Source organism: Myodes glareolus, chromosome 12 (genome assembly GCF_982192425.1).
Source record: "Myodes glareolus chromosome 12, mMyoGla1.1, whole genome shotgun sequence".
NCBI lineage: Eukaryota > Metazoa > Chordata > Mammalia > Rodentia > Cricetidae > Myodes > Myodes glareolus.
Genome location: NC_142037.1, coordinates 80,066,008 through 80,128,164, shown reverse-complemented (window position 1 = coordinate 80,128,164; position 62,157 = coordinate 80,066,008). Strand labels below are relative to the sequence as shown.

The 62,157-nt window shown below is 44.9% G+C and overlaps 2 protein-coding genes across 4 annotated transcripts in view; one reads left to right on the top strand and one right to left on the bottom strand.

Moving 5' to 3' along the window:
- Nucleotides 1-1,906: 1,906 nt before the first annotated feature.
- Dnajc3 (DnaJ heat shock protein family (Hsp40) member C3) lies at nucleotides 1,907-34,302 on the bottom strand. Its single transcript, XM_085698188.2, has 12 exons — nucleotides 34,109-34,302; nucleotides 22,633-22,743; nucleotides 20,148-20,272; nucleotides 17,856-17,930; nucleotides 14,471-14,623; nucleotides 12,178-12,359; nucleotides 11,472-11,591; nucleotides 9,410-9,515; nucleotides 8,769-8,889; nucleotides 4,602-4,734; nucleotides 3,164-3,312; nucleotides 1,907-2,082 (listed from the first exon to the last, which is right to left on the bottom strand). Exons 1-12 carry the CDS (start codon nucleotides 34,188-34,190, stop codon nucleotides 1,925-1,927), a joined length of 1,515 nt encoding a protein of 504 aa, XP_085554314.2. The 5' UTR covers nucleotides 34,191-34,302; the 3' UTR covers nucleotides 1,907-1,924.
- Nucleotides 34,303-50,001: 15,699 nt separating this feature from the next.
- Dzip1 (DAZ interacting zinc finger protein 1) overlaps nucleotides 50,002-62,157 on the top strand; it is a 49,481-nt gene continuing 37,325 nt past the window's right edge. Inside the window, exons 1-7 of one of the 3 annotated variants that reach the window (XM_085698190.2) lie at nucleotides 50,002-50,260; nucleotides 50,972-51,063; nucleotides 51,384-51,585; nucleotides 52,292-52,548; nucleotides 52,655-53,203; nucleotides 58,481-58,565; nucleotides 61,170-61,294. In XM_085698190.2, coding sequence (XP_085554316.2) covers nucleotides 52,546-52,548; nucleotides 52,655-53,203; nucleotides 58,481-58,565; nucleotides 61,170-61,294 — 762 coding nt within the window. In that variant the 5' untranslated portion in view covers nucleotides 50,002-50,260; nucleotides 50,972-51,063; nucleotides 51,384-51,585; nucleotides 52,292-52,545. Of the gene's footprint in view, nucleotides 50,261-50,971; nucleotides 51,064-51,383; nucleotides 51,586-52,291; nucleotides 52,549-52,654; nucleotides 53,204-58,480; nucleotides 58,566-60,486; nucleotides 60,530-61,169; nucleotides 61,295-62,157 lie in introns of those variants that run through there. The other 2 variants (XM_085698189.2, XM_085698191.2) reach the window with 2 other exon arrangements.

The window sequence follows — 62,157 nt, the reverse complement described above, 5'->3', positions numbered from 1 at the left end:
GAGGACTTAAAACCCTAGGGGAGGCAAATGAGGAGGCACCAGATCTGGACCACAGGTCCACACAGCCCAACCTCAACCATGTCAGAATCCTCCAGCTCCGTGCAACTGGCAACTCTGCATCCGCTCTAAGTGAGAGAGTAAGCAGCGTGGTGCTTCCTTGGTTCTGCTGGTGCGAAGGGACTTTGGAAAGCAGAGCTGCCTTCCTGTCGTGGATGGAGTAGCTGTGTGTTAACCTGAGATGGCTGAGACGTCAAACCATGGCACTCACTGTTCCACGCTGGCTGAACTTTATCTATTTAGTGTTTTGGTAGGGGACCTGGCCTGGAACTCACCATGTAAACGAGGCCTTCTCCTTGTCGCTAGTACAGTCAGAGGCCTGATGTGAATCTGGGGACACTGAAGCAAAATGAAAGTGGTTTTGAAATGCATTGTTGAGTTTATTGGTAAGAAACAGGCTCCTAAGCACAGGCAAAAAGCACTGAAATGTTTTGCCCAACTCAACTATGTGACTTATGTTTGTCTGTTTTAAAAATCTTTTTCTATATACGCTCAAGGGTATGACTATAGGTTAAGAAAATGATTTGTGCTTGGATGCTACCTTCACGCCTCCCACAATTTAACTAAAATGATTAATCTCATAAAAACAATATATTAGACCTTTATACTTAAAATACTTCACAATGTTTCAAAAAAGAAAAACAACTTTCTAGAATAAAGGTAATAATAATTCTTACCAAAATAATTCTTTTACATTTTCAATGCAGCATCAGTAGTTCATAAATATTCAATATTCTTGATTTAGCAACAGGTTTTTAGGGCAAAAATTATCCAGTATACAAATCCTGAATAGTATATTTCTTAAAGAGGTATCTGCTTAAAAAGCAGGAGGATCTCTCAGGAGGAAGTGGGCAATGTCATCTTACTAATGAAATGTGAGCAAACACAGAGCTGAGTAGATTTGCAAGCCTACACTTTCTTCTAAGCAGAATAATAAACCTGGCAACATCAGTCCTAGTGAGGCAGATCTACGGACCAAAAACCCAACAAACAATACAGCCAAGACAACTGGGCTAAATGTAAGAGAGAGATACTGAGACGCTGCCTTGCTCTCCTGCTCCGGCTGGGAATGAGCTGCTGATGCTGACGGAGCAGCTCTGCATTTCCAGGGCACTTCTGAACTTCACTGTTCAACACTATGTCAGACTGCCTTCAACAGTGTGCTCCAGAATACCACTGAGTCTCTTTCACAGACTGAACTTTTTAACTTGTTCTGGTTAACATTTAAGAGAGGATCTGTAAGTTTTAACAAATTCAAGAGAGACAAAACAACAAAAATACATACTCAGCTTCAAGGCATAGTCTACACCTGGGCACCCCACCCACACATGATGGACTGTTTCCTAAACGATGATCTCTGCACTTCCTGCCGGGACAGCCATGACGACACTGGTACAGGAGGAAATACTTGCAAGTGACTGGACTGACCAAAACCTAAGCACAATTGTCCCGAAGGAAATAAAGCCCAGTTGTTCATCATCTCTTAAGAATGCTGAGACACAATCCATTCTCCTGAAGACTACAGCTCTTCCTCATGGTTACTATGCAAGGCTATTTAGAATCTGTCTGCTCCAGGTTAAATATATATAATGTTGTTTGAACACCACCACAGGACAAATGCCCCAGACCACGTTCCCCAGGCAACACAAGATGAGCACAAGTCGCCTTGTCAGAAACAGGGCTCCTTGCTCCCCACCTTGGCAGGCCCATCAAGTCTACAGTAAGAACAGCTCTTTTCCTTGAAACAACTCTTTGGTCAAGGACAAACTCAAAGTTTTGTTTCATTTTGTTTCCATTAGAATCCCAAAGTTTCTTTGTTTTGAATGTTAAAAAAATAATAAAGAAGAGGAGCAGTAAAACAGCTGGTTTAATTGAAGTGGAATTTAAATCTGAATGGTCCGCCTGAGCTGAAGGGATTGAACCCTTGCCATGAGTTCCAGCTCCTGTGGAAGGGGTTGCCACCACCTCCTTGTTGACTCTCTGCATCAAGAGGATCTTCTCCATCATCAAACTTCTTTCTCATTTCTAGAAAAGAAACCAACAAATGAATACCCACATGTAAACCCAAGGTATAGGTAGAGGCTTTGATCCTCAAACTCCTACTCTCCCTCCCAGAGCCATGCCCTTTACAAAACAGCATGTCACTCCACATCTCCTACATGAAGTCCATCCCCAGAGCATCTAAGGAGCTGCTTTGCCCAACAGGTGAAACAACCGTCCAGAAGGCTCATTTTCCTCTCCAAATGCAGACAATGAAGACCACAATGAGAATCAGGGGAGGATGGGGTGGAAAGCCCCCCTAACACCACCAAATCCCTCAAAATCCCTGACTCTGGCCCAACCGATGTACTACATTTGAGGGACAGTTGTAAGCATTCTGCATCCAATAACAGAACAGGTAAACTAAACCTACTGTTCCCAATAAAGAAGTGCACCTGTCCCCCTTAGCAGACTACAAATTACTTAGGACAAAGGACTATTTAAATTTTGTACTATAAATGGATGCATAGAAGATTTGTTCAGGGGGCATAACTTGAGTTCCTCTTTGTTGAAGCTGCCTAGCTCAAATTAGAACACCCGTCTCTACATGTACAGAAAGTCATGAAAAGCAGTGTGTACAAATTCTTAGCCTGTCTCCTTACTTTCCAGACCAGATTCACATATATATCAACCCGTACATCTGTTCATGTGACTTAGGGCAAGATGGCTGCTAACATCCACAGGGCACAACAGGTCTAGCTAGACATCTACTCTCCTCCTCTTTTTGTAAGCTGCTCTGACACACTGGCTTCCTCCCCAGGCTCCTGACACATCGGGGAATTTGGTGCCGAGAACCACCCATCACTGAGCTAAGAGACTAGCAGGGTCTAGGTGTGTTGTGCTCAGTATGTGCTTTCCTATGACTGCTAGAGAAAAACAAGGCTAAGAAATGATAGGAACTTGTCCAGGTGGGGAGAACGCAGCCCACATTCACTCAGGTGGGAAGAGACCAGCGGAGCCGCAGGGCTGACAGCCAACCACAGTTCTACAGTTCGGGAAAGGAACAGGAGCCATTCCTCCCCAACGGCACTGTTCCAAGAGCAGCAGACACTGGGGCACAAAGTACCTGGGTCTGAGAGGACTTCTTTAGCAGCTGCTATGTCAATGAACTTTTTCTCTGCCTTTTTCTTTTCCTCTTCATTCTGGAAATTATCCGGATGCCACTGAAGTGCTAGTTTTCGGTAGGCTTTAATAATTTCTTGTTTTTTGGCATTTCTGAAGGATGAAGGAAATTTAGCAATTATCAAAAAAGTCCCGACCTACTTTCATTTAAGCACTCAGTGGCAGAGGGCTTGCCCCGCCCACATGACCTATGGTTCAATCACAGCACTGCAAACACACTGCCAGCTCTGTGCGCAAGGGATACAGGGGAGTGTCACCTGATGACATACAACTTTGTTCTCCTCAAAATTGCAAACATACTGTTCTAGACAGTCAACTTCACCTTTCTTTCCTTTTTGAGCCCTGGGGGTGGTGGGGACGAACACTGAGAACTAAACCTATTGTGTGCACAGCAAACCCACCAACACTGAGCCAACCTCAGGCTTCTCAAGGTGCTCGCTCACCACGCATCTTAGAATACAGTACAGATCTTTATGGCTGTCCCTTCTGGATTTCCACAACACCACAGCTTCATTCTTTCTGGGCATTAAAAAGATATCCTCACATCAGGATAGTGGTATTCACCTTTAATGCCAGCAGTACTCTAGAGGCAGAGGCAGAGAGATCTCTGGGTATACAGCCAGCTAGGTCTACATAGTGTCTTCAGGCTAGCCAGGGCTACGCAGCAAGATTCTGTCAATCAAAATAAAGCATGCACGCACACACACATACACACACACCTCTGTCAACCCCTTATTTTAGGCCGAGTTTACTTAATAAGAGTAAAATCAAAGCTTAAACTTTGGAACAAAAGACAACAGTCTGAAAAATAAATCTTTTTTCAATAAAACTTTTAGGATTTTATTTAATTTAATTTAAATTTAATTTAATTTTACATGAATGGGTGTCTGCCTGCATGTATGACCATCATGTGTGTAATGACAGAAAGCCAGAAAAGGTCAGATTGGAGTTAGAGACGATGGTGAGCCGCCATGTGCATGCTGAGAGCTGAACCTGGGTCTCTGCTAGAACCGGCGCTCTTCACCACTGAGCATTGTCCCAGCGTGAGACTGCTCATTAAAGCACTACAGCTAACTTTAGGCCCACAGCAGGGCTTTCTCTTCCTTCCTCCTACCCAATGAAAATAAATTCAACTCTACTTTCTCAATCCTTCCTAAAAAGTCTAGGCCTAGGACCTATTTCCACCACAGCCTTCACCATCAACATCTATTAGTGTGTTTGCCTGTAATATACTGAAAACAGTTTATGATGTCAAAGACTGCTAGACTAATATGTAAATGAGTGACCATAAGAAAGGGAAGAGAGCCAGGGTAAGACAAAAGGAGCTACGATTAGCTGTAAAGCAGTTGGTTAAATAGTACATGCAAACTTCAATAATTCACCTTTTTACTCCCAAGATTTTGTAATAATCTCTCTTCTGTGACTGTTTCAGTAACCGCTGAGCTTTCTCTAAACCTTCCCGGATCTGCTGATCATTGTCGTTGTGTTCCTGAGCAGCTTCATAGTCCTGAATGGCTGTCAAAATATGTTTAGGAAAAGCTGTTAGGGAAATGATTCTACCAACTTGGTGCTCAGTCCTCATTGCCAGTCCCTTCACTCACCGCTGCTTCCAAGAGCCTAAATGGTACCTTTTTCTTAATTTTGTTCAAACTCCCGTTTAACAGAACTCGCTGTGGTTGGCTTAGCTATCCACCATCTCATATTATCTCCTCCCCACACCTACAAAGGGATCGTAAAGCCACAAAGGGAACAGAACACTGGAAGAGTCAGCACCAACATCTATGTCTGACAGTCAGGAGGAACAAAGGGAACAGAGGAGCTGCGAGCGATGACAGCGATCAGTCAGCACCAGACACACAGAGCCCTAGCGCAGCCGTCTGGAGGAAATCTACAGAACATCTGGGTAAAGATCATCCTTTCAAAGTCCTGGAGATGAAAATTATTCACGGCTGGGTTTCAGGAACATTCCTTAGTAAGAGGCTTATGAGGGCCTTCAGTGACAACCCTGGGTACTGGGGCTCTGCCTAGGGCCCACTGTAGAATAAACTTGACTTGTATCAATTTATAGGAAAAAAGATTCATATTCTTAAAAGTATCCTGCAGTATAGTCTACCAATCTGGGGTGAGTCCAGTTGTCAGGTGTGGCAGCTGGCACCTTTACCCAAAAGCCATCTCACCGTCCCCAAATGGTAAGTCTTTTAGATCATACTAAGTTATAGTATGAATGCTTTTCTTACTATAAGAAGTGTAGAATTATTGTTTCCTATATTCATATAACTTACAATAGTAACTGATTTCCCACAAACATATAGTAGTTAAGTAATTTTTGTTATGCTTCCTCAGATTTCACACTCAGAGGTAATCATGTAAATAAAAGTAAACAAGTCTACCTCACAGCCAAAAATGAACAGTCATGAAACTAATACAGAAATAATATGGTTCTAAATGTACTATTAGCTATTAATTTTCTAACCTCAATCTAAACAAAAGCTCATCCAAACCACATTTTTCTTGTGTGTATGGATGTGGCTGGTGGGGCTGAACCCAGAGACTGTATGCTAGACAGCTGCTCTAACCACTGAGAGTGATCCTTCTCCAACCTCTGACATTCTTAAGGAACAGTGCTAACAACTGGTCAGGATGAGACATTAATCCAGTCTGTTTGCCCTCTTTCCAGCACAATGACAAAAATTAAAAAATAACCATCATAGAATTGTAAAGATAAAAATTTTGACACATTTCTAGAAAAAAAAAACAAGCAGATTCTTAACAAAAAAAAATAACTCTTTTTAAGTATAGAGAAGCATGCTCACCTATGGTGAAAGGTCCTAGAAGACTTGGAAGCCATTAGTATAGCCTTGGATTTTTTTGTTTGACATGCCAGAATAATTTTAAGGCAACTATCAGAATTGTCAGAAGATAAAGGCTGGGAAAGCAATCAGCCTTCACATGGAGCAGCTGGCTACAGCATACACTCAGTAGGAGCCCACTAGCCCTTAAGAATGAACGTGCATGTGGGCAGCCCCAGGGCAGCTAACAATACCAAGTCAGTCGGAGCACAGCACACAGGCATTTGTTGTGGCTACAGCAGACTGAAAATAAAGAAAGGGAAGAGTGCTGCTGACTGTGGCAGGAAGGTGGGTGCTTCTTCCAGAGAACAGGTCCTGCCCTGGGATCCCCAGAGAAAGGAACTGAAAGACACACAGCTGGCAGGTTACTCTCCTCTACACCAATCTTTGAAAAGTGCCAAATCTACTTCCTTTCAAAGTACAGGCAGTAAGATCAAAAACACAGATGACAGCTTACGCTGGAGAGGAACACTCCTCCATTGCTGGTGGGACTGCAAACTTGTACAGCCACTTTGGGAATCAGTGTGGCAGTTTCCCAGAAAACTGAGAATCCACCTACCTCAAAACCCAGCAATACTACTTCTGAGCATACTCAAAGGATGCGCAACCCCAAGGATGTGTTCAACTATGTTCATAGCAGCGTTGTTGTAATAGCCAGAACATGGAAACAACCTAGATGCTCCTCCCCTCAAAGAACGGATAAAGAAAATATGGTCCATTTACACAATGGAGTACTACTCGACGGGGGGGGGGGGGGGGGGGGGGACTTGAGATTTGTAGGCAAATCGATGGAACTAGAAAAAACTATCCTGAGTGAGGTAACCCAGACCCAGAAAGACAAACACAGTATAAACTCACTCATAAGTGGATATGAGATGTAAAGCAAAGGATAATCAGGCTACAGTTCACAACCCCAGAGAAGACAGGCAACAAGGAGGACCCTAGAGGGACACATGAAGGCCCAAGAAAAGGGAAATAGTTAAGATCTCCTGGGCAAACTCGGAAAGGAATACAAGAGAGGGGATGGAGGATGGGAACATGAGGGCTCGAGATGGCCGAGCTGCGGGAGGGACAACGAGGGGGAGCAGTGAAAGAGGTATTTGATAGAGGGAGCCATTATGGGGCTAGGGAAATTCTCGGGAATCCACAGGATGACCCAGCTGAGGCTCCTAGCAACAGTGGAGGGGGGCCTGGACGGCCTCCCCTGCAATAGTCATTGGTTGTCTTAGCCAACACTGGGCTCCACGTGCTATAATACTGATCAGCCAGGCAAATGTGCTCACTGGCACAACAGTGGTATGAATATTACGGAGGATAACAATCACTCTCTGACGGGCTCCATGGCAGGGAGTTCATGCTTGGGACTACAAACCTGATCAAAAGCCCACAGCTAGGGAAGTTGTAGACTCTAGCAAAGAACGCTAAGGTGACCTATAAAGGAACACATGGTCTCCTCTTAGATGGCATACAAAAGATTGCTTTGCTAAATGGACATGTTGTTGAACTGTCCTCTGAATATTTGTTTATATGCATAAATTAATGATGCTGCTAACCTTGGTCAGAGATGCTTCTTAAAGATTCTTAAGTAATTAGAACTGAAAATAAATGACTGTTAAGTGCTCAGCTCCAAGTCGGACATTTATTACCACCCATCTCCAAGGCCTGCAGATGTGAGAAATGGAGGAAGGAGTGCAAGAGCCAGGGCTGGGGAGGAATACTATACACGCTGTCTGCTGGACACAGCAAACAGCACCATGGTGACCTGCACTAAATCAAGTCAGTCAACTCAACACTGCAACAAGGCTCGCAAGCCCCTCCCCTCCCCCAGCTGAGGCACTACCGACTTAATGGCTTCTGGAGAATCATTTGTTTTCAGGTCTGTGTCCACACACCCACCCACACATGTCCACATGCTCATACAAGCAACCTTAAAGTTAATGCGCCACTAAAAAATAAAAATTAGAATGATATGAAATAAGGGGTATGTTTTGGAAAGAAAGGTTCTGGACAGAGTAGCAGGTAGAGGGGAGAACTGGGGGATGATTCTGGCTAAAACCATATGGAGTCATCAAATAAATTAAAAAACTAGCAAAAATCCCTGTTTAAGTGTTCATGAAGTCCGATCAAATATGTGATAAACAATACATGTAATGAATTCCATCTTTCAATAAACACACGATTGTGTGCGCCAGCACGGCCTTCCAGGGTCCTCCTGTCATCTAGCAGCTCTCAGCGCGGCCTGAAGTAAGGTAAGCAGCTATCCTAAAGTCCGAAGTTGGGAGGTCACAGGATCATGTTAGACAAGTGTAGATGCATACTTTATGCATATATGTATTGTACATACTGTACTTATATGCTTAAGAGAGTCATATTTGTACAGACATGTCTGGAAAAATAACTGAACAATGATGACCTCTGGGTGACAGGAATCCACGGCTCTCAATCTGCTGTTTGTCCCCCTAACTGAACTCACTACTAAAACACTAACTGGTTTATATTCCACTGAACTGTTTACATGTCAACACAACTCTTTGCTCAGATGCTATACCTGTTATGGTTCAGTAAGAAAGATAATTATCAGTTTTTCAAATTCTTAGCCATTTGCAGATAACTGTGTTCAAAATAAAATGCAACTGAACATGTGTTGATTTCATACAATTTAACCTCTAGATACTGCAAGTCAATTCCTTTAAGACTGACCTTCGTCATACATTTCTTCTATTAAATAGGCCTCTGCTCGATCTTTCAGAGCGTTCACATTGTCAGGTTCCATCTGTAAAACTTCAGAGCATATTCTAATGGCTTCCACAGGCTTCTCGTCCTAAAAGTCAACGTAAGAAAAGATGGGCTGGGTGCACTCAGTGGTGAAGCATGTGCCTATACTATCATGCACAGGCTCCTGAGCTCAATCCTCAGTATCAAAGAATCAATAAAAATAAACAGCCAGAGAGAGGGCTCAGTGAGCGTGTACACACAATGAATGGGCTTGGCGAGTGTGTGCACACAATGAAAGGGTTCAGTGAGTGTGAGCACACAATGAATGGGCTTGGCGAGTGTGTGCACACAATGAAAGGGTTCAGTGAGTGTGAGCACACAATGAATGGGCTCAGTGAGTGTGAGCACACAATGAATGGGCTCAGCGAGTGTGAGCACACAATGAATGGGCTCAGTGAGTGTGAGCACACAGTGAATGGGCTCAGTGAGTGTGAGCACACAGTGAATGGGAATGGGCTCAGTGAGCGTGTGCACACCATGAATGAATAAAAAAGAATTTTGAGGAAGTTAAAATTGGCTGTTTCCATGTGATGTGTTCACACGTCCTGGAAGGAGTCAACTGTTACCTTAGAGAAGCAGTGGCAGATCCTTTCTTTGGAGCGGATTGTATACTCAGCAACACTGGGCTCTGTCTTCATGACAGATTCATATTTGCTGGTTGCATCTGTGTATCTATGAAATAAGCAACCCGGGAGTAACAACGAAACCATTTCCAAAGTTGTAGGAATAACCCCCTCCTTTCACAGTGTACTACTTAGTAATACAGCCGACTAGCACAACACCTGCTTCTAACCTGAATCTAAGGCAACCCCTTCAGCCCAGAGACAGGCAAGGGTACTTGTCAACAGGACTGATGGCCTAAATTTAATCCCTAAGACTCGGTGGAGAGAGCCCATACATTCATTATTCTCCAGGACATGCGCTTGCCTGCACGCACAGATAAATATAATAAAACTATTTAAAGCATGTGGCTAGGGAATGCAGGGGTTGGAGAGTTAAAAGTTAAATGGAGGACTACACAGCTTCGAGGAACTCAACATCCATCCTGAATGAAACCAGAGATGAAGCTGCTCTAAGATCACTCATGCACCTGTAAGCCCAATAAGCGTGGCAGTTCTCCACACTAACTCAAATGCCTGTTCATGTCTCCCCAGAAAAGTTCACAAAAGAGGTGTGTGTGTGTGTGGGTGTGTGTTGGGGGCACAGGGAACAGCACTGGAGAGCAAAGCCAGTGTCTTGCATGTCAATCACTCTACCACTGAACTGTAGCTCCATCTCTAAGGATTTACACACAGAAGTAGCATTATTCAATGGGTGAATGGCTGAATAAATAAACCAGTGTGGAGAGTAATACCATGGAAATATTAACCAATAAATAGGAAATATTGAAACAACCAGCTAGATAAAACACAGAGAACTTTGCAAAGGGGAAAAGGCTAATCTCCAAAGTTTCCATTTCTTCGATACTCTTGAAAAAACTATGGAAACAAAGAATATACTCATGGTTGCTGGGATCTGAAGAAGGCTAGGGACAGCAAAGCAGTGTGGCTGTGAAGGGACAGCGCAGGAGCCTTGTGTGGTGATGAATTAACCAACATCTTGATTATGGTATTCCAAGATGTTAGTTTGCAAGACTCTGGAGGACACTGGGTAAAGCGTTGTCGTGACAGCTACAAGGAGTAGGGAACACAGATCTATCTCACAGTAAGCAGCACTGTCTGGAGAGTCTTCAACTCTCCTGCCCCAGCCTACCAAACCCCTACACCCCAATATCCACACAGACAACTCCTGTTTTAAGATGAGAACTTAAATGCCTACCACCTCCCCAAAAGCTCCCCTTTTGCTCCTGGCCTTCGCTGCTATAGACTGGATTGAGGGCTCCTCTTTGCTCTGTCCACTCTGGAGCTCTGCTAACACCTCTGTACCCCAGCACTTCCTATCGACTGTGTGATATTTGATCATGATCTAACAAAGCTTGCCTGAAGATCAGAGAAGCAAATGCTCTGACCAAAGGGGCTCCTGTCCTCAGACTGCACTGAGCTCCTGTCTCCTCCCACCTGATATTCCTCTCTCCACCCAGCTATAATATTCCTGTCTTCACCTTCCTAGTGCTGAGATTAAAGGCATGGGATCCCAAATGCTGAAATCACCTCTGTGTGAGCTCTGTTTCTCTTTCAGACTGGATCAATTTTGTGTAGCCCAGGGTGGCCTTGAACTAACAGGGATCCGTCTGTCTTTGTCTCTTTAGTGCTGGGATTAAGAGTGTGTGCTACCAGTGCCTGGACTTTAGTGACTTAGCTCTACACTTCAATCTTCAGACAAGCTTTGGTTTTTTTATTTGTTTAATTTGTATTTTATTTGCTTTTTTTAAATATCACCATAACTAACCTCCCACATTAAGCTATAAACCTTTTATAAAAGGTTCATACTACTAAAAGCTGTAGTCACATCTCTGTGCTCTCAGTACATAGCCCAGTACCTGGCACACAAATAGGAAACACCCGCAATAGCACAGAGCTGCTGGGGGGGGGGGGGTGCTGTGCAGTTGCTTCTACAGTGTCTGTCTGGCAGGGTTGCTAAGGGCCAGTGCTAGCTAGACCTCACCGGACACGTCAGCTGAGCTCTTACCTGCCATCTCTTATCAGTTCTTCAGCTGACTCAATCAGCTTATTCAGTTTCTTCACTTGTTTATAGTGTGCAAAGCACCTTTTATGATCCTGGTCAAGTTTCAGACACTCACGGACTTCGCTGCTCACATAGTTTTAAAAAAAAGAAATACTCCAAGTCAAAATAATCCTTAAATACTTTTCTGCATTAAGTAATCAACATGAACGTATTTTTGTAACAATGAAAACATGCTGGCTTTTGTTATACACATTTACATGACATCATATAATAAAAACAACAATTCAAATGGCATGAAACTACACATTAAACACAGTCTCAGTAAGTAAAACAGCAATCTCACTTTAATAAGACTAATACTTGAAAATAAGCTGTAGAGGGCTAGAGAGATGGCTCAGCGGTTAACAGCACTGCCTGCTCTCCCAAAGGTCCTGAGTTCAATTCCCAGCAACCACATGGTGGCTCACAACCATCTGTAATGAGGTCTGGTGCCCTCTTCTGGCCTTCAGGCACATACACAGACAGAATGTTGTATACATAATAAATAAATATTAAAAAAAGAAAGAAAATAAGCTGTAGAATTTATATACTACATTAGTGATAACGTAGTTTATTTAAATGGGTATAGATATTTTAAGAAGTCCTTAGTATTTGTATTAGCACAATAGGAAACTGTCAGAAGCCTGGATGTGACTGTCACAGGGCTGACCTGAGGGAGAGCTCATGGTCCCCAAGGTGATAGTAGAGCGTGCTGATCTTGTAGAACGCCTCCGTGTTGTCATGCTTCAGTTTTGAAGCAGCCTTTAAGTCACTGATGGCTTTCCTAGGCTCTCCTTCCTTTATAAAACACTCAGCTCGAAGTTCGCGTAATTCTGCATCCCAAACACAAACCTTGAGAAACAAAAGAACTAGACTTTAAGAAACATAAAGAATGTACATTGATTCTTGCATCCCACACATTCCATCCACATATTTACAAACATAAACACCCTCAGTTAATATGATTAAAGTCGGTATTTTATAAATGGTGTTTAAAACCCTGCTATTTAAAAGTGGCAAACAGAAGGTGATAACTTCCTGAGGGTACCTTAAATCCTGAGGGAAAAGAAAATACACAAAAGCAAATTTTTCTTCCCCAGAATATAGAATTTTTAAACTCTGAATATACAAAAACATAGCACTTGCACACTGAGTTCCAGCCACACTTAAAATGCACAATGAAACCCTTTCTTAAAAACTGAAACAACAAAACACACACAACAAAACCATGGCATTTACTAGTAGAGGGTTATTCCCACTGACACATTTAATGAGAATATTTAAATGTTTATGCAACAATTATAATTTCTATAAGAAAAGAAAGTCGATGTTCTTTTTTGTAATTCTTGCTTTGTTTTGTTTTTTGAGACAGGATATCATGTATACTAAGCTGGTCTCCAACACTCTATTAGCTCAGGATGACTTTGAACTCTTGATCCTCCTCCTGCCCTACTTCCTGAGTGTAGCAATTTCGGGTGTTACCGTCGTACAAGGTGTCAAATACAAGGCTGTGTGGAGGAATGCTGTGCAATGTTGTGCTCTACCAACTGAACCTAAAATCTTAGTTCCCAACTAGCAAAGTAATACTGCACTGATTATTAAGTTAAATGATTTTTTTGTAAACTACTACATCCTTACTTCCTTGATATAAATTGTCATTTAAAAAAACAAAACAAAAAAACATGGAAGACTTCACCATTCCCATTTTATGAAGTCTATCACACTCATTAAACACAGTAGATTCTTCTAAACAGATACCCCAAGGTCTGTACGTTATGTTTTTCTCAGAGTCTCTAACACTGTGTTAATAATATTTATATATATATGTAAATGTTATATAAATTAAATACTAACGAGACAGGCTCAAATGGGCAGTCTAGCAGTAAGAAAGTAAAAATTAGTCTTTTGTCCCCTTAATAAAGTATCAATAATTTAGTATAGCAAGATTACATGATTTCCTCTATATAATTATCAAATACGAGCCAGCAAGATGTTTTAGTAGGTGAAGATGTTTGCATACAAACCTAGTGACTAAGCCACAGACCCACATACAGGAGGGAGAACTGACTCCACAGAATTAGTGTATGGCCTCTGCAGGTGCATCACAGCACACACACAAGTGCATCACAGCGCACACACACACAAGTGCATCACAGCGCACACACACACAAGTGCTTCACAGCACACATACACACAAGTGCATCACAGTGCACACACAGAGTGCATCACAGCGCATACACACACCATCACACAACTGCATCACAGCACACACACTCATAATTTTTAAATTATCAAATGAATGCCTATTTTCCATAAATCACAGAGAATGGTAATTATGTTGATTATTTACACTTAGACTTTCTTCTGAAATCCACTAAATCCTCCTGGGGCGAGGAGATCCTAACCTTAATGCTTCCTATTAGAACCGTCTGTATCCTAGCACTTCCTCTGCTTTCTCTTCTAGAAACTTCTCACTTTAATTGTTTCCCTTTCTTTCAAACACCATCTTTCTTTTTAGGTAGTTCATCCTTTACCCATTCTCTAACATGGTGTGCTCCAAAATTAAAAGGGGGAAGGGGAAACAAGGCAAGCAGTGGGTAAAAATACGTAATTCTCACCCAGGGATAGTGGTGCACACCTTTAATCTCAGCACTTGGCAGGCAGAGTAAGGCAGATCTCTGAGTTCAAGGCCAGCCTGATCTACGTAGAGTAGAGAGTTCCAGGTCAGCTACATATAAGACTCTGTCTTAAAAAACAACAAAAATGTAATTCTCACTTCACAACATACCAACATGTACTAAATACCTACAACTGCAAATCTCCATGACCAGCTAGCCCAAGGACCAGCCTGTGTCCTACCCTGGTTTGGGCAGCTTATAAACACACCGGAGTTTCTCCAGTACGCATAACTCTAAGAGCTGTGTTGGGCTCCCGCCTCCCAGGCTCCCAGCCGAGAGACTCACCTCCAGGATCTTATCAAGGAAGGTTATAGCAGCGGAGTAGTCGGAGCTCTCGAAAGCCGCGAATGCTTGGGAGCGTAAGCGCTGCATCTCATCGGATTTTACGAGCTGAGACCGGGCCTCCTTCTCTTCATTTTCACTGGGGCTTGATTTGAGCTACAAGCAAAACAACAAATAGTTTTCCTCTCTTAAATCCAGATCTGAACATTCTAAACACCTGAGAGCCAGTCCCACTGCCCCGACAGCTCTGACTGAGAAAATACAGCTTACAGTTGTTCACTACACAGCAGCAGGCAACATCGCCATTCATGACAAAATCATGAATATTTCCATACTATTCTATGACCATGTGCTGTGTGTGCGGTGGACCTGCATGCCACAGTACAAACGCTGAAGGAGAAGTCCATGCTTTCCTTCCAGCATCTGGGCTCCTGAGGTTGAACGTGATCAGGCTCGACAGCATGTGGCTTAACCCACTGAGTCATCTCATCAGCCCTTTCATGGTTACAATAAAGCCTAAATGAGCAAGTCACTTCCCCAAATCCTGAATAAAATGCTTCTCTACATGCTGTGTGCATTTTCTCTGACAACGAGACAGTCACACATACCTGGGCATGGCAAGCATTCCCAAACGGAACTGTCAGCAGGCATTATTTAAAGTCAAGTTCCTTCTCAGTGCTGGGGACTGGACCCAGGGCCTCACTTATGCTAAGCATGTGCTCTCCCCCTGAATCCTACTCCTAACCTTTGTGACTACACTGATAGAAACATAAAATCACAGTGAGGGGAGCTGCGTGTAGCCCAGGGATAGAATTCTTTCCTCCAAATGTGCCATCCTAGGTTCAATCCCCAGCTTTGGAAACAAGTAAATATACACAATGAGGACTGGTTACAAAATATAATACATGCCTTCAGAAAAAATCTACTTCCCCTTGAATTATACATCAGCCAACTTTAAAATGTGGATATTCTCTATTAAAGTCAGTTACAGCAATTAAAGTATCTAAATTTGACCCATAATAAGATTATAATTTATTGGAGTCCCACATGTTTATTGCATAGTCTAAATTTTTAGGTTATGCACATACAAAGTAAAAGGTGAGTGACATGCTGGGGAGAAATTATAAACCATATTATCAGATAAGGGATAAATACCCAAGTTATATCACTAACTTACAGAACTCAAAAACAAGAACACCCATAAGTAAACAGGCAAAAAAAGTACTTGAAAATGAAGACATCGGAAGCAGAGAAAAAACCCAGTTAACACAGCAAGCAGAAAGTAGGGTATGTGTTGTACACAGAAAAGGAACCTACAGGCAGAAATGTAATTTTAGGAAACAGTATGTAGGTTTTGAAAACGGTTAAAAATACAACTACTATATGACCTAGTAATCTTCTCCCTGGACGGTAAGGAAATGGAATTGTCACTTTGTAAAGTTACCTACACTGTAATGTCCAGGGCAGCGCTACTCACAACAGGCAAGACACAGAATCACCCTGCACATCTACTACTAGCTTCCTGGGGGTTATATTCTTATCATTTCCTTACGGCTGAGTCCTTTCCAACTGATATGTGTGTACTCAGTCACTACTAATGGAGTGTATTAAATAAACTACCAAAGATTTATACTTGATTTTAAAATTAAATTGCAATTGACTGTTATTTACCAAATATCTAATTTTTACCAAATCAAAATGCAGGTTTTCTTTATATACTGTTGGTAAGAATGCAAATTAGTACAGCCACTGTGGAAAATGGTTTGAAGGTCTTCCAAAGGCTCAAAATGATCTAAATATGATCCCACTGTACTACCTGAGCAGCATCTGAAGGACAAGAAGTCAACACACATGCTGTGACATGTCCAAATAGAGTCACACAGATGCTCATCAAAAGATGGACAGTTAAAAAATAAATGGCATATATTCACACCATTATATACCAATGGAGTATTACTCAATCACAAGGAAGGAAGCCATGTCATTTGCAGAAAAATTGGATGGAACTAGCGATGACACATTAGGGAGACCGGCCAGAAGATCCTAAGATCAGCCTCTCTCCCTCCCCCAGCACTGAGTACAGTGCACGATATCATGGCCAGCTTTTACAGCGGTGCCAGGTCCCGCACTTACACAAGCTCCTCACCCATTTGAACATCTCCTCAGCCCCAAGAGTTCATTCTTGGTGTAAAAAGAAACAAGCACATGCCACACATTAGTACACAAATCTGACTTTCTCTTGAATACATGGTAAAATGATAAGAACAAAGAATTGCTTTAAAATCAATTCCATGACTCATTGTTAGTAGGTATTTGTTTGTATGTCTACTTCATATACACGTGTAACCCAGGGTCATGTGGCAAGCTTGCAGTGAGCGTCACCCGTGCAAAGCATCCACGAAGTCCCAACTTCGAGGCCACGAAGCATGTTTCAGAGGACATTTCTAGATTCTCATGTAGGTTAAGTTAAGGTAAGTGAGCCTACAGCTGAATCGGGACTTATGTGTCAATTGTATGCATTTTATCTTCCAACTGCTGTATCAGGAATTCTGGTTGGTCTTAATTAATCAAAACCCAGAGTCAGATATAGGGGTTAACGCTGAAGATCAGAGAAGCAGAGCACCAGCCACTAGAGAGATCTTATACCTCTACCAATGCTCAGACCAAAGGGGCAATCCTGTCCTCAGACTGCCTAGACTGCACTGTGTCTCCAGCAAACTTCAGAGTGCACTGAGCTCTTGCCTCTTCCTCCTCCTCCTCCTCATATTCCTCTCTCCACCCAGCCATATTCCTCCGGTCTCCATCTCCACAGTGCTCAGATTAAAGACATGGGGTCCCAAGTGATGGGATCACTGCTGTGTGAGCTCTTTTTCTCTTTTTAGGCAGATTCAATCTCATGTAGCCCAGGGTGGCCTTGAATCCTGGGGTTAAAGGTGTGAGCCACCCCTCCCTGGCCTCTAATGGCTTAGCTCTGCACTCTGATCTTCAGGCAAGCTTTATTTGCTAAAATACAAATAAAATATCACTATACAGTGTTAATATGATTCTTTGATGTCAGCCATTAAATATTTATTTAAGAACTATGGGCCGGGCGGTGGTGGCGCATGCCTCTAATCCCAGCACTCGGGAGGCAGAAGCAGGCGGATCTCTGGGAGTTCGAGGCCAGCCAGGTCTACAAGAGCTAGTTCTGGGACAGGTACCAAAGCTACGGAGAAACCTTGTCTCAAAAAGAAAGAAAGAAAGAAAAAAAAGAACTATGATTCCTCTGTGTGTGTGTGTGTGTGTGTGTGTGTGTGTGTGTTAGCTATAAAACTGATATAAAGTAGCTTATTAAAAGAAAAATCAATTCTGCACATCGCTCAGTAACCCCTTTGGGCCAGGCACTTACCACTTTCTTAAAATCCTCTTCCGCTTCATCGAGCTTTCCTTGTTTGAGCAGTAAGTGGCCTCTCTGCAGCCTCGCCTAGGGAAGAGGGCTGTGTGAGTGCTGTGCGTATCTAAATCTGCTTTAGGAAGGACAAAACTCAAAGTTGTAACCAAGTTACTAATATTCATTTCTTCAATGTTTGTTCGACTTAGCACTGAGACTAATTTCCATAGCTTCAGAATGTGTACAGTTTTTATTAAAATATTTTTTCTCTAAAAATATGTTTTGTTCAACCCAAAGAAATCATAAGCAAAGGGTTTTTTGGGGGAGGGGGGCTCTTTTGCTTGTTTAGATATAAGGTTTCTTTTGAGAATGATAAGGATGTCCTGGAAGTAGACAATGGTACTGACTGTAGCAGCTAAAAACTAAGAAATACTCAACACTTCAACATGTGAATCTTATGGTACATGAATTATATACATATTTTGAAATGATGCTGGGTATCAAACATAAGGACCCATAAAGATGAATGGTACAGGGTTCTACCTTTAAGCAACATTCCAGGCCCCGTATATTAATTTTAAAAAATACTTTTTGACGTCATACTAACTTTTCCCACTAAAAGTTCGTGGGACTATCAAAGCTCCAGAAATGGTTTCCTTTTCATTAGCCCTGAACGTAAATATCTACTATAAGCAGAGTACTTCTCCTCCTTCACGTCTGATCTCATTAGCCCTGAACGTAAATATCTACTATAAGCAGAGTACTTCTCCCTCCTTCATGTTTGATCGTCCTCTTCCAATATGTGTGGTCCTAGCTCTTCAACTCATACCTCACTCTGAGGACGACATAACCACACTGACATTCCACCCAAACTTATCTATTACTTTTACAGAACATAAAATTTCCCTATTCCTCTATTAGCTACATCAACACACAAAAAGGACAACTAAGGCCATTCCGGCCAGCTGATAACTAGCCACAGTGCTAAGAGAGTGGGCTCCACACCCTGTGGGACGCTGTGCTCCAATGTGTCAAGTCATGAAGTCAACAAAAATACGACAGTTGGAAATCCCACCTTAAAATAATAATACAGCAGCATTTCACATCAAACATGTATTACATAGTCAGTTAGCTCAAATCCTTTTAGAAATATCGAAAATTATAAATAATAGTGACAAAATTAATTAACTGATTAATCTGAACAGCCCACATATGTACTCCACTGATGAAAGTCTCATATGTGAAATAGTTCACGTGTTAACTATGTGATCCTCAGCAGGTGTTGTCATTTTGGGAACCTGCAAAAACTTTAGGAGGTGGGGCCTACCTAAAAGAAGAGGGTACAGGGGGTACATCCTTGGGTTGGGGGCCATAGCCTATTCTGGCTAAAGTATATTCTTCTCTGCTTCCTTTGCCATGAACGAAGTAACTTCCTCTTCCACGTGCTCCACTGCTATGGCAGCCCCCAATCAAGGAGCGTGCACTGCATGCTGAAGGTTCTGAAACCACGAGTTAAAACCAGTCTCCTGTTTATCTTAGCTGTGCTGTCACATTGATCAAATTACAGGAATGCCCGTACAGCCTTTGACAGCCCTAAAATGGCGTACCAGACGTCAGGAGCGCAGACTTTACAGTAAGCTTCTCTACCTCCGAAGCTTATGCACTGACTCTGGGGAGACCATACTAACATGCTTGGGATTCACAAAACACCCCCTAAATGGACTCCCTCCTCATGCTCCCACCTCACCCATGAATGTCATTTCAGCACCGGGTCTCTCACGTGTGCCCTACATTCCACCTTCACACAGAATTAATACTGTCAGGGTTCTGAAAGGAAAACAAATCACCTAGTATACGCTGTTACTCTTCCATACACACCTCTTTTGGTTTTCTTGAGACAGGACCCTCTGCCTAGCCCTGACTGTCCTGGAACTCAGACATACACATGCCTCTGTCTCCCACAGCCTCTGCCTACCATATGATGGGTTAAGCAGCAAGCATACCCAGTCTCCATAAAGACTGTTAATTCCAAGAACTTTGCTGTTACTGCTATTGTTACTGAAATAAAATCTGACTATAGGACTCAGGCAGACCTCAAGACCACCGGGCTCGAGGGTTCTCCTGCCTCCATCTCCCACCGTCTGGAATTACAGTTGTGTGCCACTATGAGGAGCAAGTGTAGGAAGTTTGATCTCATTTGTCTCTCCACACGACAGCTCTGGAATGCTGTCGCAATGCCTATGGTGCCAATACTCCCTGCAGGAAACAGATGACCTCTTCCCGTTTCCCTTAACGTTTAGATGCACTTACTGCAGTGAAATCCATCTTCAGTTCAATCACTTTAGTTAAGTCAGGCAGTGCTGCTTTGGATTTTCCCATCGCTAAGAAGACAGTAGCTCTCCGATAGTATGCTATATAGTTATCAGGGTCACCATCTGAAAATTAAAGTAATATTAGCTTTCTGTAATTCACCTGAGAAAATTACAGCTTACAATTTTATTAATTTTATTAAATATAGCAAATAGGCATGGTAGTGCACAACTTTAATCTCAGCACTTGGGAGTCAGGGGCAGGCCGAGTCTAAGGACAGGCTCGTCAATACAGCAAATTCAAGGCAAGGCAGAGCTATACAGACTCTCTGTGAAAACAATAATAAATCTAAGAATGGCATTAAAACTAAGAGTGTGGGACACAGCCGAGGGCACTGTGCTTAGGTCAGTGCAGCACGCGGCAGTCCTTGGAGGTTCGGTCACCAGAGAGAACACAGTTCTAGGCTTCCCCTTAGCGTGGCCCTGTGCACCTCCTCTCTTTGGATATGGATCTGCACCCCCTGAAAGATCCTCTGTCCTAAACCAGAGAAGATGCCTAGAGTCGCTCTAGCAAGCTAACTCCATGGGACCCTTGATTTATACCTGGTAGATCTGCAGTTTCAGACTGGCATCTAAAGTGGGCAGCAGTTTTGCTCAAAACCTCTGAGTTTTTAAGCTGCTACATGAAGCACAGAGTTTCTTAAAAAACAGCGATTATGGCAGGCTGGGTGGTTCAGCAAGTAAGCCACATAGACAGGGGGGCCTGAGTTCACATGCCCGAGCCCATGAGGGCCTGTCACATTACCACACACTGTACTTTGTTGAAAATAAACTACGTAACTTGTCAGGGCTGACTAAACCACTCTGCACAAATCCAGGTGAGAAATTAATAAAAGGGTACCTAAGAAAAGTCAATGTCAAAAGACCTAGGTTAAAGTCTAGGCAGAAACTTCTTGGAAGGTGCTTTAAGCTGGGCATGGCTGCAGACCACGTTTAATTCCAGCATTCACAGGGCAGAGGCAGGGACAGCCCTGGGAGCTCAAGGCTGTGTCATGACTGCGTGAGCACTAAGCTAACAAAGACTGGAAATTGAGATTCTGTCTCAGAGAGAGAACGAGAACGTGGCATTCGTCTCAGGAGCATGTGTTCTAGCATCTCTTTCACAGACATCACAACGACAGATGACGTTACAGAAGGCTACAAGTCATCTGAAAGAAACATCACAAGGGGCAGCTGGAATCTCACCAACAATGAAGAGTCAATGAACTAGAAAATCTCAAATCTGGAAAAACCACCAAAGCAATGGCTGTATTCATCACCCAGCCAAAGGAAAGCACAGCACACGATGTGAGGTCTGCTTAGACAAAGTTTTCATAAGAATCTCGTTTTTCATTACATGTTGATGAAACATAATGGTGACTTTTATTACGAATGTTCTCACAAGGATACACTGAACGCTACCCCAGTCAACAGACTCGCTCCTGTCACTTCCAGCTCCTGCTGTCTCCTTCCTCTCCCCACAGTCCCTCTCTACTTTCATGCCCTTCCGCCTCTGACGATCTTTCCGCCATCTTCCTTATGTTCTGAGCTCTGAGGGGCTGGATAAAAAGTTCCACTTAAAAGCTGAGCTTTCAACGGCTCCTGACTCTCCACAAGGCTCTGGAATTACTACTGCCCACTGCAGAATGGAGTTTCTCAGAATGACAAAATCTTGAGTTATTCTTTATACATATATGGCTAAGCCTCAGGGAGCTCTGTTTTTCATAGATTTGCTTCTAAAGAGTATGTATGCACGTGTGTCTGTGTGTGTGTCGATGTGGAGGTATGTGCGTATGAGGATATGATGTGTGTCTGTGTGTGCATGTGTGTGTCGATGTGGAGGTATGTGCGTATGAGGATAGGATGTGTGTGTGTGCATGTGTGTGTCTATGTGGATTATGTGCGTATGAGGATAGGATGTCTGTGTGTGCATGTGTGTGTCTATGTGGAGGTATGTGTGTATGAGGATAGGATGTGTGTCTGTGTGTGCATGTGTGTGTCTATGTGGATTATGTGCGTATGAGGATAGGATGTCTGTGTGTGCATGTGTGTGTCGATGTGGAGGTATGTGCGTATGAGGATAGGATGTGTGTCTGTGTGTGTATGTGTGTGTCTATGTGGAGGTATGTGCATATGAGGATAGGTGCTTGAGCCCAGACGCATCAGAAGTTTTCAGTCAGCAGGCAGAGGCTGGGAAGCAACCTTAGGCCTGTGGAGGTGCAGTGCACGCTCTTTCACAGAGCCTTCCCTCCAGCCTACTCATACCTCTTCCGTTAGATGCACATGCATTCATGTATTCTGTGTTCACTAATCTAATTCACCCAAAATCCTGAAAATATGTTTAACGGTTTATTTAACATGTAATAATGTTTTAAGTGTTATCCAAAATGGAAGCTCTGACTAACAATCCGAAGAGAGCAACTGAGTGGTTGGGGTTTGATACCAACCTACTGCGGCATGAAATTGCGATAAAGCATCAGCTAGCTGTCCAGCCGCAAGTAACTTCTTTCCCAGTTCAAGATGTTTCTCTACATCTGCATTTACTCCACATTCAGCACCTAAAAAGGAAAACAGAATAATGAGTTAACTTCCCATGAAGCAACTGTAACCCTAATAAATAGTCAAAGATACCATTTATCTGCTTCAGCCATCTACTACAATAAGAAAAGTCACGGAAACTGAAAATGACATAGTAAAGCACACTGTTTCATTTTATAGAATATACCTATACTCCATTTAACCCACCCAAGGAATAAATCCAGCTGAAAGAATAAAAGAAAAATAGATCAGAGTACTGGTGAAGTTCTTCTGAACAACTGATTAGTACTGCTCAATTAAAGCCGGGAAGACGGCTCAGCTGATAGGCCGTGTGCTATGTAAGCCTGAGGACCAGAACACAGATCTCCAGCAACCACAAAAACGCCGGCAGGGCACAGCAGCCCAATGCACAGACACGAGATCCTCAGTGCAAGATGGCCAGCTAGCAAACCACACTGAAGGCTCTAGATCTAGGGAGACTCAGCCTCAGGAAATAAAAACTGAAGAAGCATGGTTAAGGAAGAGACCTGACACTAACCCAGCTTCCACATGCATATGGATGTGCACCTGCTCACACGTCCATGCACACACATGAACACAGACACACACCACATAGTTTGTTAAAGAACGGCTTTCCTAAGCTAGACCCCTAATCTTAATGAATATCAGTCTGCTATGGTATCCTAGGACACCGAACAATGAATGACAACACAACAAACACTGGGTTAGTCACTGGGATAAGTGAGCCCTGCTCTTTGAATCCTCTAAGGACCCGACATTACAGTGAGAGGAGACAGACGTTACAAACAGTAGCTTGTATAATCAGGTAAAAATTACTGTGGAGTAAGTCAAGTGTCAACAGCGAGAGACAGACCTAACAAATGGTCCAAGAGCATGGAAAAGCCAACATCTGAGCAAAACTTAGAGGAAGTAAGAAGCCCATCATGCATGCAGGGAAAGGAGACTTTCCAAGTAGTGGCAGCTAACGCAAAGACTTTAAGTTCATGGTACCCAGATACATTCCAGAAATGGCAAGGAGACCTGGATAACTGTAGCAGAGCCACAAAATAAAGCAATATAAAACCAAAGACTAAAAGCCTTGTTATGTCCTGCTTTGAATTTTACTCCATGAAACCAGAGACATTTTAAGTAGAATGATGTGACTAAGTAGGCCAATTATCTATAAACTGTCTCTTTACTCTAAATTCCTCCTTCAGCAGTTACCCTGACACAGTAATGCACCAGAGAGTTCAGGCATTCCTCATTCACAGTGAAGTCAACGTTGTTTGCTACAAAGGAGCTAGAGAGAACTGTAGGAAGGACGGGTGCCTCCTGGTTCTGTTTGCTGGTGTACTCTTTTGTTTTTCTGGTTCCCGCTACCTACTGGAGAAAAGACGGTTACCAAGAAGCTGCACTTGACTCTGTTCTTGTCTGTCTAGAATCTTTTTTTTTAAGTTTCCTCAGGCTTTATGTGAAAATTCTTACCAAACGTTTGGGTGTTATTTGTAGATGGAAGTTTCTGTCCCCCTGGTCCCACAGCTGTTCAATCCCAAAGAAACACAGAGGCCTATATTAATTACAAACGGTTTGGCCTACTAGCTCAGGCTTATTATTAACTAGCTCTTACAACTTAAATTAACCCATAATTTTTATCTATGTTTGGCCACATGGCTTGATACCTTTTCTCAATGAGACAGTCTTATCTTGCTTCCTCTGTATCTTGCTGGTGACTGACTCTGCCTTTCCTCTTCCCAGAATTCTCTTAGTCTGGTCACCCTACCTATACTTCCTGCCTGGCTATTAGACAATCAGCATTTTATTAAACTAATAAAAGTGACAAATCTTTACAGTGTACAGGAGTATTCTCCCACAGCAACCTCCCAACAAGGACACTGCACAGTCACACTGTAACTTCACGACTCACAATTGTCCAAATATCCACGCAGAAAGTATCAACACTGGAATCCACAACCGGTGTGACTGCTTTCTGCTCTCCCATCAACTTCAGTCAGCTCTGGTCTCAGTGTCTCACCATCAGCAAACCTGAGCTGCAACCACAGCTCAACAAAGTGTGAACCCGAGTTCTGAGAGAGCCTCTTCCCCAGGTAGTGAACAAAGTGTGAACCTGAGTTCTGAGGAGAGAGCCTCTTCCCTAGGTAGTGAACAAAGTGTGAACCCAAGTTCTGAGAGAGCCTCTTCCCAGGTAGTGAACAAAGTGTGGACCCGAGTTCTGAGGAGAGAGCCTCTTCCCAGGTAGTGAACAAAGTGTGGACCCGAGTTCTGAGAAGAGAGCCTCTTCCCAGGTAGCCCCTCTCAATCCTGGACCTGTCTCGCTCTTCTTCCCACATCTTTAGTTACCGCCACACCATGTAAAAAAGAAAGATTCCACTAAGCTCACCCTTTACAAACTCTTTTGATGTGGTGTGAAATGTATGCATGCATTTGTGCTGTGGAGGGGGTCAGGTCGACATCAAGTATCCTCCTCTCTTACTCTCCACCTTATTCTTTAAGACAGGGTCTCTTATTGAACCTGAAGCTTGGCAACCTGGCTAGTGTGCCAACCCCAGAGACCCACCAGTCTATGCACCCCTAGTGTGGAGATCGGAAGTACACATCATCCTGCCCGGCTTTTCTTTTCACTTCTCAATGCGAGGCACTAAGCTCAGGTCCTCAAACTTCTACACCAAGCACTAGAGCAGCTGAGCCATGCCTGCAGCGACCCCTTTAGAACTACTATGTACTCTGCTTCCTGAATGGCCCCAACTGTTACACTGGCCTGGACACTGGTCCGGGACAGACCCACAGTGCTCTGAGCTGTCTGCCCAAACCCTGACCGCGAGCCAGGGGAAGTGACAATGCTAGTGATCCATTCAAGCCCTGCAACTCATTCAGCTACACTCTGGTGACTGTGGCAGCATTACCAATCAAGGCCAAGTGTCTCCTATGCTTGGCCATAAGGGCAGAAAGGGTGACTGGGACTGTGATAAGGGAGGGATGGGGTGTTTGCAGTGCATGAAGTGTTCTGAGAAGAATGTCAAGCTCAGGGCTAATTCTCTACTGAAGTCAACCTGGGAGATTCCATAACTATATATATATACACATACATACATAGAGAGAGAATATAGTTAGTCCATAACAATAATCACCTGCCCCTGCCTCAGTCACAACACTGGTTTAGCTAAAATCAGCCAGAAAATTGTGAGACTTGCAAAACTAAAGTTACAGTTAAATCCACTGGCCCATCAAGCCTCACCAGGTCTCTCCTGGCACAGATTAATAAATAACTGGACCCTAGTATTTGTAGTGGGAACACAGGTTTGAATGCAGTTAAAATTGATTCTTCTCAACTTTTTTTTTTTTGGGGGGGGGGTGTCAAGACACGATTTCACTGCATAGCCTTGGCTGTCCTGGAACTCACTCTGTAGACCAGGCTGGCCTCAAACTCACAGAGATCCACCTGGGATCCGAGTCTAGGATCAAAGGCATGCACCACCACCACCACGCAGCTCTTCTCAGCCTCTTACTTGAACAGCTTCCCTGTCCTGTTCTCCCCTACTTCTCGAGAGCACATATGCAATCGGGCACGGCTCATCTGTGCAAAGAGATCGGAGCGCTCATCACTGTTCTCTATTTGACCCTCAAAAGTGCCAAAAGTACAGGGAATCTTCTCAATTTATGGCAACATATCTACTTATATAGGTTCATAACAATATTTCTTACAGGAACAGATCAGCTGTAAGTGATGACTATATGCAGTAACAATGTGACTAGAGATAGATCAGCTGTGAGTGTTGACTATATGCAGTAACAATGTGACTAGAGATCTAATTTGAAGGTGATGCACACAGCTACAGCAGACACGGTGACAAAGAAAACAAACCAAGGCAGACTTCATGTGGTGAACACAACCAGGGCTGGGAGGTGCAGAGGTGGCACTTCATATACACAGCTACCGAACACATACATGAGTAAGGAGTTTCATATTCCAGCAAGCCCAGGGAACCTTAGTTAGTGGACTTTGAGAAACATCATTGAAATGCACTCTCTGAATTGAACTAGGGATGGACTCCAGGTACTTCTGAGTGCACCAAACTCTGATAAAACAAACAAAAAGGACCACACAGCCAGGCAGACTGGTAATGAGGAATTCTGAAACACAAAGAAGTTCATAAAATAATGTTTTTCTTTTTTTGAGACATGGTTTCTCTGTGTAGCCTTGGCAATCCAGGAGGAGCTCACTCTGTAGAACAGGCTGGTCTTGAACTCACAGAGCTATCCTCCTGCCTCTGCCTGTTGAGTGCTAACACTGCCCAGCTCATATGGCAAGTTCTTAAACAGCCTAAAACTAAGAACGAAAATAAAACAAAACTAGTAGCACAAATATTTTAAAAATTGTTTAAAATAAATACAATTAATAATCTTACAGATTCAAAAGGTTGCAACATCTATTTAAATTCAGCTCTAGCAGCAAGAACACAATAGAGAACAAGAAATAAACAAGACGATTTCCTAAGTGCCAATCTGATGCTAGGAGACAAAATGCCTGAGGAAAGGAGTAATCAGTACATACAGTCAAAGAGGCTCCCTGGGTCAATAATGCTTGAGTTAAAACAAAAATAAGTGCTAAATGACACCTGCCAAAAATCACACGCAGGTCACAAGCCAGTGCAACCAGTCTGGCATGAGCAAGCCCAACTTCAAGGAAACTAGATGAGGTCACAGAAAAGGAGGGAAGGACGGGGAACATGTACAAGATAGATGGAAATGTAAGGTACAGAGCGAAGTTTGGGTTTTTATGTGAATCATAAGGAAGCCCCTAGAATGGGCTTTAGCAAGAGACTGAAGGTCTAGCTGAAGTCTGTAAGAGCTTATGTTGGCTGAGTGCGAAGACAGAGTGGAGTCAGCTATGAATCAGGACTGTGGATCCATGAACTAAGAACAGTGTTAGATACACTATACTGGCTTCATTTATTCTTTCAGAAGATAATCCATCTTGCTATACTGATCACTTTTTCCAGCAAAGTATATTCATATACTATTTATAGTTTTAAAATCATCAAAGTAAACTAAGGAATATTTTTGTTTAAAATGATGACTAATTGTAAATCTTTGATGAGATGGCTCACTTGAGAAGAAGGCACTAGCCACAAACCGGCTATCGAAGTTTGATCCCTGCAAACAAACAACTGATTCCCAAAAGCTGTCCTCTGAAGGGGTAATGGGGGTGATCCAAGGGAGGGGAAGGGGTGATGGGGGGATCCAGGGGAGGGGAAGGGATAATGGAGGTGATCCAAGGGAGGGAAGGGGTGATGGGGGGATCCAGGGGAGGGGGGATCCAGAGGAGGGGAAGGGGTGATGGGGGTGATCCAGGGGAGGGGAAGGGATAATGGAGGTGATCCAAGGGAGGGAAGGGGTGATGGGGGGATCCAGGGGAGGGGGATCCAGAGGAGGGGAAGGGGTGATGGGGGTGATCCAGGGGAGGGGAGGGGGTGATCCAGGGGAGGGGAAGGGGTGATGGGGGTGATCCAGGGGAGGGGAAGGGATAATGGAGGTGATCCAAGGGAGGGAAGGGGTGATGGGGGATCCAGGGAAGGGGAAGGGGTGATGGGGGATCCAGGGGAGGGAAGGGGTGATGGGGGATCCAGGGGAGGGGAAGGGATGATGGGGGAGATCCAGGGGAGGGGAAGGGGTGATGGGGGTGATCCAGGGGAGGGGAAGGGATGATGGAGGTGATCCAAGGGAGGGAAGGGGTGATAGAGGTGATCCAGGGGAGGGAAGGGGTGATGGGGGATCCAGGGGAGGGGAAGGGATGATGGGGGGATCCAGGGGAGGGGAAGGGATGATGGGGGGATCCAGAGGAGGGGAAGAGGTGATGGGGGGACCCAGGGGAAGGGAAGGGGTGATGGGGGGACCCAGGGGAGGGGAAGGGGTGATGGGGGGATCCAGAGGAGGGGAAGGGGTGATGGGGGATCCAGGGGAAGGGAAGGGGTGATGGAGGGACCCAGGGGAGGGGAAGGGCTGATGGGGGATCCAGGGGAGGGGAAGGGCTGATGGAGGTGATCCAAGGGAGGGAAGGGGTGATGGGGGATCCAGGGGAGGGAAGGGGTGATGGGGGATCCAGGGGAGGGGAAGGGATGATGGGGGGGATCCAGAGGAGGGGAAGGGGTGATGGGGGATCCGGAGGAGGGGAAGGGGTGATGGGGGATCCAGGGGAGAGGAAGGGGTGATGGGGGGACCCAGGGGAGGGGAAGAGGTGATGGGGGGACCCAGGGGAGGGGAAGGGGTGATGGGGGATCCAGGGGAGGGGAAGGGGTGATGTGGGATCCAGGGGAGGGGAAGGGGTGATGGGGGATCCAGGGGAGGGGAAGGGCTGATGGGGGATCCAGGGGAGGGGAAGGGCTGATGGGGGATCCAGGGGAGGGGAAGGGCTGATGGGGGATCCAGGGGAGGGGAAGGGGTGATGTGGGATCCAGGGGAGGGGAAGGGCTGATGGGGGATCCAGGGGAGGGGAAGGGCTGATGGGGGATCCAGGGGAGGGGAAGGGCTGATGGGGGATCCAGGGGAGGGGAAGGGCTGATGGGGGATCCAGAGGAGGGAAGGGGGTGGTGGCAAGGGAGAGAACAACTGGCTCTGAATATCCCGAAATCCACTTGTGGAAACTTATCCACTGTGGTGATAATACAACGGTTGGGAAGTAAGTTACTAGTCTGTGGTGTCAGACATGTACTGGTGCCTTTTAAAAGGGAACAAGCTGGTCCTTTTGCCTTTTGCCTTTTGCCATGTGAAGTCACAGCACCCAGCCTGTCTTCGGTGTGAGGACCCAAGATGGTCCTTTTCACATGTAATCCCAACAGCAGAGAAGCTAAGACAGACACTGACTTTGAATCCTGCCTGGGAAACACATCAAGTTCATAACCAGCTTGAAAAACTTTGAGTTTTAAAGACCAACACAGGTTATCAAGTGACCTAGGACTTCTCATAAAGAAAATTACAATCAAGCTGAAACGCTCAGGCTGGTAAGCTAGGGCACTGTGCTGTCGAAAGAAGAGAAAGCAGTCCTCAACTAAGACGGGATCTAAGGGAATGAGGCAAGCAGGGTCTTCAGGCCGACTCAGTAGGTAAAGCTTTACCACCAAGTGTGGGAGAGTTGAACTTGATCGCTGGAGCCCACACACCACATGCGAGAAGAGAACCAGCTCCTGGAAGTTCTCCTCTGGCCTCCACACACATGCCAGCACAGACCCAACTCTTCCCTCCCCGGTTCTGTTGTAAAGAATAAAGGGAGAAAGAGAAAGGGAATTTAAACCGGACTTGGTTATTTATGGGAAAGAACTGAAAATGATTCAGTTTTCAAGAGCAGACATAGTAAAGAATTATAAGAATATTAGCAGTATTGAGTGTGCAGTTGAAATTGAGACTGCATGCCTACAGTGAGACCAACAGTAAATTAACAAACAGTTATTCTTCTCCATCTGCATTTAGCTCTTAGGTACAACAAGAAAGACAGTCAAGCTTGAATTTAATGGATTTTGGGATCTCCCAGGTAAGAAAAGCCAAAAACACAAGAGCAGAGAAATTTAAGATTTGTAATCAAGTGTAATCACATGGTCGCAGTGAGGAACTATTTAGCTTGAAGAAAATAAAATAGAAAAAGAGATATTGCTACTTCCCAATGGGCGTCTTAGTTCCCTCTTCTGTGAACTCTAAGGTAGCCCGTTAATGTTATACCATATATATACCTCATCACAGTGCCATAGAGCATACCCTTGTTGACACAAGTCTTTTATATTCCAAAACTCCAAGCAACAAACTAAGATTTATCTATTTTTAAAAGAGCAAGTTTCTAAAGATACAGAAAGAAAAATAAACTTTTGGTTGAAATAAATGTTTCCGTTTTAAAGGGCAGGTGACTGGGTCTCCCTGGGACATTTCTATGGAAACACAGTTAAGTTGCTGATGAATGAATCAAAAGAAGGCAGGTGTGATGGGGGCATGCTCGTAAACACACACACACACACACACACACACACACACACACACACACACACACACACTCAGAAGGCAGAGGTACAAGAATCACCACAGGCTGGGCCCATCCTGATCTACATATCAAACTCCAGAGTCCATCTAGACTAGCCAGGGCTACAGAGTGAGGCTGTCAAACAAAAGAAAGCACAAAAACAAATAAAAATAAAACACACACACACAAATCAATCAACCAATCAATTAATTAAAAGATCATGATAGCAGAAACTAAACTTAACCACGATTAACTTTCCATGAGAAAAATCAGTCACTTGCTCTAGGGAAGCCCATCTCAGAACAGCCCTGTCCAGACAGCATGGGAGCAGCTACTGTCCAGGCAGCTCAGCAAGGCGAGCTGGCGAGCTTAACTCAGACACTCTAACTTCATATCTAGCTTGCTAAATAATTCAAAATAATCTTAGGGAGCTGACCATCTGATTATAGAAACTGCTTTAAAATCATTCTTAAAATTCTCTTCATATTTACCTAGCATCACAGAGATCCTACAAAAGGTAAAATATACTCTTAATTTATCAGTTTAAGCAAAATGTATCACAACCTTTGCTTTGAATAGATTTTTCGAATCTCTCCCAAATGGCCAAAATTTATGGATTAATCAGCGTAATTCAGTGGAATTTAAAAATGGGTTCCTGAAACATGTCAAGAAAAGATAAAACTATGGCAACAAAAAATGTGTTTTTCATTCTGTATTCACACTCAAGTCACTAAATAAGCCACTAGCAACAAATTTAAATAATCTTATTTGTAACGCGAGAATGCTAAAGTGAATACTAACATCTTCTGTTTCTCTACTGTATTTGTATCTCTGTGTGTAAGAGACAGTGTGCTTCAGCACCTCATCCGTGGAGTTGGGAGTTACAATCCGTTGTAATGATGGGCGCTGAAGTCCCACCCTCTGCACTCTTAAGCACTGAGACATCTCTCTAGTCCCTAAAATTTTCTTTCTACTCAAAGGTTCTATTTTATAATGTTCTAGATTGTTTTGAAGGCTCTGAGAAAGAAAACGCTGAGAATCAGCTGTTCAGTTCACGCCATGTGCTTTCCTTCTGTGGATTATAACAGAAAAGCCTACTTTAAAAGGGTATTTTTAAGTCAGAAAAAAAAACAAAAGTAATCAGGCTAATCACTAATGATATTTCCTATAGTATGACCCTGGGCTTCACACTCCCTGTCCTCTCTCCAAGCCTAAAGTAGAGCATGGCACCTGACCTATATGCCTCTCTCAAAACCAGGCACAGCTAACTTATTCTAGAAAACGTAAGCTAATGATTTGCTACTTTAGGGTCTAATAAATAGCAGACCTCTAATTTAAGAGGCTCTCAAAATGTGGTCATCTGGGATCCTTGTAGAAATACAAATTTCCAGGTTCCATCAAGACAAAGTTCTCTAACTGTGCCTAGAACTTCAAAGTCCCCCACATGCCATTCTGATATACAGCTGGAGGACCACCTTTTGGGAGAGAGAGCATGTTTTCTTTTCTATTTTTAAAGACAAAGTATCACACTGTAGCTCAGACTGGCCTAGAACTCATGATATAACTCGGGCTGGTCTTAAACTCATGACAATCCTCCTGCCTCAGCCTCTTGAGTGCTGAGATCACAAGCAAGGGCTGGCACACCTGGAAAAAACCATTGTACTGAACCTGCCAGGAAATCACCTTTCTGTCACTTTCTATTGGTAACTTAAAATGCTTATTTTTCTTACCTGCCACAACTCTGAAATGACTGGAAATGAGGCTACTAATAATTTCCCTGTGTCCAGTTCATAATGAAGATAAAAGTTTATGAAGATAAAGGGTTATTTACGCTCTCTGTGTGTGTGTGTGTGTGTGTGTATACTCCTGGAATTATGACTGTGAACAGCCTGATCAGGTGCTGGGAACCCAGCTCCAGTCTTCTGAAGACCAGCAAGCAATCACGCATGGCTCCAAGATAAACTGCCATTAGTTCCAAGAAGAGGAGGGGCTTACAAAGCGGCTCTCTTCCCTCCCTCACCTGCTGAGGCTCCTGAAAAGGCAGCCCTCCGGCTTCCCCTGAGAGGTGCCATTGGTGCTTTCCTACAGAAATACCACAGTGAGGAATGGAGCGCTGAATGTCTTAAGAATCATACAGAAAATAATAATTTGAAAGAGGTGACTGATCTACAAACTGCTGAAAAGGTAAAGCAAACCAAAATAAGCACTTCTATATCTGAAAAAATAGACACTAAACACAACATAAACAACAGTCTCTTAAGTATCCAAAATAATTCATTAACGATAACTGAGCATGATTAACACTGATGGAAAGAATTAGAAAATTCCAAAGAATCAGAATATATGACCTATATATTAAAGCGGTCCAGGTCTACAAATTCCAGTCCCCTCCAGTCTGAGGTTGGTTCCAATGTCAATGACTGGTCTCAGTACTATTCACAGTACAAAATCTGACTTAAGGTTCAAAGAACATATGGACATCGGAGAGCCAAAACAAACAAAATTACCCTACCTTTAGTGGAGATGTAACAACAGAATAGTATGACTTTTTCACAAAGAAAGAACGCCACACTTTCCTGAGGATTTCACCATCAACTAGTCCCAAATCCAGTTCCTCAATCCCCACCCCCCATGGAACAGTCAGCTGTTTACTTTCCTTGACAACTATCCCCTTCCCCCTCCCCCATTCCGAACATGAGTACAGGACCAGAGGCCAGGACAGATAAGTCACTACAGCACAGTAACCAAGCAGGGAAGCATTGTTCAATGGGCATTCGGGACTTCAATGCCTAAGTCCTCCCCGCTTACACCCGAGCTGGGACAGGCCTCCTGTTTTGCTAATATGCTGGGAGTAGCCAACATTCCAGTCTGGAGGCCAGGGTGATATGTAAGAGCTCCCTATCTTTCTAAGGAGATTCTCCCACCCCAACCCCCTGCCCGGAGAACTAGAAAAAGTAGCACCAGCAATTAAAAGAAAAAAAAAAAGTTGAATGACGCCATGCTGGGAACTGCAAAACCACAGCACCGAGCCCCGCAACTTGGGAGCAGCAAGCCCAGCATGGGTTTCTCCAGGCGGCAGCCTAAGTCACGCACCCGACGCGGGGTGCTGACTCCTGGGACTAGCCGTCTCCCCGCTCCGTCCGACCTGCACCCGTCCCGTGCCGGCCGCCGTTATCCCTCCCCGCGGGCGCCCCAGGCCGCCGTCCCAGCCTCGCGGCCCGCCGGTCGCCCTGTCCTCGGCTCGGGCCCGGCCTCCGCCGGCTCCGCCCGCCCGCCCGGCGCCCAGCCCCGCGTCCACCACCCCGAGCGCCGCTCCCGCCCGTCCCGGGGACCCGGAGCTCGGCCCGGGGCAGGGCGGGACTCACCTTCGTACTGCAGGTCCACCAGGACCAACAGGAACGGGAACACCGCGCCCAGCCGGCTGCTCAGAGAGCCGGGGGCCACCATGTCCAAGGGCGCCGAGGCCGAGCAGCAGGAAGGTGCGCGGCCCAGCAGCCCGCGCGGCGCACAGCCCGCAGCCAAGCGCCCGCCGTGCGTCCGCTCACTCAGTCCCTCGGCCCGGCCTTGGCGGCGGCTGGCGCCCAGCGGCGGAAATGGTGGGGGGCGGGGCCCGAAGACGCCACGCCCCCGAGCGCCGCCACCGCCGCCGTCCAATCGCCTCCCTCCTAGTCGCGGGGCGCCCCGGCTCGCCTGGGTCGTGGTTGGCGCCCATTGGCTGCGGACGCCGACGCCCCGCCCCGTCCCCGATAGGGTAACGTGGAAGCACAAGACGAGGTGGCGTCCGCCGGTCGTGGAGCTGTCAGCGGGCTCCAAACCGTCAGCCCGGGGCCGGGGAGGAAGCGGCTGGGGAGGCCGCATGCGCAGCCCGCCGGAACGCTGGGGGACGGCCTCGCGGCGGGGTTGGCGGAGCGACGCCGGGAGCGTCCCGGGTCCGCCCGGAGAGCGTGGGGGGGGGGGGGGGGGGGAGCGGCGGCCGCGGGCCCGCCGGCCAGGACGGCACGGTCCAGGAAGTCCGGGGACGTCGCCGAGAAGCTGAAGGCGGCGAGGGAGGGGACAGGAGATCGGGTACCGGGGAGGAAGGGAGCCTGAGAGCTGGCATGGAGGACCTTGAGTGCTGGTAGACCACAGTCTTACGCTAATGTCCCCCTCAGCAGGTAGCAACTCTCTTGAAGCCCCTGAGGGAATAATGCTGGAAGCGGTCTAGATGCCGACCGTGGGAAGAGGATTGCTTGGGGGGGGATGGGGGCGGGGGAGGGAGGATCAAAGCACTGGAGTTGTTCCAGTGGAAGATGCTAGAGACATTCCAGCAAGCCTCACAGTTGGTCTGGGCGTCACTCTTAAAGTCCCTTCCTATCCACTCTAATGGAAGCTTTCAGAATCAGAATCACCTTATTTTGGTGGAAGTTGGCAAGCTGCAGAAGGCTTCCAAGTTTCCAGGCTACAAGCTGCCCTAGGCCAATTATGTATCGGCGAGTCCTTGAAATGCTTCGCTGTAGAACCACATCCCGTGTCTTCCTCAGTCTTCAGTATTTGCCCTCTACTTTCCCAAGAAGCAGCCTTGCAGTTGGAAGTAAACTTTTCACCCACGGGAGCCGCTCTCTGGATATCTTTACTGTGCCTGTTTCATTCAAAGAGATAAGAGCTTGGCCAAGATCGAGTTCAAATTATTCAGTTAGGTTTTGATCATGGCCGTTTCTTCTGTTTTGAACACATGCTATACCCCAGCTGTGCTTTAGACAGAGTTACAGAATGCTGGTTTGTCGTCCTGTGATTTTGATACCTTAGTGTTACTTCGTGCTTTAAGAATTATGGTGAATTTTTAATGAAAAAAAGAAATAAAGGGCTGGAGAGATGGCTCAATGGTTAAGAGCACTGACTGCTCTTCCAGAGGTCCTGAGTTCAATTCCCAGCAACCACATGGTGGCTCACAGCCATCTATAATGAGATCTGGTGCCCTCTTCTGGCATGCAAGCATACATGGAAGGAATGTTGTATACATAATAAATAAATAAATCTTTTTTAAAAAAAGAAATAAAAAGGAAGGGTATGACTGCTCCTAGCTGTAGTGGAGGAGAAAATTTATTGTAGATGAAGGGGAGCACACAGAGGCAGAGACATCTGGGTGAGTCCAGAGTGAACATGACCAGACTGAGCCATATGAGGAGAGGGAAGAGAGGGGAACTGGGTGCAGCAGCCAAGAGGACAAAAGGTTAAAAGTGGGAATGGAGGGAGTGGTAACCAAAATGTTACCTCTGGGCATTTTCAGGGTAGAGGGCGGGATATGCCAAGCCACAGACTCTACCAGGTAGGGACTAAGCTGTGCGGGAAGAACCAGGCTCTAAGTCCTCCTTGATATGTTAAATAGGCATCTTAGTAATTTGTCCCAGGGTTTGGGACGTAACAGATTTGAAGATACACTGTAAAGGATGGAAAAGGCAAAGGTTACTCTCTATCACATTTGCAAAGAAACAGAATGTAAAAGAAACAGTTCATGGTTGGCAGCAATGAGCTCCTGAGGAGCTGCGGGGAAGGGAGCGCTGAAAAGCACAAGGTTTAGATTCCAAACAGCTGTTATATGTTATCCTGATCTGTAAATGAAGCGGGATCCTGAAACCTCAAGAGTTGGAGGTTTTATGAAGCAGGTAAAAGCTACTGGGACTAATGTTCTGCAAATGCTACTCTGTTCTAACAAGAGCAAAATCATACAGAAACTTTAAGGTTTTGTTGAGGTTTGTTTGAGATGCACAGAGATACAGATACACATATACCCCACAAGGTAAAGTAAAAAGGTGGGAGATGATCTTATTGGCCTCAAGTAAGCGTACCACACAAATGAGGCAACCAACAAAATTTTGATATATTTTGAAGGAAAAAAAAAAAACCTGTGTATTATCCCTGGATGTTGCTTGTGAATCTGGCCTTAAGGAAAAAGAACTGAAAAAAAGTCCTAATGAGAGAGAAATTCTTTTTAGAAAAATATGTGTAGGTTACAGACTAAGAATAGCAAGGGTCTTCAGTGCTAAGAAACTCTAAACATTCAACAGTCCTGTAGTAGCAGAACTACCATACACAAAGTATCCCTTGAAAAGGATCATTTTACAAAAAGTGTCTATAGATTCTCTGTGGCTGTGACCTGCCAAAGAAGGAAGGGTGGATTGGTTTCAGCTCACAGTTGTAGAGGATCTCAGTGTGGTGTGGGACAGTGGTCTGTATTCTATCAATTATATTTTAAATAAACGCTGATTGGCCAGTAGCCAGGCAGGAAGTACAGGCAGGACAACCAGACAGGAAGTAGAGGGGGGTCAAGGAGAACAGAAAAATTCTGGGAAGAGGAAAGCTCATTCCTCTGCAGTCCTGTCCCAGCCACAGAAGAAGCAAGATGTGACTGCCCCACCTAAAAAGATACCAAGCCACATGGCTAACATAGACAAGAATAATGGGCTAATATAGCTATAAGAGTTAATAAGAAGCCTGAGCCACTAGGCCAATCAGTTTATAACTAATGTAGACCTCTGTGTGTTTTCTTTGGGACTTAATGATTGTGGAAACCGAACAGGACAGAAAACTCAGTCAACATCAGTTCATCACGACAGGGAAAGTATGGCAGTTGTAGTAATGGGAGCCAATGGAATCCTGTCCTCGGTCCATGTTGAATCTAGGCAGAGACAGGAGCAGAAGCAAAACTGGATGTGTAGCCTGCATTAGCCTGCTAGGCCCACAACCTACATTACCAGAGGCTCCACAACCCCCACCCCAAACAGCACTACTAGCAAGAGATGAGTGCTTAAAGCATGGTGACTGACATTTCGTGTTCAAACCATAACAAAGTAACATGACTTTAGACAGAAATAAGTACAGTCCCTTTGCTGTGGGATAAAGGTCTCGTACACTATAAAGATTTGTCACTCATATTGGTTTAATAAAATGCTGATTGGCCAGTAGCCAAATAGGAAGTATTGGCAGGGCAACCAAACTAGGAGAATTCTGGGAAAAGGAAAAGCAGATGCAGTCACCAACCAGACACAGAGGGAACAAGATGAGAATGCTTTACTGAGAAAAGATACCAAACCACATGACTAAACATAGACAAGAATTATGGATTAATGTAAGTTGTAAGAGTTAGTTAACAATAAGCCTGACCAATAGGCCAAACAGTTTATAATTAATATAAAACCTCTGTGTGTTCCTTTGGGACTGAATGGCTGCAGGACTGGGCGAGACATTGCTTTAGGAGCTGGACAAAGGAAATATAAAGTACAAAAACTCTGAAATGAGACAGTATGTTTTAAAGTTATTGGGTAACAATATAATAAACTTGAACCATGGCGGGATATAGTGTGGGAGGTGGACAGAATGCTCTTCTACTTAAGAGTGAGGGCACACCGTGATAAGCCCATAGTAAGTTCAAAGGACGGGAAGTGAAGGATGCAATCCATATGTGGACCTTACTGAAAACCACAATGTAGCAACCCAGTATAAGAAGGAGGAGGAGGAGAGGGGGGTGAGGTCAAATGGAAGCTACAGCTCACTGCATGGCCCCTGCTGCACCACAAAAATATCATGCCTACAGCTAGTATTGAAACAGAAAGTCAACACTCAGAATGTGCTATTTTTCTCCCTCAAAGACAAAAACCATGTGCAACTGAACCCTGTTAAGTCAGGGACTACCTTGTCAGTCACTTAACTTTTGGGCTCTCAGAAGCAGTTTTAATCTTACTCTGTGGAAACAGGAAGCCACCAGAGGGTTTGAAGCAGAGAATTTATCTTATTGGACTGTTCATTGGCAAACATCTGGTGTGGGAGAATTGTCTGTATTCTGTCAATCATATTTTAATAAAACGCTGATTGGCCAGGCAGGAAGTATAGGCGGGAAAACCAGACAGTAAGTAGAGGTGATGCAATGAGAACAGGAGAATTCTGGGAAGCAGAAACTTCCTCTGCCATTCCTGTGCAGACCACTGAAGAGGCAGCATGTAACCTGCCCAGCTGAAAAAGGTACGGAGCTGTATGGCTAACATAGATCAGAATAATGGGTTAAGATAAGTCATAAGAACTAACAAGTAACCTGACCTAATGGACCAATCAGTTTATAACCTAATGTAGACTTTGTGTGATTTTCCTTGGGACTTGCTGGCTCGTTGGGGTACTGGGCAGGACAGATACCCCAACAAGCCAGCCCTCATGTTACAAACATCTTAGAGGTTAGATGTGATCAGGAGATTATTATGCCAAACCAAGATGGAAAATGGAGATACTGCAGAGATGGAGACAGAAGCAAGCTAAACTGTAGATTTCACACAGAGCAAGACGATAATAGGTAGGTTAGATGGGGATTAGGACCTTTGAACAAATCAGGAACAATGCCTACAGTGGTTCAGGTAACTAGATGTTATCATTGGCTAGCATTTGGTTTAGGTAAGAGAAGAAAAATGAAAATTAAGAGTTACTTTTTAGCCATGTTATGCTAGAAATGCTTCTTAGACATCAGAGATATAAAACAAGTGGTTGAATGTCTGCATTTGGAGTTAAAAAAGAAAAAAGAGGAGTTTTAAAATCAGGAGTGAATGAGATCACCTAAAGATAAGGTGTAAAGAGAACCAAGCAAAAACGGGGGCAGGGGAATACCTAGGCGAAAGCATCGGGACAGCAAAAGACGTGGAGATAGCAAGACGACCCAAATGTAGAAGGGAAACAAGAAGAGCATGGTCCCACAAAATACAGAATTAAAAGGTAGATCTGCAAAGAGGAGGAATTGAGTTGAAAGGCTACCATAAGGAAGGAGGGAGACCTAGGGAAACTGAGGGCTGTTGACTAATAAAGGAGTCTCACCGGAGGTGTGGGGGGGAGCGGGCAACACCAAATAAGAGTGGTGGGACACAAAGCAAGAAGTGATAAATATGGCAAACAGGCCTCTTCAAATACTGACAATCGTAAGCTTGAATCTTTCCATAATAAAATTGCTATTTAAAGAATACGGCTTCAAACGCAAATAGTGATGAGGCTATCTTGAAAGAGAATGAGAGTGAAGGAGAAAAAAATCATTTTTGCGGTAGATTTTATAGCATATTTTACAGTGGCTATTGATGGTGGACACTATAAAATAATCCCACACTAGCTCAGAATTGAGTATAATAAAGGGTTATTTATTTAGGGGTAGACTCACAGATCACAGTCCTCTGTATGAATCAGGAACCGGAACTGAATCCAGAAGCTGGGAGAGAGAGCAAGCATGTCGTGTCTGCTTTAGGGCGGCATTTATAGTATAAGAGGCCATGCCCAAATGGCCTGGTATCTTAAAGGCTACTGGCTGAAGGAGTTCCCACAGCAACTCCCCGTTTTGTTTAAATAAAAGAGTTCTAAGCCTAATACAAAACTATATGCAATCAGAACAAATATCAGGTATAAAAATTAGAATTACAACCAGCATAAACAGTATCAAACAAGAAATACATGCTAAATATTTCAATAATTATCCTATCCTAAGGAGTCTAAGTCTTATATTAGAAATAACTTAGCCTAGTCATGAGAGGAAAATAACTACAACTATCTAGTCATCAACCCCATTGAAGACCTGAGAAGGGAAATAATATTACTTGAGTAGGGCTGGAGAAATAGCTCAGAGGTTAAGAGCATGGGTTGTTCTTTCAGAGGTCCTGAGTTCAATCCCAGCAACTGGTGTGGAAGAATTGTCTGTATTCTGCGACACCACCACTTCTGCCACCACCGGGGAGGAAAGATGTGAGCTGCCCCACTGGAAAAGGAACTGAGCCACCACATGGCTAACACAGACAAGAATTGTGGGTTATTGTAAGATGTAAGAATTGATTAATAAGACTAACCTAATGGGCCAATCAGTTTATAACCTAATCTAGACTTTGTGTGACTTTCTTTGGGACTTGCTAGCTGTAGGGTACCGGGCGGGACAGAAACCCCAACAAGCTGGCCCTCATGTTACAGATGGCACCTAACATAGATAACTGCATCTACAGAAAGTCTGAGAAAGCTTGGGAAAGAATAGAGTAAAGCATTTTTCTTGGTAGCAGCAATTTCTCGGTTCTGCTCTGCTTACTAGAGGCAAGTAAGCACTCTCATTTAAGAGAGGCTTCCTGACTCAGCTTTAGCTGCAAAACCTTGCAGCTCATTAAGAGGTCCTGCCACGAAACACTTAAACAGTGTTGATGAAAAACTGAATGCATGCTTTTCGGTTTTCAGCCGCAGCAGGAAAAAAGCTGCGCTGTTTTAAAATGCCAACTTTCTGGGTCGACCTGCCAGGGCAAACTCTGACTCTTTCAGGTAGGCACTCTGAAGCACTTGAGTGTTTCATTCTGTAAGCAGAATGCCACAGCTTGCTTGCTGGCAGGGACCTTGAAGCGCCACAGAGTTGTGGCAAGAAAAATGGCTCCAGCGGTACCTCCGCCATGAGGTTGGAAAGCTAGGGAATGGGCTGAATCTAGCTGTCAAAGCCACGGCTCTCCATGTTGCTTAGTAAATTAAAGGCTCATGTGGTTAGAAAAAGAGAGATATACTGTAGGGAGCCGCCAGGATGTCGCCTTGGCGAGATAGTGCCAGCAGTCCTACAGCCTGGAGGTATACAAATCCTTTGATGCTGCCTTCCAGGTCAGTGTGCTTGGAGCCTTGTTTTGCATTTCAGAGATGTGGTTCCCTGACCTGTCCTGTGGCCTTGGGCCCTAGCAGAATGGCATCAACCAATCAGCATTTGAGCCTTTCACCCTAGAAAAGCAGCTGCCTCTGGGCTCTGCTTCCTCTCTGGCTAATCTTTCTCTCATCCCTGCGCTCTCTCATCTTCCTCTCTCTAAGCTCTCTCTAAGCTCTCTCTAAGCTTTCTCTCGTCCCTGCACTCTCTCTTCCCTTCCCCCAATTTTCCTCAATCAAGTGCTCCAAATAAAGACGTGATAGGGAAGGAATCTCGTTTTCGTGGCGTTCATTCCTGCTGGTCAGGAAGCGCGTCGCAATATACAGTAAAGAGAAACTCAAAGAGGAAGAAAACCTCTAAATGGTTTACAGTGTGTTGAAAGTATATGCAGGCTAAAGGTTAAAGTCATTAAAAATAAAAAAGAAAGAAATAGAGAAGTAGGTTGTGGTGGTAGACACCTTTAATCCCAATGCCTGGGAAGCAGAGGTAGATTGACCTCTGTGAGTTCAAGGGGCAGAGGTAGATTGACCTCTGTGAGTTCAAGGTGTGGTAGCACACACCTTTAATCCCAATGCCTGGGAGGCAGAGACAGACAGACAGATCTCTGTGAGTTCAAGGTATGATAGCACACAGCTTTATCCCAGCATTTGGGAGGCAGAGGCAAGTATATCCCTGAGAGTTCAAGGACAGCCTGGTCTGCAGAGTTATTCCAGGACAAAGATATACAGAGAACCTGTCTCAAAAAGTAAAAGTAAAAATAAAAGGAATAGAGATTAAAATAAAGCTGCATAAAGATGGAAAATACACAGAGAATCTTGATAGTGTATGCTATTATTCTCTCTTGAAATTGTTTTGTAAGATGTTAAGAGAATTCTGAAGCCATTTCTGAACCCTCTCAGCCTTCATGCCTTAGTGCTTCCCCTCCTCCCCTGGGAACCAAGAACCTAACAGCTACACATGCACATACTCAGTTCCTGAACAATTACCCATACATGTATGTTTTGACTCAGTCCCCTGGGAAACAGGGTCAAAATGACCTCTTACCTCATCTGATCTGACAATAGCTCTCCAGCCAATTATTGGTATTAGCCCTTTTTGAACAAGTCAATCATAATGGTCAAGGAACAACCCCTTTTGTTTCTATGGGGCCTTCTCCTTTAAAAGTAGACTGTACCAGCTAGTCAGGGTCTCTCGGCTTCCCGAATGCTGAGGGACCCTGTCATGACAGAATTAATAAAATCCTCATGCTTTTGCATCGGCTGTGGTGTATGAGGTGGTCTCTGGGGGCGACTCCTTCTCAGATTGGACACTAGAGTTCAACAGTTTGAATGCTGAGGAAGGAGCAATAGCTGCTAAAAGGTATTTGTTTATACATGCTGCTGAACTAACCCAAGATAGGTATTTTGAAAATACCTTGGCTTCAAAACTGAAGTCAAAAGGTATGTTACTTTGGAGAAGAGATTTTGCTTTTGTTTCCACAGAAAATGAGAGGCTGTGGATTCATTCTGAATTAAGAAAAATCAGGTTCAATCAAGGAAGACCACCTGAGAAATCTCCGATAGGAACAGATGGCCTGGAAACAGAGTTCTACATCCAAAACAGATTCAGGATTGCTGCCTGCAGTGATCAAAACTCACAGGATACTCCAGTCAGGACTTGATGATAATTTTCTTTAGGTCCCCATAAGATTATCAGCGCCCCCCAATCAGCAGGAAGTAGCCTGGAATACTACACTCACATTCCCCACAAATGGACTATGGATATTTTCCTTTGTTTTTTTTTTTTTTAAAAAAACGAGGGGGAAGTAGTGTAGGAGAATTGTCTGTATCCTATGAATCATGTATTTTAATAAAATGCTGATTAGCCAGGCAGGAAGTATAGGTGGGTCAACCAGACAGGAAGTAGAGGCGGGGCGATGAGAACAGGAGAATTCTGGGAAACAGGAAGCTCCCTCCACCATTCCTGCCCAGATCACTGAAGAAGCAACATGTGAGCTGCCGAGCTGGAAAAGGTACTGAGCCACGTGGCTAACATAGATGAGAATAATGGGTTAATATAAGCTATAAGAGTTAACAAGAAGCCTGAGCTAATGGTCCAATCAGTTTATAATCTTATGGAGTCCTGTGTGTGATTTTCTTTGGGGCTTGCCAGCTGTGGGGTACCCGGCGGGACAGAAACTCCAACAAACAGGCTGGCCCTCATGTTACAAGCAACCACATGGTGACTCATAAGCATCTGTAATGAGATCTGGCACCTTCTTCTGATCTGCAGGCAAACATGCAGACAGAACACTATACATAGTAAATAAATAAATAAATCTTTAAGAAAAATTACTAGAGTAGACAGGAAGTACACTCAATCAACTTCCAAAATGTGCAATAAATGACAGAGACAACTGACTACCTGGGCAATCACCCAGTCTCATTTGCAACATTGGAGCAACTGACTCTGGCTAAGGCCTAGAGTAACTGACAGACCATCTTCGGAGGCAGGAATATTTTCAGAACTGTCTTACCCGGTCTTGGCAAGGTTTGGCGGTCTTTTTTCTTGTATCCTGCATGTCCTGTCTATGGTCCTGCATTTTGTCAGTGGACGAGGTATGGGCAGATCCTTGCCCAAAGGTCAGTTTTGCCAAGAAGAAAACAAGCTCCAAGTGGAGTGTTTTCAGTGCTCAACATTCTCTCAGGAATAGATCGGTGCTGCCAGGAGCAATCATGTCTCACTTCAACAGAACCCTAAGTTATTTAAATGCCATATTCTATAGCTCTTTGAAGTGGCTGAAGATTATCTAGCTATATAGAATATAATCTCTATGTATCTAAAGAACCTGATTAGTCTAACTATAAACATATAAAAATATGACAAACATGGATGACTATAAACCTATAATACTTAATACCTATAAAGTTTAAAGACTAAGACTTCATAATGGAATATTAAACAATCTATAAACTGTAAAGCAAATGACAACAATGACCTCAAAATGTAAACAATGTATAAGTATCTTGATCAGAGGTAGAAATGTATATTTCAATATGATTAATATATCCTAAAATTGTATCAATATACAAAATATCTTAAGCAGAGGTAGAAGCATGCATGCATACAATCTGACAAAATAACTTTGCCTAGGTGTACAAATATTGTAATCAGAAATAAGAGTATATTCAATATAATTTGAATTTGTATCATTATGCAAGAATCTATACCAATATAAATTGCTTATAAATAATAGCTCACAAATATTCACTCTATTACTCACTATTAATTATTGTTGTGAGTATGCTCATACTAATCTACCTATTATCCCATCCAATTTCTCTCTTTATTTTTCAAAGAAGATTCATGAGCCTGCGTAATTTCTACCCCAACTCCTAACCCTATACCAGTTGTAATCAATCCCTAATTGATGTCCCTCACCCTGAGGACAAACTTTGTTGGGAGAGGGGACGTCGTCTTCTAGAATTACCTCCAGCTGTCATGGGGGCGATGTTCTTTCTATGGGATCCTGTAGAAGTAAACTGATGGTTACGTTTCAAGATTACTGTCTAGTACAATTGCAAATAGTCTCTGAGTACTCAGTAGGATTTTTCTGAAATTATTTGAAGTTCTGGCCAGAATGTTGTAAGAAGGTGCACCATTTTATCCAACCAAGTTGGATCATTTTGTGAAGCTGGTACCCAAATCCAGTCTTAAAGTCGCACTATTAACATCATCTCTCTGATAGGGATCTCAGCAATGGAGGATGCACGTAAAGAGTCGGTCCTCGGAGGGAAGTTAATGATTGTTGGGGAAGGGAGAACCACATTCCTCAACGGTGTGGCCACAGGTACGTTACCACTGCACCAGTAAACACTGCACAAGGATGCCTATGCACTAAAGACACAAAAGCAGTGGGAAAGACGTGGCCAAGAAAAGTGCCCCGGGACTGAAGGGAAATGAGAGACAGTAATTGGCTGAATATGATCAAAATACTTCGTGTGTGTGTGTATAATTGTGGAAATATTTTGAAGTGGATCCTTGAAAAGTCAAAGAAGATAAATATATCCCAGAATTTAACTCTAGGGTTTCCCATTCCATGGATGTCCATTTCGTCCCAGTCAGAACAACGTCTCTGACCTGTATAGCCACCACTTTGTTCAGTCCACTTCTACGTTCATTACACGTTAGGAGGAAAGGGTAACAGCCGGGCATGCCTTTAATCCCAGCACTCAGAAGGCAAAGGCATGTGGATCTCTGTGAGTTTGAGGACAGCCTGGTCTACAGAGTGAGTTCCAGGACAGTCAGGGCTACACAGAAAATACCTGTCTCAAAAAACAAAAACAACAACAAAAAAAGAAAGGAAGGAAGGAAGGAAGGAAGGAAGGAAGGAAGGAAGGAAGGAAGGAAGGAAAAGAAAAAGGTTAAAGGGAAACAAAAATTATATGCTGTAGCCACCAGAGGTCACTGAAGGCCAATTCTTCCTTTTGATTAGGCAAAATAATTTTTTTTAATTGTTAAGCATTTCACCACCAAGTAGTAGTGACACACATTTGCCTTAATCTCAGCAACCTGGAGGCAGAGTCGGGCAGATCTCTATGAGTTAGAGGTCAGCCTGGTCTACAGTTGAGTCCAGGATAGCCAGAGCTACATAGTGGAATCCTCTCTAGAAAAGAAAAGAGAAGAGAAGGGAAGGAGAAGGAAGGGAAGGGAAAAGAAAAGTGAAAAAGAAAATATTTCATGGACATGACCACAGGCCAATCTGATCTGGGGAAATCCTTCCATTGAGTTTCCCTCTTCACAGCTGAATCTAGGTTTGTATGACGTTGACAGCTGAAGCTAACTATAACACTCCAATGAACAGTCTTGCCAGTATTGTGCCAGTGGGTACATCTTTCCTGATAGGTCAGCGATGGAGCATGCATGGTTTGGAGCTGGGAAAGACCATGAATCCCTTTTCTCCCTCAGCAGCCTGAACAGCACCTTCCGGCACTATGAAAGGCAGCCATGGGGAGACTGTTTCCCGGTCAATTCAAGATTGATCTCTCACCACAAGGAAAGTATGTGGTGTCCTGAGCAAAAGTGCCTCACCACCTAGTTGGGGCAGCCAAGAGCAATGGTACTAACTGTACCGTCTTTGAAGGACTCTGGAATTTTCTTGACCTATAACTTGTAGGGAGAAGAGATAACCCACGCTTTGAACTGGGATGTTCCTTTAATAGCCCACATCTGAGAGCAGCATTGTCCACCCATGCAGTGTGCCTCTGCTCTAACTCCTTTTCATACTACTATGTTTTTTGTTAATTTAAAAGACATGGGCTTTCGCGACTTCTTCACACACCCTCAGTTTTGGGCAGCTCGTCCTTCTTCCCCACTTCTCCAGTGAATTCCACCTTTACCTCCTAGTATTTCCTTTTTCACAATCTTTCATATCACATCTGTTCTAGCTCTAGCCCCTCTTACTCACATTTTTATTTGAGTTGTAAAGCGAGTTCAATGTAGCACTCAAGAAATTTCTCAGGTCTTACATGGATGTAGGTGCCAGACATATGGGTACCATATGCACATGGAATTTTTCTGTCCCGGAAGCTGTTCCCAAAGAACCACACAGAGACTTAATACTCATTATAAATGCTTGGCCCAAAACTTAAGCTTATTACCAACCATTTTTACAGCTTAAATTAACCCACATACCTTATCTACATTCTTCCACATGGCGATATTTTTTTCAGCACAGCCCTCTGCATCTGCTAACGACTCCTGAGACTCTGAACTTCTTCTTCACAGCAGCCTCCTAGTCTGGCTCTTCTGCCCAATCTCTTCCTGCCCAGCTATAGGCCAGTCAGCTCTTTATTAATCAATGAAAATAATACATGTTTATAGTATACAAAGATTGTTCCACAGCATGATAACTACTGAATCATGTATTACATATTTGCTTGCCTAATATTACATATTAAGTAATGATTTCACAGCAAGACATATAAGTGGAATGTGTATGTAGGAAATCTGTAGAGACCACGTTTTCAGAGAAAGATCATTTTGTTACCAGTTATCAAACAGCTGGAACATAACTTGGTATCAGCATACCTGTTACTTGTCACCCTCTCTCAGTGAAACTTGAGCATGCAAATTTTCTTGGAAAAATGTAACTCTGTGCCTTAATGTTTTAAATACAAGATTGAAAATAGACACAAAACAAGAAAACAGTTTAAAGTGTACATTCCATCCTGGAAGAAAAGATGCCTGTGGGCTTGAGGTCAGCCTGTCATATGTGAGACTCTATCTCAAAACAAAACAGCCCTATACCTATATAGGATGACTGATAACACTGCCACATTTAATCTAAATAATCGTTACATTTCAAATGGGCTTTTTCTGAGAGTCTCACTATGCAGCCCTGACTATCCTGGAACTCACTATGACAATGCTTCTCAACCGGTCATGTCCCCTTTGGGGGTGTCAAGTGGCCCTTTCAAGGAGTCACCTAAGACCATGGGAAAACACAGAGATTTACATTACAATTCATAACAGTAGCAAAATTACAGTTCTGAAGTAGCAATGAAATAATCTCATTGTTCCACAACACGAGGAACTGTCTTAAAGAGCCGCAGCATTAGGAAGGCTGAGACCCACTGCTCTAGAGCTGACTGCTGAGTTCAAAACCCCAGTCATTTTAAATACTTCTTACTCATCAGCTAATGCTAAGATAGAAAATCTATTGTACTTAAATAATGCATGCTGGTTTTGCTAGAAGAATATTCAATTCCTAAGAAAGATAAGCAACACCAACACTGTAAAATGAATGTAGACTAGGCTGGCCTTGAACTCACAGAGATCCTCCTGTCTCTGAATCCTGTGTACTGGGATTAAAGGTGTGTACCACCACACCTAGCTAAAGTGAATTTCTTATATATAACATATAATGGATATTTCTTTTATATACCAGTTATTCATGTTTCAATTCCCCTTCAATATGTTTATTTAGACAATTTTTAAAGATTTTTGGTAGCTGTCCTGGCATTGTGTGACACAGCTTTCCCTGAAGAGATGCAACACACACGTCAACTCGCCCCGCACCAGAAGCCCACAACACACGCGTCAACTCGCCCCACACCAGAATCCCACAACAGACAAAAGTATGGATACCACAAACAACCCACTTTGATCAACCAAAAAGTTTTGCCGAGATTCCTTACAGGAGCGGAAATGACCCAGCCAGTTGCATCACCAAGACCCATGCTTGCATGTGTGACAGCTCAGAAAAGCTGGGAACCTGGAGCGCACGGCGCAGCTTGCAGGCAGCTCATCAAGTTAGAGAGTGTCCTTTCCCAGTGCCTGTTCTAAGCTTCTTCAAGCTCTGCTGGTGTCTGCTTCTCCAGGGCTGCTGATCTGGTCTCAGAGTCTTCTTTGCAGCAAACGTTCACTTAGATTGAAAGGGACTCTCAGCTTTGATTGCTTACTTTGGCTGGGAGGAGTCTACTATGTCTGGTCAGTTTCAGGAACTTCTTGAAGCTCTTTTGAGTTTTTTACCTTCATGCTTACAGAGTTTCCCGGCAGGATGGAATGTTTCATTCTCAGAGGAAAGTGTTACACAACCTGTACTTACTTTCTTGTTGCTGTGATAATTGCCTTAACCAAAAACAACTTGGGAAGGGAAGGGTTTAGTCCAAACACAGCCGTCATCATTGAGGGAAGCCAGGTTGGAGCATAAGGAAGGAGCCTGAGGCATGCCCGGAAACTGAAACAGAGACTACTGCTGGAGTGCTCCTTCCAGGCTTTTTTTCAACTCAGTTTCACCTGTCCAAGAGTGGAACCACCCTCAGTATCAAACAGTATTACAGAAAATGCCCTCCAGACATGCGTAAGGTCAAAGAAAGCAATTCTTTAACCAGGGTTCTGCCTTCCTAGGTAACTATAGTTAATGTCAAGTTGATAAAAAGTAATCAGCCCATTATGTTGTGCCATTATCTTGCACATTTGTAATCGCTCCAAGTCCCTCAAATTGGATTGTATCTCAGTTAACTTAAAGTCCACACGTAGGATAGATTTCAGAAATACGGTAAATAATCTGATCTTCTATCCCCCGTGTTAAAAGCCAAGTTCCTGCTGTCACTCTGTGATCTTGTTAGTTTTATAATTCAACGTTCATCAAGAATGATACGGCGTTTTATAGGAGGCACTATGAGAGCGTACGGAGATCCCTCCTTCCCCTCTGCAGGATCATGGTTCCAACTTCGGGCTAACGGAATAGTCACACTTCTCTTGACTCTAGAGCACATCCTGCATTAGGCTCTTGAAGGTCTCTCTCTTTCATCTGCATATATCCGCAGTTAAAATGCATCTCTTCTCAGAAGAAAATTCACACCGGCCCCCTCAGAGAAAACAGCGAGCTGAAAGAGAGTAACTCTAAGGTAGAAGGGAATCTGGATCTTTTGGAAAAGCTAGCACCCTGGGCCAGCAACAGAGCTCAGCGTCGCATCACGTGTCTGCAGAAGCAGCGGGATTGGAGGAGCGCATTTTAGCGCTGCGGTCTAGGCACGGACGGTCCCGCCCAGCTGCCAGAGGAGCCGGGTAGCGGAGAGAAGAAGCCACCAGAAGACCGTGAAGGGGAGGGGGCGGGAGGGGGGTGGGGCAGCCTTAGCCACCCACGGCCTGGAGCCTGGGAGGACGAGGAGCGACGCCAGGCTACCCGCCTCGTCACAACTTGCCCAGACAAGACACACTTTATCTTGCACCCTGGAAGAAGGAGCCCGCCTGCCTCTCCCTGCTCGGTTGCTCCGAGAGCCCCGCCTCTGCGCCAGAAGCAATCCCGGGATCTGGGGCCCCGGCGACGCCTCGTGGCTAGCAGCGCCCGGCTTTCGCCCAGGAGCGCGCAGCTGCGGTGAGTCGAGGTCTGGGATGCTCCAGGCGCCCGCCGCGCTTCTACAACACAGAGCATTTCTCATCTCTGCTGGCGAAGTCAGGCCTTCTTCCCTTCTCTGCCTGCTGAGATCCGCAACGCTGCGGATCCGCCGCGGCCCTTGGCCTCCAACCATCTTTTGCCTTCTAGGACTCGGCTTCCCGAACCTTTGTCTTTTCTGGTTCATGAGGCCTGATGCGGTGTGCCCAGAACAGTAGTCGCCGCACAGGGCTAGAAACCCAGCCTGGGATGGGGAGCAGGGAGCGGGTTGGGGGTGGGGGACAGGAAAGTATGCCCCCTGCCTTCCTGTTCCGGCCATCTTGTGGTCGAGATTCGACCTAGGGGGCTAAGGATGGCTAACCGCAGATTCCCTGAGCTCCTGTGGTGACCGCCAAGAGGGTTGCTTGGGGCTGCTCTCATCCTTATGGGGGGGGTATGCATGGGGAGCGGGCGACATCCTCCCGCGTTAAGCTAGAGATCTTTGGAACAGAACAAAGGTCCATCCTTTTAACTGGCCAAAGGGGGCAAATTGGGAGGGATATGGGCCTGGAGCCATTATCTCCCCAACCAAGCATCTAACTCACTTAGCCGTTTTTTGTTTGTTTGTTTGTTTGATTTTGTTTGTGGCTTTTTAAATTTATTTTTTAATGCTAGCACATTCCGAATGCCCTTTCCTTTCCCTTGCTGCACTAGGTGCTGGAAACAGCGGTGAGCAACACACCTCTCTTATTCCCGCTGATCCCGCCAGCCCAGTGGATGGAGCCCAGAATTCACAAACCTGCCAGGTCGGTGTCCCAGAGCTTCAACAGCTGAGACTGAGGGCCAGAGTCAACAGATTTGTTCTGTACATAGAAGAACCAATTTTTAAAGTTTATGTGCTTAGGACTTTTATGCTAGGCTGCGGTAAAATCTGGTTTTCGTACAGCCCCAGAATCTTGTGAATACATGGCCTATATAAATGAAGTATGTGTGTTTCATTTCCTGGACGCTTTGCTGTGCGTTTACTTATATGGAAAGTGTTCAAAATAGTTGATTACAACTTATCTTCAAGTTAGTTATTGTGAACTGTATTATCCTTTTTTCTGTTCATGTATTTGGTTGTTAGGAAAGAAAAAAAAATTCCTGATGGTTGGTCCAAGCAGGGCCTCCCTGGTGGATTGAGGAGGGATGCCTGGCTTTTCCTCAGCGCCTTGATCTCCGCGGTAACCACTGGCAGCTTCCTGAGGAACCCCACGATGAGAGGCCTGGGGTCTGCAGGTCACTGCTAGAACTTTTTAAAGAATGCAGCACCGGCACAAGGTTGTCAGGTAAATCCTGGAGCCCGGTTACCTTGGTAGAACGCTGACGGTTGAAGTTCCCATCCTTCTTTTTAACTTCAACATTTTGAGAAATGCTTTTGGGATGACAAACTATTGCATACATTGGGCCAGTTATTTGGTTTGTATTTTAACAAGATGTCAAAGTTAAGCTGCCAATCCACAGAGGAAGAACAATCCCTCTAAAAAGTATGTTGAAAGCAAGACTAATTTTAAAAGGCTGATAAGCTTAACTCTATTGTGGTGTAATATAAAAAAGACACTCTTAATTTTAAATGTACAATTCCATTAACTTTGGCAAACGTATACATCCAGATAACACCATAGTCAACATGCAGAATGTCCTATCCCAAATTTCCCTCCCGCCCTTATGCTCTCAATTAACTCTTACTACACATTTCCCAAATGTGTGAGAAAGGGGTGTGTGTGTGTGTGTGTGTGTGTGTGTGTGTGTGTATTTCAGTTTTCAAAACCTAACGCTAGCATAGGGGTGGAGAGCCAGAAGACCACAGTTAGGAGTTCAAGATTCAGAAGACGTGACCCCACGCATGTTTCAGAGGCTTTCTGGGTCCTGTCTTTTGAGACCAGGGAGGGTGGTGTCAGGGGAGGTGGCAGCCGACAGCTGCCCGCTCCCGGTAGATGAGGAGTGTGGTTCTCCGGCTGGTCCAAGAGGTCTCTTATCCTTCTGGTCCCGCAGGCCCCTGAGCGCATGCTGAACGCGCGTGGGCGGATACGCCCAGTGCTCCAGGTCGGGGCTGGGCGCTGCCATAGCAACGTCCTGGACGCCCAGATCTTAAGCTGCCGCCGCCGCCGCCGCAGCGGGGGTCTGGGCCTTCGCGGGCTCACGAGGGGAGTGGCGGCGGCGGCCCCGAGGCGGCCCGGGCCTGGTAGAGTACACTGCCCCGCCCCTGCAGCGCAAGCTTAGGCAGAGGACCCGACTGGCTTGCAAGCATGGTAAGATGCACGAGGCCGGAGGTGCCTGTCCGGGATGCAGGGCGGGGACGGTGGGTTTCGCTGGGTCTCTCGAAGCTCTCCTGCCTCCCTATCTCTTCCTCCGCAGCCCTTCCAGAAGCACGTCTATTACCCTCTGGCCAACAGCCCCGAGGGGCCCGACGCCTCTGCTGCAGGCGCGGCCCCCATGGCCTTTGTCCCCCCCAGAGCGGCATCGGGCCCCCTGCCCTTCTTCCAGTTTCGGCCGCGACTGGAGAGCGTGGACTGGAGGCGGCTGAGCGCCATCGACGTGGACAAGGTGGCGGGCGCTGTGGACGTCCTGACGCTGCAGGAGAACATCATGAATATCACCTTCTGCAAGCTGGAGGATGAGAAATGCCCACACTGCCAGTCAGGGGTAGACCCAGTGCTGCTGAAGCTGATCCGCCTGGCGCAGCTCACCATCGAATACCTAATGCATTCGCAGGAGTTCCTCACCTCACAGCTAAACCTGGTGGAGGAGAGGCTGCGCCTGAGCCTGATCGACTATGAGCAGAGCAAGCAGCTGCTCACCAAGCAGGCTGGCGAGATCAAACTTCTTAAGGACGAGTGTAAGCGCAGGAAGAAGATGCTGTCCACACAGCAGCTCATGATAGAGGCCAAAGCCACCTATTACCAGGTAGGAGACTGCGCCGGGCCAGTTCACTTTAGGAGCCCTGACTTCTCCATTCTTCCCATAGATTTGTTCTTCAGAAAAAACAGATCTAGACAAAAACACTCATTCTAATCAACAGAGAAAATGTTTCATTACCTTCTGTAGCCACCAAGGAAATGATAGTTAAGTATCTACTATTGTCTGCATGACTTAGGATATTGTCCAAATACAGGTTGTTGAACCTGTTTCCTCCCTTACAATAAATGGGAAAAAAAATCAGTTGTGTACAAATTGCTGTTGAGGTTGGCCCCCAAAGACTCTGAGATATGATTCAACATGTGAGGGTCCCACCCCCTTTTTAAAAATTTAAAGTGTTTTCCAAATGACAGAGAAGTCCCAAAGTAGAACCAACAACCTTAGTGGATCCGTCAGCCAGGCCCCTGTTACCTACATTTGCCACGCTTCTGTTTCTCCTTTATGCTTGTTTTGTTCCTTCATAAGAGCTGTCTCCCAGTGAGTTACAGACTCCTGAAGTTTTAATGTGTGCAGTTACCAAGGACAAGAATACTAAGATTAGCATGTAAAGAATTAAACACCTTTGAATCTAAAAATAATCTCTGTTCAAATTAGATGTTGAGCCCAGGATAAATACTGCAATTTCGAAATCAGGATATGGGTTGAGTAACTCTTGCTTTGAACTGCTTAGGACCAGACATCTTTTGAAATTTGGAATATTTGCGTTCACCTAATGAGGTATCTTGGGGCTGGGACTCAAATCTAAATATGTGTTTTCGTGTATGTGCCCGTGTGATCATGTGAGGGTGTCCAAGGAGGCCGGAAAGTGTCAGAGCTCTTGGAACTGGAGTTACAGGTGGTTTGTGGCCACCTGATGTGGATGCTGAGACTCTCGCCTGGGTCCTCCGCAAGAGCAGTAAAGTCTCTCCAGTCCGCGAGTCCCACATGTAAATAGATAGATAATTAATTGATATTTTAAATGCAGCTTACAGCAATGGCCTGGAGTTGGTCTTACATAATATTTTTGGTTTGCCTATGTTTTGACTGACACCTATCACATGGAGTTGTGGATGGAGTTTTATACTTGTGGGTAGATGTCTATGCTTTGGAGAATTTTGGGTTTAGAGCTTTCAGATTACGGAGGTTCAATTTGTGCTTAATTGAAAGAAAGACCAACTCTGATTTTTTTTTTTTTTTAAAAAAAGGTCAACCTGTTGGTTGATAGAATTAATGTACTTTTGACACATTTGGCATGATACTCTTTGAATGGCTTCAAGTGGTCTTCAGGAAATGGGAAAATGGGAGCTGGAGTAGGCAGATGTAGGTGTCAGGTGCTCAGACTACAGCCGTGAAGAGCAAACTTATTGAAATTTCAGGTTGTATTTTGGTCAACAAAACGGTTTAGGGGAAGACACGTAATCTCGTTTGTCATTTGACTTTAGGATACAGTTGGGAATTTTTATTAATGAATTAAAATTAATTCACCTAATGCCTAAAAAATAATCCAACCTAGGGCTTTGTCCCGTGCACAGGTAACCCTCTACTGGAGCGTGGACGAACTACACTGCAGAGAAACGCTGACTGCCAGTGTAGCTAGCTTCAGGAGCCTGTTCCTTCTCCAAGCTGGAGTGCCGAAGGGCTTGATCTTGTGCTGGTCTTATGCTGGCAGCCATAGCTGCTGTGGGGTCATGAATGCAATGGCCTCATCGTTCTACATCTTGTCTACAAGACATTGTTTCTAAGGAAGCTTCCTGCCATCGGCTCTACAATCTTTCTGCTTTCTCTTCCACGTTTTCTGAGCCGATGTTGGTTATCCCCTATCACGTTCACGCCACCACTGCACCCACTGGCTTATCTTGTCAGGGTGATTGCCCTTCACGCCACCGCTGCACCCACTGGCTTATCTTGTCAGGGTGCTTGCCTTGAGGACTTGCAGGAGTCACAGCTGGGTGACCCTGCAGATGGCTGTTCTCCCTCAGCAGGGTTCATAGCACCTTACGGCACCATGAAAGCTAGCCAGGAGGGAAGGAACTTCATGTCAGTACCAACTTGGTTTACCCATGTCCTGTAATCAAAGTGCGGGTCTTACAATCATGTTCTAGTAGGTAGCCGGGAGCACTGGTAGCATATTGTATTGTTTCTGGGGTTTCTGGGACCCCCGCAGCAACCCTGTAGGGTATTCCCATGCCTTTCACTGCGATTTTCATTTGATAACCTAAGGCTTCTTGGAGGGGCGTTATCCTTCTGTGTAGGAAAACTAGATAAACATCAGCTGTAGAATGGCCAATGACACCGTGCTACTACATATACACAATGGAGTTTTATGTATCAGTAAAGGAAAATAAAATTATGAACTTTGTAGGTAAATTGATCAGTATAGTTTTATTTTAGTAGTCCAGACCCAGAAGAATAAGCACAAATTCTTTCTCATGTGTGGTTCATAATTGAGTCTTTACATTTGTGTGTTTATAGTGGAGTACCTGTAGAAATCAGGAAACTAGAAAGAGAGACCATTAGGAGAGGAGAGGAAAGTGAGGAGCACAGCGTAGTAGAACACAGGTAGTGTGGTAGGCATGGTAAAAGGAAGGGTATGTGGTGGGGAGCAGCATGGGAGGCAGAGCGGAATGTGGGGGAGATGACACCAAGGATGCTTGAAAAGGTCACATGAAAACCTACTAATTTATAAGTTTCCCAATGTGTGTATACACTTACACACACTTAATTTTTTCAATTAAAGAAGATGTCATTTATTGGCCAAACACTCCTCGTGGCCTTCCCCTGCCTACCAGGATTGTGATGCTCTGGAGATTCTGATTTCCGAGGTGATGGATGAGAAACTCCTGCTTGTTATGGAATACCCACATCTTCCTGATGCTGGTGGTTTGGGGGAGGAGTCAACAGAGTCAGTATCCTGCTGGGCAAAGTGAGTTTAAATGAGTCTGTCTGTCCTCAGGGAAACTTGGCTCCAGATGGACTGAGCTTTCTCTCTGTCTCTTCCTCCTTCCCACCTCCTCTCTCTCTCCCTCACAGTCTACCCTACCTTCAATGTCAGATAAACTTGTTGAGGGCCTGTTTGCATGTTCAGATTGTAAGAAATTCCATGGCTTAGAAAATGCAGTCAGGACTTAGACAAAAACAAGAGTGTGGGAGTCATTTCTCTCCATCCTGTGGCCTCTTTCTTCTGGCCTGACTGATAGACTGCATCCTGGTTGTGGGGCAGAATCAGGTCACATGCCTCTGCTTACACAGAGAGAACAGCAATGGAGACGCTCTCTAGGGAATGAGTAGGTTCAAATCCCAAACGGATTTGTCTTTGGGCCACCAACTCAGGAAAAATTACAAGGAGACTTATTATTGTGAAATCTCAGTCTGTACCTTAGGCTTGTCCCACTAGCTCTTATAACTTAAATTAACCCATATTTTTAAGTCTATGTTCTTTTAATGTGGCTCACTTGCCTTTACTCTGTCCTCTCCATCCTGCTTCCTCTCTGTCTTGCAGCTCTGCTTCTTCCTAGAGCGCCTTCTGTTCTGAAGTCCCACCTATACTTCCTGCCTAGCTATTGGCCATTTGGCCTTTTATTAGACCAATCACAGTGACACATCTTCACACAGTGTAAAGGAATATTCCACAGCACATCTCTACTACTGTTGCCACTGCTAGACCTTAACAAAGTGCTCAGCTCCTACGTACGTCAGTGTCTGCTCTGTGAAACGGGAAGGTCGTCGTCCCCACATCATAGCCGTTGCTAATGGCATTTGTGTGGCCATGCTTAACATACAGCTAATTGTTGTTGTAGCCAAAACCTGAGAGTGAGGTGGGGAAGCCCTGTAGCCGACAAAGCTAACACTAGAGCTGATTTATTACAAGATGAGAACAGTCACATGGCTCCAGCATATTAGTTTCTCTTTACCTCTGCAGACAAAGTCCAGAAGCCCTGGACTTTGCAAAGAGACTGGGCAAACCACGTGATCACGTTCATCTTCAGTGATCCTGATCTCATTCCTTTATCCCTTTCTTTATCCCTTTCTTTGTCTCCATGCCCTTTTGATTCAAGAAATCGCAGGAATCATGTAGTAAAAATTAAATATTTCAGGATGTCCACTTCTTGAAAGTTTTTTCGCCACTGAGAATGTGGGTGTGATGTGTGTGGTGTGCAACCAGGATGTATAAAAGGCTTACAATGACAATCTATACTGCTTTTTTCTCAATATTTTATCATGTAGAAATTACAGTATACAGAAAAAACAAAATAACCAGAACGTGAATATCTATATTTGGAAGATTTTCAAAGAAAAGTCAGTAAGAACGAACAATGGACTAATAATAAGCATAGAAAGAGCACCATGTAACAGACACATTCACCCACCTTCAGTGTCATGTGTGCTGGGTTTTGCTGTATTTCCATCCTCTATGTTAGGGAAACTTTAAGATTAAACAAAAAGATATATTTTTATATAAAATTGTATTAACTTTGAGAATTTCATAGCATTTTTTGTATCATATTCACCTCTTCCAGCTCCTGCCAGATCTGTCCCTACCAACTTCATATCCTCTGTAAAATAGCAAAAAAACTATGGCGTCCAATTTTTCCTATCCACAAACGGTTGGGTGTGGAGCCATCCCCTGGAGTATGGTCAACTCCCAGGGGTCATACCCCTATTTTTTTAATAGTTTCCCCCAGTTCATTTCCAGAGGAAATATTGTGTCCTTGTATTCTCCTTCCTATCTGTTGTGTACCATGTACCTTTGAAAAGTTTTCATAAATGTATGTATTCGTAGGAGAGTGTTTGTAGGTTTCAAACACTCCAGACACGTACACACACACACATCCACATATGTGTATGTACGTGTATTAGCTACTAGATCTGCCATGATAAATACCATTGATTAGATGGCTTAAGTAACAGAAATTTATTTTCACAATATTTGGAAGCAGAAAATCCTACATCAAAGTGTTAGCAGGGCTGGTTTCTGGTGTGGTCTCCCATCCTACCATGAGCAAGTCAGTGGCAATAGGATGGAAGTCGACATAATAGAAACATCAGTAGGGCTTCCAGACGTTACCAGAGGAGATGCTTCAACTGTCAGAAGATGTATTCCTTGACTTGTTTTAGCTTGGGAAAGGTGTTCTTCCCTTACATTTGCCCTTTGGGTTAGTGTCTCTAGCCAGCTTCTTTATTTTTCGGAGAAAGCTGCCAAGAGGCCATGCTTCAGGTCCCTGGTTTTTACTGCAGGTAGATGGAGAATCTCGCTGCAGACACTTGACTGTGTTGCTTTCTTTCTAGTGCCACTTCTGTGACAAGGCCTTTATGAACCAAGCTTTCCTACAAAGCCACATTCAGCGCCGCCACACCGCAGAGTCTCACCTTGGTAAGGCATGAACTCCATCAGAGTTACATTCCCTCTGCTCCCTTGTTCCTTTCTCAGTGAGTCATGGTCTGGTGCATTTCTCAATCCTTTTAAAAGAAAGTCTCACAGGCTGTAAATGAGTAAATCCAGTGAGTAAATGGTGAGCCCCCAGTGTTTACAAGTTCTCAGTGGCCTGACTGCCGAGGACACAGCTGTGAGCATGCTGGAGAAACCCCACTTCAAGCCTTGCGGGCAAATGGAGAGCTAAGGTGACACGGGAACCAGGGCGCTGGATTCTGAGTGCCAAAGGCAAAGAGCGTGTCCAAGGCTGTGAAGGACAGAGACAGGGAGGCTCATCCCAAGTGGTCTTTGGAGGCCTCTCTGAGGAGGCCATTTCTATCCAGAGAGCAAAGTCATAAAGGAGCTGCAGTCTGGTGAGATCTAGGGACCAGAGCGTCCCAGGTACTGTGTGTCTAGAGAACAGGAGTGGGGTGAGTGAGGCCACGGCAGGTGGGGAAGCTGGAGGCTTGGGAGGGACTGATCTCAGGAGGTGATGACGGCCCTGGCCTATGAGTTATGAGGGTTCAGTGGGAAGCCGCGGGATGACTCCTTTATAGGGAGAATGATGACAGAGAGCATCCTAGCTGTAGGTGAATCGTCTGCAGGGGCAGTAATGGCAGCTGGTAGAAGAGGGAGGAGGTGCCTAGAAGGCCACGCGAGAAGAGGAGGAAGCCTAGACTGGCATGGTTGGTTGCAGGGCAGAGGGAGAGAAGAGCGTGCTGGACACAGAGCCTCCAGTTATGACTGGGGGTGGAAGCCAGAGATGAAGCACAGACCTGCTCGTATTTAGGGGAACACTTTCTGTGCTGGAGGGTGAGGGGTGGGAAGACGTTTCAAAGAAGGTGGAGGCAGGAGAGTTTATGTTGGCCACACACACATTTGCATCACACATGCAAGAGACACGCAAGTCACACAGCTAATGCTTGCGGATATGGACCCAGGGTAGATAGAGGGATCTGGAGGACAGGGGGCTGGTTGAAGCTGTCTAGTTAGAGGTCAGAAAACCCAAGGCCACTACTGGACCTCCCAACATTGTTGTTCCTCAAGAAAGGCAGGTAGGACGTCCTGTGAGGGTGACCTAGGGAGTCTGCTGTATTGAACAGCAAGAGGAAACGTGTTCCTAAAAGGTGGCCGGGGTCAAATATATCATTGTTCCAGAAGCAAAGAGTGGAATGCTGGTGGGGAACTGACCGTCGCTGCGCAGCGGCTGACTTTGGCGTTACAGGTCAGTCTGAGTGAGTTGAGTTGAAAGTCGGTGAGGAAATGCTCTCAACAAACACGGGTGTCTACGTTAGCAATGTGTGCTGGGAAGGGAAGCAGGAGACCCAAGATAGCACCGTGATTGAAATGTGGAGACCAGAGAAAATTATCTTATATGGGCATTAATGTGTTTGGGTGCTGATGGGAAGGAGCCAGAAAGCAGAGATAGAAATGGTAGCAATAAAGACAGAATTGGGAGAGGGTTTTGAGGAGAGGTTCTCCGGTTTATCAAGGACTCGGTCTTCCCACTGTTTGAGTGCTCTCAAAGCACGGAAGGTCTCCTCCTCCAGCAGGGCAGGTGTGTTTTCAATAGACGCCCTGGTTTCCTCCATCCCGGGCCGGTCTGTTTCTATTCCTGCCCCTGGTGCTTTGTAGGCGAAGCACAACAGAAAGCAGAAGTTTTCACTATAAACCCCAGACTGCGGAGCGAGTAAGCGGTGCTATTGGACACATGGGGATGTTGAACTCCTTGTAAGGGGCCTTGGGTGTGAACTGACCTCTCTCTCTGTTTCTCATACTCGTGTCAGAGGGCGTTTCAGGCTCTGAGATGAGTATTATCTCTTCAGGTCATCTTTGAGGTTCTGACTTTCTGCTTTGGTTTCCATCCCTTTCATGTCTGCACCCACAGCACATGTAAACCCATTCAGTCATGTGTACATCCTCATGTAAGTACATGGACATCATAAGTGCTCCTCCCTTTCACGCCTTGCTGCCTTGGACAACTTTTCAGTCCTCCGCTTTTGCCCTAGTTGACAGATGACTACCCAAGTCCGCGTCTTGAGTCCCCAGCCTTATGTGACCAATGACAGGGACCTTAGGACAGTTGGGAGGGAGCCCAAACAATGTTGACGGTGTGGTACTTGCAGGCCAAGCCTTTGCTTCTCTGCTTTGAATAGGGTGGACATCTCTGAAGAGTCCAGAGTCCTAGCAACTAGGACTGCTCCCTGAGCGGCGTTCACACGCTGTCCCTGTGAATAAGCTGTAGTACAGTGCGTGGCTGACAGAAGTCACTAAAATTAATGCAATGTCTGGTCACATGAAGGGCTCGTGATAAGCGCAGGACTGGGCTCATAGCATACGATCGGTAACAGTGATCCGATAAGTGCAGGACTGGGCTCATAGCATACGATCGGTAACAGTGATCCGATAAGTGCAGGACTGGGCTCATAGCATACGATCGGTAACAGTGATCCATGGGGAGCATTTTCTTTTGTCTTATCCACAGAACTGTACCCTGTAAGGTTTTAGGTGAGTTCACAAGAAACTAGGTTTCCCAGATTCTAACTAGACTTTCTGTCGCCACAGAGTACGATACGAAGGCCCAGACCGACAGGCTCCAGAAGGAGGTGGACATGTTGAAGGAACAGCTGCAGCTCACCAGGTCTCAGCTGGAGTCTTCCCAGCACGCCCACGCAGTCCGGTTCTCTAAGGTAGGGTGCGGAATTCTCTACGGGAGATGGTGCAGTCACTAGGAGTTTAAAAGATGGAAGGGCATGGGGATGCTGGCTTTGGTGTGTGTGTGTGTGTGTGTGTGTGTATATGTGTGTATGTGTGTGTGTGTATGTGTGTGTGTATGTGTGTGTGTGTGTATGTGTGTGTATGTGTGTGTGTATGTGTGTGTGTATGTGTGTGTGTGTATGTGTGTGTATGTGTGTGTGTGTGTATGTGTGTGTATGTGTGTGTGTGTATGTGTGTGTGTATGTGTGTGTATGTGTGTGTGTGTATGTGTGTGTGTGTGTGTGTGTGTGTATGTGTGTGTGTACATGTAGGCCAGGGCCCTTATTCCTCTGAGGTTTTTCACTGATCCTGGAGCAAGGCTTGGATGCCCTCAAGCCTCAGCGATCCTCCTGTCCCTCACGTCCACAGCACTGGAGTTATAGACTTATGTGTGGCCACCCTGGCTTCATAGCTGTGTGTCAGAGATTTGAACTCAGAACCTCACACTTATGCAGCCAGCCCTGTTAACCACCAAGCCGTATCGTCAGTCTCCAAATGTGGTTTTTAGTTCTGTTCCTTATTTACGTGTATTTATTGAGAACGTATGTGGATGGGCATGTGGAAGTCTCCGTATCGTCAGTCTCCAAATGTGGTTTTTAGTTCTGTTTCTTATTTACGTGTATTTATCGAGAACGTATGTGGATGGGCATGTGGAAGGCAGAGGACAGAAGGACGTGGTTCTTCTTTCCACCTTGTGAGTCTGGGGAGCAAATTCAAGTTGTCAGGCTTGGCGCCAAGTACCCTTAGTCCGTGATCCGTCTCACCTGCTCCCCAGCCGTCTTTCAATTCGGAAGGA

Excerpts from the sequence above, each read along its gene's own strand:
- Dnajc3 (XM_085698188.2), bottom strand. The coding sequence starts at position 34,190 with ATGGTGGCCCCCGGCTCTCTGAGCAGCCGGCTGGGCGCGGTGTTCCCG. Across the intron at positions 4,735-8,768 it reads AGAAGAAATGTATGACGAAG|CCATTCAGGACTATGAAGCT; the intron begins GTCAGTCTTAAA and ends ATATTTTGACAG. Across the intron at positions 3,313-4,601 it reads AAAATCTTGGGAGTAAAAAG|AAATGCCAAAAAACAAGAAA; the intron begins GTGAATTATTGA and ends TTCATCCTTCAG.